The sequence below is a fragment of the Seriola lalandi genome, unplaced genomic scaffold (assembly GCF_002814215.2).
Source record: "Seriola lalandi dorsalis isolate HSWRI2012SDOR001 ecotype SW California unplaced genomic scaffold, Sedor1 jcf7180002053102, whole genome shotgun sequence".
Classification (NCBI taxonomy): domain Eukaryota; kingdom Metazoa; phylum Chordata; class Actinopteri; order Carangiformes; family Carangidae; genus Seriola; species Seriola lalandi.
The window spans coordinates 11,393-82,360 of NW_019523655.1; the positions used below are offsets into that span (position 1 = coordinate 11,393).

At 39.4% G+C, this 70,968-nt stretch overlaps 5 protein-coding genes across 5 annotated transcripts; 1 reads left to right on the forward strand and 4 right to left on the reverse strand.

Moving 5' to 3' along the window:
* Positions 1–690: 690 nt before the first annotated feature.
* Positions 691–25,037, reverse strand: LOC111651014 (uncharacterized). The gene is made up of 43 exons (XM_087172535.1): positions 25,028–25,037; positions 22,786–23,010; positions 22,611–22,694; positions 22,422–22,526; positions 22,168–22,323; positions 21,861–22,004; positions 21,118–21,237; positions 20,882–21,001; positions 20,699–20,743; positions 20,531–20,578; positions 20,398–20,424; positions 18,688–18,843; positions 17,145–18,590; positions 15,448–15,507; positions 15,134–15,274; positions 11,690–14,902; positions 11,201–11,296; positions 10,685–10,780; positions 10,263–10,313; positions 9,933–9,992; positions 9,609–9,656; positions 8,942–8,983; positions 8,770–8,817; positions 8,576–8,644; positions 8,411–8,458; positions 8,276–8,320; positions 8,135–8,176; positions 7,990–8,058; positions 7,813–7,860; positions 7,498–7,548; positions 7,327–7,371; positions 6,863–6,907; positions 6,588–6,620; positions 6,449–6,496; positions 6,260–6,322; positions 6,000–6,044; positions 5,792–5,833; positions 4,841–4,888; positions 3,878–3,922; positions 3,701–3,742; positions 3,568–3,612; positions 3,442–3,474; positions 691–3,310 (listed from the first exon to the last, which is right to left on the reverse strand). The coding sequence occupies exons 1-43, from the start codon at positions 25,035–25,037 to the stop codon at positions 3,225–3,227; spliced, it is 7,533 nt and encodes a 2,510-aa protein (XP_087028661.1). The 3' UTR covers positions 691–3,224.
* Positions 25,038–26,560: 1,523 nt separating this feature from the next.
* LOC111651010 (uncharacterized) lies at positions 26,561–30,290 on the reverse strand. Its single transcript, XM_023400970.2, has 9 exons — positions 29,863–30,290; positions 29,609–29,742; positions 28,866–28,968; positions 28,463–28,662; positions 27,658–27,746; positions 27,490–27,558; positions 27,224–27,328; positions 27,064–27,138; positions 26,561–26,940 (listed from the first exon to the last, which is right to left on the reverse strand). Exons 1-9 carry the CDS (start codon positions 30,288–30,290, stop codon positions 26,770–26,772), a joined length of 1,374 nt encoding a protein of 457 aa, XP_023256738.1. The 3' UTR covers positions 26,561–26,769.
* Positions 30,291–31,249: 959 nt separating this feature from the next.
* Positions 31,250–50,590, reverse strand: fyna (FYN proto-oncogene, Src family tyrosine kinase a). The gene is made up of 12 exons (XM_023400968.2): positions 50,438–50,590; positions 42,598–42,854; positions 40,369–40,465; positions 39,878–39,976; positions 39,534–39,637; positions 38,976–39,125; positions 38,669–38,833; positions 37,465–37,644; positions 36,893–36,969; positions 36,188–36,341; positions 34,364–34,495; positions 31,250–32,931 (listed from the first exon to the last, which is right to left on the reverse strand). The coding sequence occupies exons 2-12, from the start codon at positions 42,842–42,844 to the stop codon at positions 32,723–32,725; spliced, it is 1,614 nt and encodes a 537-aa protein (XP_023256736.1). The 5' UTR covers positions 42,845–42,854; positions 50,438–50,590; the 3' UTR covers positions 31,250–32,722.
* Positions 50,591–54,291: 3,701 nt separating this feature from the next.
* marcksb (myristoylated alanine-rich protein kinase C substrate b) lies at positions 54,292–56,845 on the forward strand. The gene is made up of 2 exons (XM_023400962.2): positions 54,292–54,508; positions 55,535–56,845. Exons 1-2 carry the CDS (start codon positions 54,413–54,415, stop codon positions 56,111–56,113), a joined length of 675 nt encoding a protein of 224 aa, XP_023256730.1. The 5' UTR covers positions 54,292–54,412; the 3' UTR covers positions 56,114–56,845.
* Positions 56,846–60,066: 3,221 nt separating this feature from the next.
* col10a1a (collagen, type X, alpha 1a) lies at positions 60,067–65,017 on the reverse strand. The gene is made up of 3 exons (XM_023400981.2): positions 64,909–65,017; positions 64,384–64,528; positions 60,067–62,357 (listed from the first exon to the last, which is right to left on the reverse strand). Exons 1-3 carry the CDS (start codon positions 64,912–64,914, stop codon positions 60,535–60,537), a joined length of 1,974 nt encoding a protein of 657 aa, XP_023256749.1. The 5' UTR covers positions 64,915–65,017; the 3' UTR covers positions 60,067–60,534.
* Positions 65,018–70,968: the final 5,951 nt, after the last annotated feature.

Sequence of the window (70,968 nt, forward strand, 5' to 3'; positions counted from 1 at the left end):
GAATCTGTGTCAGTGGTGTAAGCCGACCTGTAGTAACCTCTCTCTGGCCTCATTAGGGAAATACAGTGTGAAGACCTGACCATGTATAGTGTGGCTCCATTGTCCTACTCCTAATATTTCCCATTTAAACACACATACACTCATCAGGGCCGTATCTGCCACTGAGGACACTGATGTCATGTCTGAGGTAAAATCTCTCCAGATTCAGGGAGTTTAGTGACATGAAAAGACGTTTATGTATAGTGTGGACAAACAAATATTTTGTTTCTTAAGGCGGATATTGATATTTTTTAGGCTCATTATACTGTCCTTTTTTTTATGAAATTTAAAATAAAAGATTTATTGCTCACCACAGTTACATACTAATATAACTGTTCAATACAATAACTAAATAAATAAAATCTAAAATTCTGTAATTTCTTAAAATACTCGGGGTGTCATAAAGTTCATAATTTCTTTGGTGGGTGGGTTTTTGTTGGAGGAATTTGGACTCATAATCCCAGTCTTTTGAAAATCCTGTCTATCCTTGACACCTAGTGAACATATGCAGGTGTGCATATTCATATATTCAAGGATTTTCTATTTTGTTAAGTGATAAAAAGAAAAAAAACAAAGTTGTCATACACTCTCACTCTCACACTGTTAGAAATGTCATGGTCAGCATTGTTAAAGCAAAGACAAGATTTACAATTTTGCATTGCATTGCTATGTTTTAATGTTAAATAGCTTCTATTCACAGACAAAATGAAGGTGTCACTGACAAATGAAACATAATGTGATTTGAAGGTAAAGAGCACTTTCAGTAGTAATGATTGAAAACATCATTTTCAGCAAATCTCTAGTCTATTTTTCCATTCATTTAACTATTTACAATGAGGTTACTTTAATTACAGTTATGTAACTGTAATTATATGATGTTAGCAACACTACACAGAGACAAAATGTCATTTATTGGATTCATGAGTTCAAGTATTTAGTGTTGCCATTCTCAAGGTTGGGGAAAATTATAATATAAACATTTGAGAGCATAAAATAAAAACACACATCATGCACATTTCATTCTAGGACTGTCAGACAAACATACAGTGCTTCATCACTGAGATCATCAAATATTTATGTATTGCACATATTCACTTGGTAAAAGTGAGTCTTCTGATATAATTCAGTTAACACGACTGAGACAAATAATCTGTTGCCGCCATCAATCAAAATGTTTTTAGTTACACATCTTCTTTCCTAAAATCCAATAACTTCTAGAAATATTCAAAGACAGGACAGTGTCTTTACCCACAACTTCAACAGTCACATCACCACAAAACTCCAGCTGTTACACTACAGTTACTGGAGCCTGAGCTCGGTGTGAGCTGCAGAGGGTCTTATGCACCAAAGTGTGTTCCTATAATTTTAATAAGAATATAAGTGGATTTACATTTATGTGGACTCAGATTAGTACTGCAAGCTGTTACAACTGTCTTCTATGCAGCATATGGAGCAAAATGTAAAGAGCCATATGTAAACAACAGCTGCAACAAGCTGACTGAGAATTAATGTGACAATTAACATCTGAGATCATCTGCCCAAACATGCAACACCCTCTGCAACAACTTAAGAGTGTGATCACATGATCAACAGCTATAATCAAAGATGTCATTGTTTCAACATTAAACATAACCACATTGATGCCAACATGGGTACTGTCTATATATCATTTTTCAGAGATTTCAAAAACATGATTTGGCTTTGAGTTTATGACCAACATCAGTTTTCGAAATCAATCTGACATCAGGTAGGCCTGCCTGTACATCTTAAGTACAGGATATCCATATAATATAAATCCTGTTTATATTATGCTGCATTTAAAAAGTCAAAAAAAGATACGCATTAATATTATGTAGACCAGCAGCATGAAATACACAATATTATTTTCAAAGACTTTTAACCTGGAAATAGTGTCTTTGACTCTTCTGCCACGTTCTTGAACCTGCGCAAATGGTTTCCAAAATATGTCAAGTTTCTATGTTGTGCACACGGACAACGACCAAAGTCGGTCACAGTGTGTTTTTGGTCTATCAGAGTAATTACAGAATGAATCTGATACTTGACGCCAGAAACAATTACAATGTAAAAAGACCTCAAACCTCATTCTGAGAGTTCAGGCAATGCAACGCTTCTTATTAGCACCAATATCAAAATGAGGAGCTGGTGCAAATGTCTAGATGACAAAGTTTAATAAGACTTTAAATGTCAACATGTCAGGTAGTGTTTCATGAGTAAGATTGGGAGCTCTCTTATACAGTGCATAGTCATTCCTTTTGACAATTAACAACTAAAAAACAAAAGAAAAAAAAACAAACATTGGTACTGTGTCTTTAAAAATGCAAAGAAGATCAATTTCCTTTTAGTAATGCTTTGATTCCCTTTGTGTGCCCAGTAGGGAAGAAAAAGAGGAAAATGTAAGAGGAAAAACAAATTCATTGAAATAAATAAAATAATATCAAGATTATGGAATTATGCACAAACACAAAACTGTTGAATAAAGGGCTATAGAAGCAGGGTATTAAAGATTTTGCCATTTTCCATGCGATGAAGAAAATAAACTACACACATGAACAAGCATAAAAATTCATGTACAAACCACTTTTCAAGTAAACGTGGGCTTAGAGGAACTGAACCCCTGTAAGCCTTGGATTAGTGATTGTGGCCATTTTTTTGTACCCTGTTTACAGCACGGTTGAACATATTCAATACTACGTTACTACTTAAAAAACTGCACCATTGTACAGTAGTGCAGAGGTCGTTCTTTTTTTTACATCATGAGAAAATGAAGTGAGTAGTAAATTATATTAAACGTATTTGCATGTGTTGCTTTGAGGATCTAAATGAATGATCCTACACTAGATTGTTCCATGTAAAATATAAATGAAATCCACCTTTCAAAAGAATTGAATGCAAAAAAATAAAAAAATAAAAACAGAAATCAGAAATCAGAAAAAAAAAGGAATGACATTAGCTGCATGTATTTGGTACGAGAGCTCAACCAAATCTGGAAATAAAATAATGGTCCATCACCCATCATCCTCTGCTGTCCAGGCTTTTTTATCCTGCAGACCAACAGTGAACAGCAGCCGCGTTTCAGCAGCACAGGGTGTGATGTGACCTTGTCATTATCAGGAAATTGACTACACTGTAAACTGTAAACCTCAGACTGGCGTCAGACTGAAGCTTCAAATCTGCAGCGGCGAGAAGGCGTAGAACGGAAACTGGGCCTCGTCCTCATCCACAAAGAAGCACTGGAAGTAGGGCAGCTCGTCTGTTGGGGGAGTCACAGCACAGGTCAGTACAGTGCGTTCCTCGCCTTGCTTTGGCAGCCAGAGAGACGACTGAGTTTGCAATTTGACACTTGTGTGATATTTTGGTCATGAGAGCTGAATTTGCACTTACCGTCCATAAGAAAGTCTGATACAGCAGGCTCTGCTGTTAAAAAGAGAACATAAATTTAATTAACCATAAAACAATACAGTGATATATGACTTCGTATTACCTTATGACAACACATTCACACAATACCTTTAATCTTCTCCTCTTTGGCAGCTTTCTTCTCTACAGGTTTTTCTACAAAAAAAAAACAGGAATTAGTAAATCAAGCTCCATCGATTCATTTCAAACTCTCAGCAGTTTGATAACTTGACAAACAAGATACCTTTCTTTGCAGGCGGCTGTATCTCTTTAAGAACTCTGTCCTCTGTAAACAGAAATAAACAATTCATAATAACTATTCAACATTCAAACAATTCCCTGGCAGTGTTTAATCGCAGACTGGTGATGACATTCTGTTGATTGGGTTATCTCAATTCTCACAGCTGATCACACCATGTACCTTCAGCTTTCTCCTCTTTGGCTGTCTTCTTCTCAACTGCTTTTTCTAACAAAAAAAAAGGTTTGTTTTAGCTGATGAATAATTCAGTTCTATAGTACACACAAGTATGTGTATTGTAAACTGTTTGGTTTACATTTTGACTTCTTAGAGACTTCTACTTCACTTCAGTTCAGAGGGAAATATTGCACTTTTTTACTTCACTGAATTATTTGGAGAATATGATGCTTTGTTACAAATTAAACTACCAGAGGAATGTAAAACAGTTGGCTCCAGCTTGACCAAATAAAACAGTAAAATGCTACTTTCAGGTTAATGCATCAGCAATAATATAACTATGTAAGACTCACAAGGTACATTTTTCTGCTATTTTTTTTTTTACTTTTGATACTTTAAGTACATTCAGCTAATAATACTGTATCTTTATTGAAGCTGACTGTGTTCGTAGCTTTCTTTGTTGCAGTGGGTTTGACCTTTAGTTTTGAAACCTCATTCTCTGTTTTCACAAATATGAAACAAACACAAGTTGGTAGGAAATGGATAACTGTGTTGTTTCATTGTCAGGAAAGGAAGAGGTAACGTTCCACATATAATGTCCCAATTCATTCTAGAGTGCAGCTAAAAAGGGATTTTCTGTCTTGCAGATATTAGATAGTGTTACTTATAACATATATGTTTCAGTAATCAGATTACCACTGCTGGTGCTGCCTCTACTGAAGCACCACTAATGTACCTTTTTTTCACTCGGACTGGTTTGACCTTTTCCTTCAACATGGCTGCACCATCAGGGACAAAATGTACTTGATGAAACAAACAGCCTTCTTTTACTTTGAGAAACATTTCTCGTGAAAGGTTTGCATCATATTCAACAATATCCTTACACATTCACTCCTGACAAACATGTACCAATATATGCGTTAGCAGGATAAACTAATATAAATTGTACCACTGTACTAAACACTGTACCTTTCTTTTCTACAGGAGGTTTGTCCTTTGCTTTAGGAGTCTCCAGTTCTGCAAAGGGAAGACTAATGTCAGACATGGGCAATCAGGACATAGACGTACACTGCAGTGTAAAATACAGCATTTCCACAACAAAAAAGCTTTAAGCAGCTTGAAAGCATGAAGTGTGTACTGTTATCAGCATTAGAAAGGTAATCTCTGTTGAGCAGAGAAATATTATTGATTTGTTCTTTTTAATAATGAAATACAAAAAAGACTGATGCATCTGAAGTCAGGGGACATTTCATACTTTTATTTGTAGGATGCTGACTTTGGTTTCTTACAAGCAATGTATAAAATGGACATGTGATGTTATCTTACCATAATAACCAAAGTCAGGTATTAGAAGATATCTGGGGAAACCCAGATATGTCAAGTGTTGGTTTGGCCACTTTCGATGCTTCTTGTTTTGTGCAACGGCCCTGTCATTTCCTCTATACCTTTTTATTGTGGGTGTAGTCTGGAGTAAAGCGTGCGAGTTGTTCCACACATCTCAACATTTACAGCACACTGTTAATGTTCGGTGGGGCTTTACCTCAGAGTCTCATCTCTTTAGTGTCTAAGCTTTAGAAGGTAAGAGGCCAGTTATAAAAGCCTGAAAAAAATCTGTGCAGCGCTTTGCAGATCTACCAACTACACCTGTCTAAACAAACATACAGTATTCCTATAAGGACCACTGTATAGAAACAGCTGTTTGCCTATGGAGCTGCTGCAGAGAAATCACTCTCCTGTTACTGTGCCACATTTCTCTACAATCATTTATCGTTGATCTCATAGGCAAAATGCTTGTTCCCTGCTGAGCAATCCAATCAGAGCTTTTCACAAAATACAGTGACCTAGATTTCATGACTAGATCATTGTAATCACAATCCCACAATGGTTCTATGGATTACCACTGAAGCACCACTAATGTACCTTTCTTCACACACACTGGTTTGATCTTTTCCTTCAACATGGCTGCACCATCAGGGAGAAAATACATATTATATCTTTATAGTGAGTTACAATGATGCTTGGTGCGTATTTACAACACATTAAAGACCAATGCCCCATTGACACAAATAACTACATATATGTGTCACCAAACATGACAATGTGAAAAGTAAATGTTGTATTTTTGTACCTTTTTTAACAGCTGGTTTGACTTTCTCCTCTGGTGCTTTGGGCTCTGAGTAAATAAGAATATAATAGCATTTGAAGATTCTCAGTGAGTAGCTTTGTTATCTAGTTTGATTATGGTTGCTTTAGTAATACTACTGTAAAACATAGTTATCATCTTCTTATATGTAATTATCTAATTATATGTAATTAGATGATAAGAATAATGTTTGTACGGCACAACCACAGGAAATCATCTGCAGGCAGATGGCAGTGGTGAGCTACCTTTCGTCTTTAGCAGAGTTTTGACTTTTTCTTTTCTTGCATCAGCCTCTGCTTTAGAAGGAGCTAATTCAAATGCAACAACAACAACAACAACAACAACAACAACAACAACAACAACAACAGCATCAACAATTCTGAAGGAAGCACAAAAGTTTTCTTTGACTATTTTGTTATAGGTATGAGATGTACCTTTCTTTTCATGAACTGCTTTAGGCTTCTCCTTTGTAACTACTGTTTCTATATGAGACAAGATGAAAGATATTTCAGCCGTTATGTTTTAAGCATGATTAGATTTTTGGCAAATAATGGGGGATTGTATCTGCATTACCTTTTTTGGCAAGAACTGGCTTGGCCTCAGGTTCTAAAGTGACAGAAAGAAAAATAATTGGCATGATGACTTTAACTTTGTAAAAAGTAATGGATGTAACAAGTAACTGAACTACCCACTGAAGTTACTGAAGTCACACTTCTTAAAGATGTGATTGAGATGTGTTATTTAGATGAGAAATTTGTGCAGACACCTTGCTTGGATATTACAGATTTTTAATCTGCAAAATGGAAAATGTACCTACAAGTATATTCTATGTACTATTAGAGACTAACCAGCACCTTTCTTTGAGGTTTTTGTCTTTTCTTTCACAACAGCTTCTACATAAGAAGAAACAGATATGTCACAATAACTCAGTGTGAAAAGCTACAAGCCTAGAAAGCTTTTCACACTGATGCCATGCAGCTTAAATCTTAGAGAAAGCATTTCACCTCTGCTGTTTGGAAATTACATGCAGATCAAACATATCAAGATATTGGGCTCCGGATATTTTTCTTTTGTCTTTTTAAGGTAATGACATTGTCTTTCATTTTGTCCAGTGGGTTTTTCAACACCAATGGAACATGTCTTTGAAATTATATTTACATGTACTGATTCATGTCTGTCAATAGAATCTTCTGACATTAAATCACATATGATTGACTTGGACTGCTACAGTGCTGTATAAGGCAGCTTTTTACAGCAGATGTACTCTGTAAAAAAACACAGAAAAGCACTACAAACTAATTCTGCTGGATACCTTTCTTCTTTTCAGCAGGTGCTGGTTTTTCCTTGGTAACTGGTGCTACAATAATAAAAAAGCCCTATTAACTCTAATGTATGTAGGTGAGAATCCACTAAGAAACTACTGTACTTTGCACAATACAGTTAAAAATGAAAGAGAAACAAAGAATTGTGTAAGAAATCAAACCTTTTTTGGGCGCCACTGGCTCGGCCTTCTTCTCCTTGAGAACTTCAGCTTCTAAAGCAAAGAATAATAACAACAACAAAATATCAGCACATGCATGTTATTACAGTTAGAATTAATGTATGTTATTCCTACGCTGCGTAATCAAATATCTGCAAACTGACCTACTGTAAAGAAGTGATGGCAAAAAAAGATACATAAAAATACATGCAATTACACATATAATAAATACACATACAGAAAAATGTTTGATTATTAATGTCTATGTTATGTCCTCTAAGATATTTGACCTGTAATATGTTCAATCCCTGTAACTACCTTTTTGTGTTGATGCTGGTTTAACTTTCTCTTTTGGAGTTACAGGCACTAAGACAGAAAAAATAATCCAATTTAATGGTTTGAATTTGTGAAAAAGATACAGCTGAATCAATGAAAAAATATTTGTGTGCATATATAAATAACTTTTAGTAAAGGCCGTGTAAACAAAAAAAGTACCTTTCTTCAGTGGCACCACCTTCACCTTCTCCTTTGTAAGAGATACATTTTTGTGAGGTGCTTCTGTCTCTGTATGAAATAAGAGATTAAGTGAGTTGCTTGATTATTTAATCATGAATGTAAAAGCTGATAAGTGTCGTCTTACCTTTGACTACTGGGGCTGGTTTTGTCTTGAGAGGAGCAGGTTCTATTCAAGTGATTTTAGGATTGTCATTTCAGAAAAAAAAGACCAAGATGACACTGAAACTATTGAGCTATTTATTATATACATGCCATACATACATACCTCTCTTTCTTAGAACTGGCTTGTGCTTCTGTTTTGAAACCTCAGCTGCAAAATAAAACATATAATATAATGTTGTATATGCAAAACCATTTAAAACACCTCGATGATGATGATGAGATATATAATGCGCTGCACCTGTCTTTGCAGAGACTCCTTTGACTTTCTCTTTGGGCACCTTGACTACTGAAAACAAAACAAGAAGAAAAAAACATTTAAATTCTTAGGATCTGTGAGTCACCTCACTACAGCAGAGAATCTGAATCTGAAAGCAATAAAACACATAAAATGAAGGAAGAGCACCTTTCTTCATAGGCACTATTTTGACTCTCTCTTTTACCAAAGAGGCATTTCTGGGAGTCCCTTGTTGTTCTGTCAATACAAAATACACATGAATAATAATAATAATAATAATGAAATACACATAGAATATGTAATTGCAGTTCATGTATTTAGATTGATATTTTGATGTATATTACGACAGACACCAGTCTTACCTTTTTTCAAGGTGACTGGTTTGGCCTTTTCTTTTGTAGCAGCAACCTCTGCAAAGCACAATGTGACAATGAGCAATTTTTATTCCCACTATGGCCATTAATCATTGTGTTATTTGATGACCAGAATATCACCAAGTCGTTGTAGTTTGCAAACTAATAATGTGAGTGTTACCTTTCTTGACAGCAGCTGCTTTGACCTTTTCCTTTGGAACTTCTGTGTCAGAAAACACAAAGTTAGTGCTAGCTTTGCATTTGGATCAGTTACCTTCAGTGACTTTACATTAACCTGGTGACACCGCTTTTTAATTAATTATCTGTATTATGTAAACAATGTGCCACATTGCTGCTCTGTGTTTCATGCATAAAAGACAATGATCAGATTATAATAAAGTCTATACTTTTCTTCATGAGAGAAGCTTTCTCTTTGTCAAACAGAAACATATATACTGTGAGTGTTTAAATATAGCATATTGCATACAATAAATTTACCCTTCTCTGAATGAGCTCATTTAACTTTCTCTTTGATGAGTTTGACAAAAACAAAACAGTAAGGAACATGAACACAGTTTGTCATGATTATGGAACTTCAGTTAAATAGGCTAATGTACATTATCAAGTCTATGGTATAAATTTGAAATTATGTGACCAGTACAAAAATATAATATAAGTCACACAACAAAAATATAATGTCAAATGCAAAAGGTTTGGGCTTTGGTTCAGAAACTTCATCTTCTACAGCAGAATATCTGATTTTCATGTTATACTGTAATCATCAGTTTACAATTTAGAATATTAATAAAGGCCTTTTTTTTTCTTTTTTAAAAAAAAATAAATCCTACCTTTCTTTAAAGGGGTTGGTTTTTCCTTTTCCTTCACTGCATCAATATCTGTGGATTACAGTAAAGTGAAAACACATGCTTTTATGGTTACAATCACAGCGGTTGTTAGCAGTTGTTAGTAATACCTTGACACATTACTATTGGCTACTTAATATTTTAATATGAGAATGATATTGGATTTTGGTATGAGATGCTGATGTAAGGTTCCCCAGTGTTTCAGTTGGGATGTCTTTCTTTATTTTCCTCTCTGCATGAGAGAGGAACATATACTGTCTAACCAAATTAGAAAAGTTAGACTTCAGCATCAGTGAGTCTTTGCATTACCTGGTTTTGCAGGTTTGATTTTTTGCTTTGGTTCCTTCTTGGGCTCCTTGGGAGCTGCCACTGATGACAAATTATGACATCAAAAAACCTTTAGGTTTAAGGCATGAATATACAGTGGGCCACTACTCATTTTGTGACACTTTATAGCATATATCACTTTTTGTGTTGCGCACATTAAAAATCTAAAAAATTTTAAATTATGCATAATATTCAACTAGAATATTTCAATATAATTCATAATTTCCCCTTGGCCAATGGGAGATTAGATATGGAGCGTCTAAAGAGAATTTACAGAATTTTCAAAGGTGAAAATTATGCTTATAGGTCTACCTTTCTTTGCAGGTTCTGGTTTGGCTTTCACCTTGGGAACTTCTGGAGCATCTATAATTGGGGAAAATTAAAAGTATAATCCATTACATCATCTTCACCTCACACATGCATCTACTGTAATTGTAACACTGCTTCACAGAAGGTATTAGCACCATGTAATCATAGTGAATTCACTGTTAGGTTTTTACAGCCTGATAAAAAAAGTATCAAATTGTATGTTTTCAGCCTCTTAATTACATTGTTAATTCTCAGGCGAAAAAACATGCCAGGCCCTTTCAAATAACACATTCAGTAACCCAGGTGGTGGTGACGAATTATAATGAGTATTTGAAGCTGGAATTGATTGTTATTTATGATCCTACATGCTGTAGCTTTAAGTTAATACACAGTATGGGTTGCACACTAAGTGACCTGTTACTTACCTGTTTTTGTAACATTCACATGTTCCTTTTTCAGTATAGGAACAATCTGTTTTTTAGAAGCTTTCAGCATCTTTACAGTCTTCTTGGGTTCTTCAACTGAAATGAAGAGCATGAAGATAATGTCACAGTCACAGTATTATGCAGAGTTAGGATGTTGTTGAGTTCAGTTTATTCCAAGAATTTGACCTTGAATCAATACTAGAATATTGAATTATGTCATAGAATTTACCTTAACTTCATAATCTTGACCTAAAGCTTCCATTTCTATTATATGTGCTATTGGCATTAAAAAAGATAAGTCATACCCAAATGAAAAAATAGGTTGTTTGTAGATGCATTCCTCCATCAGTAGAACAAAGACACTACTTGGTTAAGGTAAGAAAATATTCCCATCTGAAACCAACACTTATTGTAGGAAACAGGACAACAGTCGCATGCTTGTGTTTGCTCATCCCAAAAGCCCTTTAAAGCTGTTTGAACAAATGATCAAAGCTTATCTATATTTTTAAATCTCACCTGTTTTTGTTGCATTAAGATGTTCCTTCTTCAGGACAGATGCAACTTCTTTCTTGACTACTCTAATTCTCCTCGCAGCACTTTTTGGTCTAACATCTGAAATAAAAAAGCAAAGTCGATTTATAGGTTTCACATAAATTATAATGAAGAAAGAACTATGTCCTTTATTGAGCAAATGAAGCATATCCGTATCATCAACATATCAAACTGTACATGTATAGCTTTAGCCATGATTGAGGTATGGCTTTACGAATGGCAACGTCAAAACTATTGGATGGCTTGCACAAAATTGTATAAAGAGATTCACGGTTCCTAGGCAATGAATCCCACTGATATACTGATGTTTGCTCTAGTACCACTGTGTGGCCTCACAGAGTCACTGCCATGGCTGTAGACTCTTTGTCTTGTTAATGTATTAAGAAGGAGTTGTCAGTGGACCTTTATGTTGTGTATTTCCTAAAAACACTGTATTGCCTGTGCAGTATGTACCTGTCTGCGTGTCTCTCTTCTTGATAAGTTCTTTCTCTTCTTTAGGACTCTTCTTGATTTCTTTCTCTTCTTTAGAAGGCTTTGTTGGTTCTGTGTCTTCCTTTGGTTCCTTTTCTTCTTTAGAAATCTTCTTGACTTCTGTCTTTTCTTTGTGAGGCTTCTCCTGTTCCTGTTTCTTCAGGGGCTTCTTTTGCTCTGTCTCCTCTTTGGTAGGTTTCTTTGGTTCTTTTTCTACCTTTATAGGCAGTTTTGTAGGTTCTTTTTCTTCTTTAGAAGGTTTCTCTGGTTCTTGTTTTTCTTTAGAGGGCTTCTTTGGTACTGCCTTTTCTTTGGTACGCCTCTCTTGCTTCTCCTCCTCTTTCAACTCTTCAGAAGGTTTAGCTGGTTGTTTCTTCTCTTTGGAGATCTTTTCTGGTTCTTCTTTTGCAGGCTTTGTTACTTTGGGAGGCGTTTTCTCTTCAAGAGGAGACTTCTTCATTTCTGTCTTTTCTTTAGAGAGTTTCTTAACTTCTGTCTCTACTTTAGAAGGTTTCTCCACTTCTACAGCTTCCACTGAAGTTATTGCCTCTTTTTTGTCTTCCTTGGAAGGCTTTACTTCTTTCTTCTCTTTAGAGGGCTTCTTAACCTCTTTTCCGTCTTTCTCCTTTTTGGGTTTCTCAATTTCTTTCTCCTCTTTAAATGGCTTCACCTCTTCCTTTTCCTCCTTAGAGGGTTTCTTCACTTCTGTCTTTTCCTTAGAAGGCATTTTTATTGACTCCAGTTCTTTAGGTTTAGCCTCTTTCTCTACTATCTCCACTTGAGGGTGTTGTTTTGGATCTCTCTCTTTCTGAGATGGTTTTGAGTGTACCATTTCTTTGGGTGTTTTTTCCTCTTCTTTTGGATGTGTCTTTTCTTCATCTTCTTTGAGTGGTTTCTTGACTTCTTCCTTCTCTTCTTTGGAAGGTTTCTTGACTTGTTTTTCTTCTTTGTGAGGCTTTGTCACCTCTTTCTTTTCTTTAGTTGGTTTCTTGACTTCTTTCTCCTCCTTGTGGGGTTTCTTGACTTGTTTTTCTTCTTTGTGAGGCTTTGTCACCTCTTTCTCTTCTTTAAGTGGTTTCTTGACTTCTTTTTTCTCCTTGTGGGGTTTCTTGACTTCTTTTTCTTCTTTGTGCAGCTTTGTCACCTCTTTCTCTTCTTTAAGTGGTTTCTTGACTTCTTTCTCCTCCTTGTGGGGTTTCTTGACTTCTTTTTCTTCTTTGTGAGGCTTTGTCACCTCTTTCTCTTCTTTAAGTGGTTTTTTGACTTCTTTCTCCTCCTTGTGGGGTTTCTTGACTTCTGTCACTTCTTTGTGGGGCTTTGTCACCTCTTTCTCTTCTTTAAGTGGTTTCTTGACTTCTTTCTCCTCCTTGTGGGGTTTCTTGACTTCTGTCACTTCTTTGTGGGGCTTTGTCACTTCTTTCTCCTCTTTAGATGGTTTCTTGGCTGCTTTATCATCTTTAGATGGTTTCTTTACTTCTTTCTCCTTTTTAGATGGTTTCTTGACTTCTTTCTCCTCCTTGTGGGGTTTCTTGACTTCTGTCACTTCTTTGTGGGGCTTTGTCACTTCTTTCACCTCTTTAGATGGTTTCTTGGCTTCTTTATCATCTTTAGATGGTTTCTTGACTTCTTTCTCCTCTTTAGATGGTTTCTTCACTTCTGTCACTTCTTTGGGTGGTATCTTGATTTCTTTCTCCTCTTTAGGTGGTTTCTTGAATTCTTTATCATCTTTAGATGGTTTCTTCACTTCTTTCTCCTCTTTAGATGATTTCTTCACTTCTGTCACTTCTTTGGGTGGTATCTTGACTTCTTCCTCTTCTTTAGGTGGTTTCTTGACTTCCTTCTCTTCTTTAAGTGGTTTCTTGACTTCTTTCTCTTCTTTAGGTGGTTCCTTGACTTCTTTCTCCTCTTTAGATGGTTTCTTGATTTCTTTCTCTCCTTTGGGTGGTTTCTTGACCTCTTTCTCCTCTTCAGATGGTTTCTTGATTTCTTTCTCCTCTTTATGTGGTTTCTTGACTTCTGTCTCCTCTGTGGGTGGTTTCTTAACTTCTTTGTCTTCTTTAGGTGGTTTCTTGGCCTCTGCCTCCTCTTTAGATGGTTTCTTGACTTCTTTCTCTTCTTTATGTGGTTTCTTGACTTCTTTATCCTCCTCAATTGGTTTCTTGACCTCTTTCTCCTCTTTGGATGGTTTCTTAACTTCTTTGTCTTCTTTAGGTGGTTTCTTGGCCTCTGTCTCCTCTTTAGATGGTTTCTTGACTTCTTTATCCTCCTCAATTGGTTTCTTGATTTTTTTCTCTTCTTTGGGTGGTTTCTTGACTTCTTTCTCCTCTTTGGGTGGTTTCTTAACTTCTTTGTCTTCTTTAGATGGTTTCTTGGCTTCCGTCTCCTCTTTATATGGTTTCTTGACTTCTTTCTCTTCTTTGGGTTGTTTCTTAACTTCCTTCTCTTCTTTATGAGGTTTCTTGACCTCTTTCTCCTCTTTAGATGGTTTCTTGACTTCTTTCTCTTCTTTGGGTTGTTTCTTAACTTCCTTCTCTTCTTTATGAGGTTTCTTGACCTCTTTCTCCTCTTTAGATGGTTTCTTGAATTCTTTCTCTTCTTTGGAAGGTTTCTTCACTTCTTTCAGTCCTTTAGGTGGTTTCTTGACATCTTCCTCCTCTTTGGAAGGTTTCTTCACTTCTTTCTTTTCTTTTGGAGGTTTTGTGGGCTCTTTCTCTTCTTTATGTGGTTTCTTGACATCTTCCTCCTCTTTGGAAGGTTTCTTGACTTCTGTCTTTTCTTTGGGAGGTTTCTTGACTTCTTTCTCCTCTTTGGGAGGTTTTGTGGGCGCTTTCTCTTCTTTATGTGATTTCTTGACTTCTTTCTCTTCTTTAACTGGTTTCCTAACATCTTTCTCCTCTTTAGGTGGTTTCTTTACTTCTTTTACTTCTTTAGGTGGTTTCTTGACTTCTCTCTCTTCTTTAGGTGGTTTCTTGACTTCTTTCTCCGCTTTGGAAGGTTTCTTGACTTCCCTCTCTGCTTTGGAAGGTTTCTTGACTTCTTTCTTTTCTTTTGGAGGTTTCTTAACTTCCCTCTCTTCTTTGGGTAGTTTTGTGACCTCTTTGTCTTCTTTAGGTGATTTTTTGGCTTCTTTCTCCTCTTTGGAAGGTTTCTTGACTGCTTTCGCCTCTTTGGGAAGCTTTTTCCTTGCCTCTTCTCCTGAAAGTAATCATGAAAGTGTCAGTTTTCATGAATTGTAAAATGTCTTTAACAAACAGAATGTGAAGCACATTTGTGTAGTGTTTTGTTTTTTATGGCCACCAGTATTAGCAATATGGACTGCATATACAGTACAGTGAAACAGCATTTGGTTGCATATTTCATAGTTTACACCAAAAAAGGTAAAACACCCTTTTACACACACTGATATATAATTTTATTAGTGATTACCTTTGGCCCTCTCTGGCTCCTTCTCAAGGGGTTTTGCCTCTGCTTTCGGCTTTTCTTCTTTTAGTTTTATCTCTATGGTTTCTTCAAATTTGGCTTCTTTCTCTTTTTTCTCGTCCTTCTCAGTTTCTTTGGCTTTGAGTTCTGTAAGCAGCAATATATCTTCATAAGCAAAACCATCAGGTCCCCTTGTGCATTGAGCACATTCTTGTTTGTGCTGAACTATACCAAATCACTACATTTAATAAGAACATGAAGAGATATACAATTCATTTGAAAATAAGCAAAGTGTAGAGGGTGCAAAGTTTCAAGATTACCTTTAATAATGGCTTCTTTAACTTCTTTTATTGCATGTCTTTCCTTTGCCTCTTTGAGAACTAAGTGTATCATACAGCAGTATGTAAACAATACAGTCTATAACAGTGGCATTCTGACCAGTAATCAGACCTGTAATATCGTCATCATGACAAATCATGCTTGCACAAGCACTAGAGGCACTACAGCACTAAAATACACTATGATCAAAATCACACCACAAGCTAGATGTCATATTGTTACTGCAATCAGACTTGATTTTAGTTTAGTTCAGTAACTAGTTTCACGAATACATAATTCACTGTGGGGGGCAGATAGGACTTTATATCAGTATATAGAATAATCTCTTCATCTAAAAAACTGTTCAGTGTGTTTCTCAGCCTATTAGCTCCATCTAGTGGCTCTCTGCACTAATTATAGCTCACAGCCCATGGCAATGACTGATCTAAAGGAGAAGCATTTAAGTACACAATTAGCACCATGGGAAATAGATTTGTCTTTACTGAGTCATCAAAAAGAAACTGTTGAAACTGAGCTGTAATTCATGGGTGCTGTAATGTATTGGTCATAAGATCCTCTTCCCACACAGCTATTCACACCTAATTCAAAACGAGTATCTGATTTAAATTAAACTTGACCATGCCATGTCCATTTGCTTTTCCATTATAACTGTTTAAAGTTAGTGTCTCAAAGAAACACTCGAAATACTTGTCGTTCCTGTTGTCAGATGAGATAATCAACACCAGTTTAATCTAGAAGAAATTTGCTAGCAAATTTAAAGCAAAAAAATTGCACTTGGGCTATAACTCAAATTCTCATGCATAGATAGAATAAAGGAGATGTAGAGGAAAACAACAAAGAATCAGAGTTACGAGAGAGTTTTGAGGAAACAGTAGAGACACACTTTGCAAACATATGTTTGCTAGCTAATGTTACAGCTAACAGTAACTAACGTTACCAGTCAGATCACAGGCAACAAGCCATGACTCGGAATGAAAAAAATTGTTGCCTTCATAATGGGTTTTGCATAGTTTATCTAAAAAAAAAGCAAGACAGTTAACATCGCTCAATCAAAAGTATAAAAATATAAGCCTTCCAACAACTCCAAAATGTCCTCTTCAATTCTATCCTGTTAGCCACAGATGTTATCTGGGTTTTAGTTACCTCATTTGAGGAAAGTGCTTTTGAGCTGTGAAGTGTTTGTTGTACCTCAAATTTAGCTAGGCCTATTTAAGGTAATTACCCCATGTTTCCAGTTCGTGTTAAGCTAGACTAAACAAATCCTGGACCTGTTGGTACTGGACACACTGATGTTAAACTAAGTATCAACAACATTATTTTGTAAAATGTTGAAACGACTAGCCATTGATGAATAACATTACCTTCTGTGAAGAAAATAATTCTGTTGGTTTGAAACCTTGCTTGATTATTAACACAGTCACAAAATAATTTCACAAGCATAATGTTAATTTTAAAAAAGAGCACTGAAATGAAAATGACACACATTATGTCAATCACTGAACAAATATCTGTTAGGCTCTAATACCTACCTTTAGTCATGTCACAAACAATTGGTGAAAAAACATTCAATATGTCATTCCACACATTTATCATTATCAACACACCATTCTGAAACATTTTCATTACCTGATAATGAAGGAAATGATGAAACATGATGATAATGGTAAGAGTTTTGTACCTTTGTCAAGTTTGTGCTGGTGCACTTCCTCTTTGTGAGCAGCTCTGGATCCGACTCTTCTGAGCCTCTCAAAGGGAATGTGAACTTTCCTCTTTCGTATAGGTTCAGTTTTCCTGTTCTCACTGTTGTTGTTGTTTTCATCATGATCATTGACAATGTCAGAGTATTTGTCTTGGTCATTGGTCATTTCTTCTTCTTCAGCATCATCAGACTCAGGCACAACACTGACATTATTGGGCTTTTCAGCCGACAGAATTTTAAGATCAAGTTGTTGGACTAAAGGCTCCTTGTCTTTATCTTTGTTGTCCTCCTCAATCTCAGTTTCTGTTTCGTCGTGTTTTTCTTCCTCCTCTAAAGCTTCATCATCCTCTATTTGTAGATCATCCTGATCAGTCTTTTCAAACCAATCTTTGACATCAGTGTCAGTTATTTCAATGTTTTCTTCCTCTCTCACTTCATCCACATGAAGATCTTTATCTTCTATCTCCTCTTCCGCCAAAACCTCTTCAGTTTTTATGTCCTCCTCCTCTTCCGCCAAAACCTCTTCAGTTTTTATGTCCTCCTTTTCTTCCTCTTCATCATCATCTACAAAATCTTCAGTTTTGGCCGCCTCCTCCTCCTGCTCCTCATCGTCTTCCAAATCTTCAGTTTTGGCCTTGGCCTCCTTCTCCGCCTCCTCCTCCTCCTCCTCCTCCTCCTCATCTTCTACCAAGTCTATAGTTTTGGCCGCCTCCTCCTCCTGCTCCTCATCGTCTTCCAAATCTTCAGTTTTGGCCTCGGGCTCCTCCTCCTCCTCCTCATCGTCTTCCAAATCTTCAGTTTTGGCATCGGGCTCCTCCTCCTCCTCCTCATCCTCTTCCAAATCTTCAGTTTTGGCCTCGGCCTCCTCCTCCTCCTCCTCATCATCTTCTTCTACCAAATCTTCAGTTTTGGCCTTCTCCGCCTCCTCCTCTTCCTCCTCCTCCTCTTCATCTTCTACCATATCATCTGTTTTGGCCTCCTCCTCCTCCTCTTCTACCACATCTCCAGTTTTGGCCTTCTCCTCCTCCTCCTCATCTTCTACCACATCTTCAGTTTTGGCCTTCTCCTCCTCCTCCTCATCTTCTACCACATCTTCAGTTTTGGCCTCCTCCTCCTCCTCATCTTCAACCACCTCTTCATTTGTTTTTGACTCCTCAAGCTCCTCCTCCTCTTCTGTATCAACCACCTCTTTCTTAATGTCCGGTTCTCCTTGTTTGCATTCATCTTCAACACCAACACCTTCCTCTTCCTTCTCCTGCGCTTCCTCCTCTATTTTAATTTCCTCCTCCTCTTCTTCCTCCTCTTCCTCCGTCTCTACCTCTTCTGCCTCTTCTATTTTCTCCCCCTCTTTGCTGTCTTCATCAAGGACTCCCTCATCTTTCAGTAGTGGTTCATTTTCAATTTCTTCAAGGTTGACATGTTTCGCTAGTGATGTGATAGCAACAAATTTAGTGTGTATGCCTGTTATTGATCTCGTTTCTGACTAATGAATGTGACTTTTAAAGAAAAACTGTGTGAATACCATCATCCTCCTCTGCCTCTTGCACATCTGTTTCACTGGCAGCTTCAGTGGCAACTTCAGCCTCCTCCTCCTCCTCCTCCTCCTCAGTCTTTGAGTCTTTACCCAACTCCGCCGCAGGAGCAGCTTCATCTTTGGCAGCTTGCATTATCTCTGTAACTGCATCATCAACCCTTGTCATGTCGCTTATCTGACTTTGGCATTTCACATGGAAATCCTGATCCAGTCTTGTTAAAGGTACAGAAGGAATTTCATGGGATGAAATGGCAACAATGACAGTGACCATTCATAGCATCATATAGTATACACCACATTCTTCTGTTGGTCATTTTGCCTATTTGATTATGATACTGTTAAAATTACCTTAAAGGAGAAACCTGTTATTATGTTTTTTTCTTGCTGTCAACAAATCCCATGAAAAGCCCACAACCAATGATGTCGTAGTCTCTAGGTGCTTTCTTCATAAGGCTAAATAATTTCTTGAAAATGCTGAGCACTGTAGTTTTTAACCAAACATCAAGCAGGAGCAGATTGTACATTTGTTGACTATTTTAGCTGCATATCAAGTCAAATCTTTTTTATTTACTTAACCTAATATCATAAATGACAAAATTTGATTCAGGGGGTTTTACAATCTGTATAGTATCCAACATCTCATGTCCCAACACCCTCAAAACAGATAAGGAAAAACGCCCACAAAAAAATTTGAATGAGCTATTTGTAACTTTTGCTTTCCAATGTTAGCATTAACATGTGTTTATTTAGCCTACCAGTTAAGAAGAAAGAAGCCAATGTTCACTTACTCTACTGAGGTAAGCATGCTTTAAGCTTGTCCCCGTGTCCCCCTTGTTGCTTGGATCAATTCATGGTTCGTTTGAATCTTTTCATGGGATTTTTAAATAACTAAATATTAAAATATAGAATACTGCAAATATATATTCTTTGTTAGCACCTCCCAAAATATTACCATTTAAAATGGCGATAGTCAATAATATTCTCATTGCTAACTTTTGAGATGTGGTATAGACTTGTATGATTCCATGCAAAGGTAAAATTAAATATTCCACACAAGATCACACGTCAACCATTACAAACAATCCAGGTACATACATACAGTGTATCACAGATGGTAAACGGTTGAAATACAGATGTCAGACAGTTGGTCAGTTGTACAGAAGATGCTTCAACAACGAGAGGGAACAGAGGAATGCAACCCCAAGGGACACATATTAAAGACAAGTGGTCATGAAATATTAAAATAATTTTTTAACAAAGGACGCAAAACATGATGACTGGAACAAAAACAACTTAATGGCAAAACAAATGGTCACATCCAACAAACGGTCAGTGTGACAAACAGAGGGAGAGATGCAGTCACCAAATCCATAACAACTTGGTTGGTTCATTACAATAAAAATGTATGTTTGTTCATGCCATTATATATTAAGTGCAAAAGGAGTACATACAGTTTCATATTACTAAAGGGTTGTTGTATTACACTGAACATGACACTGTAAAGCAGACTTGAAACCAGGTCATAAAAAGTGGTTAGAAAAACAATAATCAATGCGAACGTGCATGAAAGGCCACACTATAATACAGGGGCAAAGGCACTCAACAAGTCTACGCACACTATTTGCAAGCAAAACACGTTGCACCTGTCCAAAAATACATTTTTAAATATATCAGCAACATATGATGACATTTTCTTACCTTTTTCGAAAGGTGGCAGAAATTCACCTACATTTCAAAGAGATATGATAAAGAAAGACATTTAGCTTGATCTCGAATGAATTCATTTTAATGGGACAGCAAAGAAAGGTAGAACAATAACGTCAGTACTTACCTTTTCTTCTCACCAGATTTATATCAGCTGGAGAGGCTACAGTTTCATCTAAACAGAGAGAGAAAAGAGAAGCAAAGACATGGCAAGGTATTTATGAGAATAATAATTAACAGTAATATGCTAATAATATGTTTCTAGGTTTATTAAAACTGTAATACAAAGTGAAACCTTTTTCAGTTACTATGTTTACAACTGGCGTGGCAGCAGGTTCACCTAGAACAAGAGAAGAAAACATGCACGAGAGGTGTCAGTATATTTTAAAAGTGAGTGACTTTTTCATCTTTTCTGATTCATAATACTGAAGCATTTGAGGGAGAATATTTTTGTACACAACTAATGCAATAATCATACCTTCATCACCAACAATCATGCTCGACATGTACGCCACGAACAAATCCTTCTTGTCTGTGAACTCCAACACAGCATCTTCAACAACTTTCATGGGGTCGATGGACACTTCCGGCACGATGCCTGAAAATTCATCACACCACACGATCAGTAAAAGCGGCTCTTTACAATATATCTATTATCACCCTACGAGATGTAAGTGGTATGTAAATTACACATCATCATTTGTTAAAACAGACCTTGTTCACCGATCAGCATTGTGGAGACGTAGCTCACAAGCATGCTTATCTGTTCTGTGGTGATTTCTGCTGTTCTCTGCAGAACCGACATCGGACTGAATCCCACAGCATCCTGGATACCTGATCAGCAGACAAGTCAAAACAATTAGGGTTGTGACGGTTGTGAAAACTGCAGTTAGCAGACTACAGTAGAGTTTACATTGCAATGGGACACACAGAGTAAGTAAAGGTAAAAAAACACATGGCTGATACTGTACCTTTGAATGTGTCCAGTATTAGATCTAAGATTGCACAAAGCACATCCTGGATATATCCTGCTACTCCACTCACAAAGTCATTAGTAACACTGAAGACATTCCTGCCAATGACCACAGGGTCAATGAAGCTAATGTCAGTGGTTCCTGAGAAGAACAACACACATTTAGGCCAGCGCTCCAGTGAGTTACATTAGAAAAGACAATTAAAGACAAAAAGGAGAAGCTCTTGGTCAGTAATGAATCATTTTCAGTACCAAAACAAGCATCTAGGGTTGCAGTTAGCTGACAATTACCATCTAAATTTGTATTTTAGCAACCAGTTTACACTGTTATTCACTGATAACAAACACAAGTGGACAGTTATTTAGTAATAATGTTGACTTTGTAATGGATTTCCAATATCATTTTCAATACATGTAAGCAACAAATACTGACTAAACAATGCAGACATGATAACATGACATGTAAACAATACAAAGCAGGTACCTTTTGTTATATCCAGTACACTGTCTAAGATGGCACAGAGGACATCCTGCATGTAGCCCACTATTCCACTCACAGTGTCATTGGTAACACTGAAGACACCTCTGCCCATGACCACAGGGTCAATGTAGCTAAGGTCAATTATTCCTGAGGAAAACAAAGAGACTGGTTGAGGTAAATTATTAATGCTTCAACTAGATAAGATTATTCTTTTTTTTAATCAAGACATACTCAGGTGATTATTTACGTTTATTTACTTGAAAGCAAACAAAATCTTCAGTTTGAAAGTATTAAAATACAGAATACAAACCTTTATTTATATCTGATATAGTATCCAACACAGTATCCACAATAGCACACAGTGTGTCCCTGAAGGAGCCCACCACTCCGCACACGAAGTCATTAGTTGAATGGAAAGCTTGCCTACCAATGACCACGGGGTCAACGTAGCTGAGATAGAAGTTTCCTGTGATTTTGAAGGAGATTATCAGAGAAATGGGTGCGTAACATTCATCTTTTCCTGAATAGGGTGCACAATTTTTGATAATGAGTGAGCTGTCATACCTTCCTCATCTGAAAAGTATCGAACAAATCCATCTTTCGCTACTGATATTTCCTCCGCTGCATATGTGGCAGCTGACATGGGGTCACTTAAATCAGGTGCACACTCTGGAGGACCAGATAGGAGAGTTATGTGTTACAATACTTGCTTTTGAAATATATAAAGGTGTGTCATGTGTTTCTCTCATGTACCTTGGAATTTATTGAGCAGACTGGATACTTCATCAACAGCGTCGTTCACTGCTTGCACAGGGTCCGTAATGATTTGCTGAATGTCTGAGAAAAAACACACAAACATGTATTGATAACTCTGCATATGTGACGACTGGTATTAAAGAGAAACATTTAGGAGGTTTTAATGACTTACCGGGGACTGCCTTGTACTCCACAAAGTCAAACATCACCACTCCCACAACCACCCAGGACAGCAGAGCACCCAATGCGATCAACAGCTCCACGGACACTTTCACCTTCCTGAGGAGCCCCAGACCTTTAGACCGGAGAGAGCTCGTCTGTGGCGCCACTGCTCCATTGGACCCACCGGCTGAGGAGGAGGAGGAGGAGGAGGAGGAAGAGGCGGCGGATGTGTTTGCTGTGTGTGAGCAAAAACAAAGTCACTGTGAGACATCATTAAGATCGTTTTTCTTCTATATTCTTGATAATGGTGCTAATGCTGAGACAGTGGAATAAGTTCTTATGTCTTGTTTTGAATAAATCTTAAGTCAGACTCAGACTGTAAACATGATCAGTATGTTCAGCCATACTCAAGCTAGACCAATAAATGAGCAGGGCCAATATATCGGCCAATATTAGCTTATTACCAATATGTCAGGATGAATGTATATGATGGCATAGAAATGCCAAACACATGTGTCAAAATTAAAAAGCGTCTCCCCCACAGTGTACTCACAAGTTTATTTTTCAACTGTAATATGACCCCCCTCCCTCAGCACATATTTTGGTCACAATTCTGTAATAATCAAAATAAGGGACCCTTCTAAAAATTGTTTGTTTATTTGTGTGTATATTTAAAATAGCTGCCATACTACTGTATTAAGATTCCATCACCTTAAAGCATCTTTTGAAAATAAACAGTTCGAAGTTGGAGTGTCAGTAAGACGATAACTTATTACTTTTACATGACTTAGCGAAATCCCTGACCAAACGTTACCACGACATGTGTGGAAAAATGATGATTCTCCATAGCCCCAATCCCAGCTTCATTATCTTCACACTGCATCTAAACCCTGACAGATCACGGCTATTTCTTGTTTGATCACAGGATTCATAATTCACATGGTAAAGAAAAAGTGTCTCACTTAATAACATTCTGTTCCTACACATGTATGTGCTTTTTCTAATTATGTGAATTAGATGAAACTAATAGTGTTGTATCCTAATCAACATACATTTATCACAGATTTCAGCATGTTGTCATATTACAGATCAGAAAAAGCAGAACTCAGCTGTTCCAATTTCATCATGCAGATTATACAAACATATCTGCACATGATTCCCATCTGTTTAGTACAGTGGAAAATGCTTGTGAGGCATTTAATGACGGCCTCGCCATCATTAATCAACAGAGTGTGAGAGTAGCTGCACTGCTCTACTTTCTGACATCAATCTGGTGCCAGGGTGTTAGAGACACCTGTGAATGAACTCAGGGGAAGGCAGACTCATGATTCACTTCCTCATAATAAATGTTAAAAAACCCCCCCTAAAAAAACAGCCCTTTCACTAAACTGAACTATTGAGGATGGACAGGTGGTGTCAGTGTTTCACCATAAACTTTCACCAATTACGACAGAAAACTTCTTGTTATTGTGCTTTACGTGGACATTGTTTATTGAAGACCTGAAAAAAATGTGATTATACAAAACAACACAGTTTAAATGGAAAAAAACGTCTAGAAACTAATTGTGTACATTTACTGTACTGTACTTTTAATAAAGTTTCGGGTAGTTGTACTACTTATTGTACTTTACACTTCTACTCCACTACACTGAAGAGGGACATATTGTTCATGTCTCACAGATATGGTTATTACTAACTTTACAGATTAAAATACAACACCGTGTTAAGATTAAAGCCGTGGTTTCCAGCCATTTGTCTTGTGACACCTCACAAGAAAACAGATAAGACAGGTGTCCGAGTTGAAAGCTGTTTCCGCTGTAGTTAAAACCAACTCCACCACGACCAGCTACAGTAAACTGTTCATTTTACTGCAAAACCAGGACTTTATCCTTTGATACTTCAAGTATATTTCACTAATACTACTGATAGGATTTTAAATGCAGGACTTTTACTTGTAATTGAGTATTTTTACACTGCTGTGTTGGTAGTTTTACAAGTATCAGAGTTCTTCTTCCACAGTTGAAAACCCAGAGGTCAGCCCCAGCAGCAGTCATGTCTGTCACAAGAGAGCATTGCTAATACACTGGCTACATGATCTCCTGTATTTATAGTAACCAACTCTCAACACATTTTCCTGAGAGGACGCAGCCCTTCAAAACATTGCCATTTATTTATTAAAGACCATATATTATTAAGGCTTTCTTTGCCGTAGCAAATAAAAAGCGTTGTTAATGCAGGTGAAGCAGTCCTACCTTCAGCCATGGTGATACGGAGACTATTTCAGGTCTAATCCTTTCAGTTGGGGGCAAAGCCTCTTCATGCAGACCTGACTGGAAAATCACAGTTTCCGCAATCCAATCCAATCAGCATCCACTTGACAGCAAAAAAAAAAAACTCCCTGTTGGTAAATTATTCCATTTCCACTTGGTGATCACAGGCTTGTTTCCTGATGCATGTAATCCACAGGTTGAACTTCTCCAAAATTAAAAAATTAAAAAATAAATGCAAAACCAAATATTAAGTTTACAAGTGCTGGGGAATTTGGAGCTGCCTGTGTGGCAGCATTGCAGAAGGCGGTATGGGGATGGTGGAGCAAAGGAAAGCAACGCAGGGGAGGAAAGAGCCAAGCAAAGCACAGAGCTGGGCAGGGTGAGGGGGAGCAGACAAAATATCCCACCCTGTGTTATTGGTGCCTCACATGGGTATAGGTCAGAGCAGAGCACAGGGAGGCTTCAAGGTAACTTTATCCCCGAGATGGACAGTCCGGGTTATTCTTAGCTTGAGCTCTGCACACCAGCCGCTCTGGCAGGCCTTTTTTGGCGGTTGGAGGGGTGTGAGTCGGATCAGTTGGCCGAATTGGGCACCCCTACTGGTGGGGCACTATAATCTGCCCACTAAACTGGAACAAAGCAGGTGCCTAAGATGAGGAAGGGACAACAAAACAGATGGAAACTGTTCACTGCCCAGCAGCACATATGATGCTTCCTTTCACTGTTACTGGTGCACATGTTGATGATCTACAACCGTGAAAAACATAAAATAATCATTACTCATTACTTTCTTTTTATGTTTGGTTTCATGTGGCAAAATAAACATGTTTCCAAAATAACTTCACCAGTGAACCTAAAAGAAAGATCCAGCATGTGTGTTCAAACAGCACCATCCTGTGCTCCTTTCTGCACCGTGCAGCAGCTTTAATTGCATTAGTATTGGAGTATTTATAGAATATACTCCAAGGTAAAGAGGTAACAAGTATATATGTGGAAATGTATAGTCATATTTCCCTTGAAAGGATGAAAAGCAAGACAAAAAGTCTGCAGCAATACGAATCAGTCAGGCACTGAACTGCTTTGAGCTAAATGCTCACAAGCTCACAATGACAATGCTAACAAGCTGATGCTAAGCAGGTGTAGCCTAATGTTTACCATGTCAACCATCTTAGTTTACCATGTTAGCTTGCTAACAATTAGTAATTATTACTAAACACCAAGTGGGAATGTCTTTAGGCAAAGTATTAAGCAAAATTTTTGACCTGATTGTGGCAATAGATGAAAAGTGTAGGGATCACTGTACAGTTCATCCTGAGGTAAACATGAACACCAGCCTGTACCAGACATTTCATGACATGCTGAGATGTTGAAACATGTCGTATCTGTGCAAAGGTTCATGGCAAGTCCAGTATTTGTTGAGCTCTTTCAGTCTGGATCAAAGTGCTGGACTGACTAACACTGCCATCCCTACAGCTAGAGCCACACCCTAGCATATAAAAATCTTAATACACAGTATTAAGGTACACAGAGAAAAAAACTTTATTGAAACATCTGAAAACTGTACATTGGATACAACACAACTTAAAAGATGAGCTGTTATTTACTTGTACTGGAACACTTCTGAGGATTATAAAATAAAGAAACTGCACAATAACTTCACATGAAATCAGTCTGAAACTGAATCACCAAACACATAAACACATGCATAAACACAGCTGTGTGTTTTACAGTGTAGCTGCAGAACTCGGGGCCACAGGCCTGATGATGAGGGTGAGCTCCGTAGGCACAGGGGGAGGGACATACCTCTCCTCCCTCAGCAGGCGAAGTAACAAATCCTCAGTGTCCTGCGGCCAGCAGTAAATACGCGTGTTCTGAAGCCAGCTTGGGACATGTTTCTGTAAAGCGTTCATGTGTTGCATATTATATTTTCATTTAAGAAAAAGGCAGATAGTAGAAAATATAAAGTTATGTGTAAAAAATTATTTCAGTTATCAAGCATAGGTGTTTTGCTCTCTGACCTGAGACGCATTGAGGAAGAGAACTGGTATGAATCTGAAGTTCAAGCTGCCTTGCTGGATGAATTCACTCTGCATCTGGGAAAATTACACTTAAGACTTAAGTAGTGAGTTCCTTCACAAAATGATGTTTCATTTACATGAAGAACAAACACTGTCTCACCATGGAGTGAACATATTTATTGTGTAGAGCATGGCTGTCTGCTACACATCCTTCGATGTCTGCCTTATACTTTGGACTGATGGCGATGATAATCAGGTTCGATGGCTGAATATGAAATATTAATTTAACAACTGACTTATAAAGTCACATTTAGTCTGATTTAGTCTTATAAAGATTACTGTAAATACTATAACCAAAGATTATAGATAACGATATAACACAAAAATGTTAATAAATGCTGCTAAAATCAGGTAGTGTTCACTTACATCTTTCAGGTAACTGTCCTTCCACTTGTTGATGTCCATGCGTCTAATAGGGTTGTCAAATATATCAATCTGTGGAATTAAAGTCAGGGCTTTAAGACGACTGTTGTTTAAAAGATTTTTTTTTTATTCTGTTTTTAAATTCGGACTGTTTGGAGGGTAGTAGCTTACGGCTGGTCGAAAACCTTGCTTTGTGAGGAAGTCTACAAAGGGGACCATCTCTGAGCACACGTCTGAAGAATAAGTTATAAATATGTTTCCTGAGAAGAGATCATAGAATCAAGAATTAATCTCAGAATTTATTGTTTTGTAGCAAATTACACTGAATGACCGTAAAACAAGAAACACTTATCTACTGTAATGTCTGTATGCTGCAATAAATACTATAATTTACTTTAATTATATTTAAATTAAAAATGTATTTTAATTTAATCTATTTATAACTTAGTTAAAGTGAATCAAAGTCAAGTTTAGTCAAAATATTCAATTTTTGTTTTGAAGGTGTGTTTGTCTAGTTGTTGTACTGGACTGCACTTCATTAAAAACATTACACTGACTCTACCAGTGAATGTCTCATTGGTGATCTTACCCTGAAATATCATATCATCTACTGCTATTGTATTCTGTCCTATAGAAATAAGGAACAACGTCTGTCTTCATGAAAAGTAAAGCACATCAAAATTTAAATTTGGCTCAGCTCCTGTGTAATCCACAGTAGTAACAACTGAGTGTTATCTTTAAAATTCATTTAGATTTATTTCACAAAGCCCGTAAGCATGTCTGGCTAGTTTATGCCTCCTGTTGTAACTTAGAAATTAGGATAATTACTGCATATTAACGTACAATAGAACCCACACAGAATTGTGTCGTGCTCCCAATAATTATTTTGTTCAAATATAGACTGAGCTGCCAAAATAGGCCACACTCCAAAAAACATGAGCAGAGTGGGTTTAAATGAGGGAACAGAGCAACTCACGGCACTCGTCAGGCAGACTGATGGTTCTTCTTCTCTCGTGTGGATGTGAGACAGACGCCTCTGCTCCCGCTGAGCTCGGGTTGATCACACTGACCCGTGACACGCCGTGCACAGGGGGGACGGAGAACTGAGGCATGTTAACGGAGACGCTTCCCTGAGCCACGCTGTCATTCATGCAGCTGGGAGCATGATGTTGGAGCCTGAAGCAGCGAAAAAGAAAAACAAACAAAGGCTCTTCAGCTGAATGGTGCTGACATGTGATTGGTCTGTGTAATATTCAAAGTAGAGACTGCTGCCGCACCTGGCTCAATGCATTTTTCAAATACATTAATGGTGACCTTTCAGGGATTTGTGTTGCACTTAGTTGTGAAAGACATTTTTGTTTCTTTATTTTCTTCTTTACCAGCTTTGGGCGTCATCCCATGGTCTTCCGTGCTGGCAGGGAGCAGCGTGTAGACATGGTTGAGGTGGGTATGTGTTGACCAGTCTGTGGTTGTACCACCCTTCTGAATGATAGATAGAATGATAGATAATACCTGACATCTAGAGTACGATGGAGGCCTGTAGATGCAGTTCAAACATGTCTGTGACAGCGCATGTGTCAAGTTGATGATCTATGCAGAACTGAGTCGGTTTCCTCATAAAAAGCAGTGTCTAAAAGTACATTGACTTAAGAGCAAGGCCACATAAAGCTCACACAAGTTTCAGCATGAGAATATAATAATGCTTCTAATGGCATCATTTCTTGTTCATATCAAACGGATAGAACAGACAGTTACCAGTGAAATTCACAACACAAAGTTGTACCTTAACATTAACAACTATCCACTAACTATACAAAATCCTGAAAACCTCTCTTTTTATATTATAACCTATTTCCTTATACATTTAAAAATCCATGTTTGTTCTTGCTGTTTTCTGCCCTATTCTGTATTCACTTTTTAAAAATGGATTTGTCGCTCAGACCTGATATATGATTGGTGGCAAACAGTTTCTAAACTGAGTCAGGCCCCCAGCGGATTATGTTTTTCATTACTCTGCAATTTGTGTTGTTAAAAATAAAATAAATATAGTAAGTGAGTAAGTGAAGATATATTTGTATAGCTCTTATTAAATTAGACACAAGCGAAAAAAAAAGGTCCTTACCATAGTTGTGGGTGTAGTGGTGAGGAGGTAGAAAGGGACTGTAGTGTTGCCAGTCGTCGTCAGATCTCAGCGGCAGTGGAGACTCAAGCTCTTCTTCATCGCTCTGAGGTTGAGAATTGTAGCCATACTCCCCTCTGAGTGTAAAACCCCCCCCCAAAAAAAACATTAATTATTTTGTCAAAATTTATCCTTCAAGCTAATATAAATGACTCTCTATTCTTTGAATCAGAGGAAGACAGTTTCTTCTGTGTTACCCAGACGTATCTCTGTTTGCAGGCTCTGTTGGTCCACAGTCCCAGCAGTTACTCTTTCCTCTCATGTCACTGTGTCTGGTCTCTGCAGGATGTGAGTGACAGACTTCAGGAGGTTGATGATGAAAATTCATCCTCGCAAAAATGGCTCCTCTATCTTCTGGCTGTCTGTGGTGCATCAGCTCTACGTGCTGCGCCGCATGAGCTGGATGACTCCCTTGAAGCCACTGGTTCACTCGTCCACCTCTGTGCTGGCTTTGGCAGAAATGATGCGCATCTACGCAACAGCTTGGCCTGAATTGATCATGATGTGGGTGAGCATGAAAAGTTCGGTTTACGGTAACTTCAGGGCTCAAAGGTCGAAAGGGATTTTTGGACTCATCTGTGGTGGAAAACATTTTCAGGTCTGGTACTTTTTCAGATTTTTTCATCTTAACCAGGTGACTTCAGCACACCCTCCAGTCCTGGAAGTGACAGAAACAAGCAGGAAGACATTTACTTCTACTGTTGAAACCAACAAAACAACGAATCTTTGGGACATTTTAAGCAAGATTAAAATACAGTTGAACAGAGATCTTTTCATGCACAATATACAAGAATTATCCTTAAGAAATCATTTCACATGAAACATATTCATACATAAAATGTCTTTTGTGCCTACCAGGTCAAGAGGACTCAGTCTGAATACAGAGAGTAACAATGACCTACCTGTTCTCTGCTGGATTCTTTTCACTCCTGTGGGTGCAGAGGCTTGTGTGTGTTACAGCCTGTTATATGCAAATTATTCCTCCGCTCGAGATGCAACCAATCAAAGCCCAGAATGAAGTGCGCGTGTTGCTCAGCCAGATTGGCCAGGAAAGTTGAGCTCAGTCTTAGTCTTGGAGTATATAATGATTCAGGACGTAATATTCTTTAGCTATAGGAGGACCGAGTAAAAGAGGCTATATTAAAGCAACAGTGTATTCTCATGCAAAAGGGTATAAGAAGGCTGTAGGAATAGAAAAACCTAATCCTAATCATGTCAGTTAAAGAAAAACAACTTAAATCTTGATGAAAAAAAAATCAAACTGAACCAGTACTGAACAAGAGTTTTCAGTACTCTGTTGTATGCAGCACAAGGCTGACTGGCCTCTAGGCCTCTAACTGCAGGGTGGACACCTGACAAAGTGATTTGCATATATTCAACGTCAGTCATGTTACCTTTGTGTCAAGTTCAGACTGAAAGAAAACCAGAAAGACTCACTTTCACAGACACCACATTCATTTGAGCTGCGTGTATTTACATAGTGCTGGGGGGGGGATGAACCCTGTGCTGCTGTGTTCTCTGCAGAAAGTCAGCCGTCCTTTACAAAACCAGTTCCTGACTGTTTAAGTCACGGGATGATGATGATGATGATGGCAAGATTGTTTATTTCAAAACCAGTTGTGTACAAGTAACAGACAGGGACAATAAATAATGCAGAGACCAAAAAACATTTTCTGTATATCTACTGAATAAGGGTAAATAAAGTGACACAAAATCTAGTTTTCGCTCACTTGAAAAGCAACATAAATACACACAGAAATGGTGTATCGTCCTGGAATGCTCCTTCTCACCCAGGGAGAGAAGTTCGATGGTTGAGGATGATAAAACGTCATCCAGAGTTGATTTCTCTGGCATAAGAAAAAAAAAAAAAAAAAATCACATAATCATGTAACCTCAGAAATACATGTAAGACTGGCCGAAATGCTGAGCAAAATAATACAACGAAATAAACATGTTTGGTCTCGTAAACAACATGTTATTTCCAGGAACACATTATGGAGGGACAAACACAGGTACGCAACGCATCCTTCATTCCCGTCATGTAAGTGGCAGTTTGTTTGTTTGTTTGTTTGTTTGGCCGCTGAAGCGAAAAGACAATGCAGAATTCTTACACAGCCTGCTGCCATACAATTATGCAACATACATTTTAAAATATCATCAGTATAATAAGCAGTCAGCCGAACAATGATTGCAGTGTGGGGGGGGGGGGATAGATTAGCTGAACTAAAAGTTACTTTAAGTTGATCTATAAATCATTGGCTGAAGCTGAAATGCGATGAATGCACTTATCAGTGCAGATGCCATACAAGTTTGGGTGGAAGAGTCCATGATGCACTAAGTTAGTGTGTAGAAAGCATGAAGGCATTCCCTTACATTATAAGAATATTACTAATATTACTAAACATGAAAAGGCAAGAACAGGTATTATAGTACATCTAAGTTCCTTGAGAAGAGGAGAGCAGTATCACCTTATTAACCTCGTAAAAAAGGTTGGTGGACTCCCAGAGAAATTTCTGAGATATCTCGGTCCACGATGTCTAACTATTACCATACCTACAATTGTTATGTCACGATTTGTTACCAACTGTGAGCCTCACACGTTTCTCTACGAGCCATAAATCTGAAATAACTTTAACCTCGGATTAAAAAAAAATCCACACATTTCCAAAATATCAAAAGTAATATAAAATGAAAAAAAAAAGAAAAAAAAAAAAGAGATAAGTAAACAAGCAATTTATATTTACACTACATACAAGTTACACAACTCACCATGGCAGTCATTTTAACTCTTCAATCATCTTAAACGCCCCCTCCCACCTCAAAAACATCCACTGAATTGATAGTCAGTTTGCTGACAGAGCAGCCATCCGTCCTTGTGTGTGTGTGTGTGTGTGTGTGTGTGTGTGTGTGTGTGTGTGTGTGTGTGTGTGTGTGAGTGAGATACTTGGAAGTCAAGAAGTCAGTCCATGGAGCCACAGGATGAGAGAGAGAATATGTGGAGTCTGGCTCCCTCTGGTGGAAGGCCAGGGAAATGACATGAGATGAGGGCGGCGGTGCTCAGAGATTATCCCCTGGCTGGTACTGGGGCTCAGTGGCAGTGAAGTAGTCCTCCAAAAAGGCCTGCAGGTACTCAAAGGTGGGCCTCTCCTCCGGGTCTTTCTTCCAGCACTGCACCATCAGCTCGTGCAGGGACGTGGGGCAGTCCTGCGGGCATGGCATCCGGTAGCCTCGCTCCACCTGCTCCAGCACCTCGCGGTTGTTCATGCCTGGAGAGAGGAACATGGAGAAATGGAGGGAAACAGCACTGAAAACTTTTCAATAACAACCTCACATAATGGTCTCACTCTAACTGCCCTGCATTTCTATTTCTATTACACTTCTTTTATTATGTTTCTGCGCTCACATGAACAATGTTATTTGATTAATGACTGGATCGACTGAAAGCTCCAAAAAGGTTGTAAGTGGACCTTTAAGCTTACATTATTTTGTTCACATGCAGACTGTTCCCAAGATTCAACAACTGACGTCCATGCTCAATAATAAAATGGACCAACATGCAATTTTTTTAAGGCTGATACCAAGTTGAAATAAATCTGTTTTCATATCAGCTGACACATATAAAGAAGACGTTGTATAGAACTTCCTTCTGACTGACCAATGTGAGTGTGAATACAGAATATGTACAACGTTGATATTTATCTGTTTATTCAATGTTTATTTGAACCAATGCCACTTACCACAGCATGTATAGCCCAATTTAATTTGCAATGCCGGCTCTAGATGGGTCTTTAAAATACACACAGCTCAACAGGAAAACACAAACAGAACAATATCTGGCTTCACTGCCTACAAGGATACGCCAAGCTCTGCACAGCAGCTGATGGGGAGTGACAATATTAACTTCCCCCACATGAGGAAGAAGCCCACAGATGGACAGTGGGGCTCATGAAATGCTACACTAAATGAATGACAGCAGAGGGAGCAACAGTAACAGGAGGTGACTTTTGTCAGTTACAGCACAGCTTTACGGTTTAAGTTGAACTGCCAGCCGTGACGAAACATCTGCTTTTTGTCTCTTTTTGCAATAATGCAAAGAACAGGTGTTACCAATCACATTAACAATGGCTCTGTTCTATTCCCAGTGAGTCATGGCAGTGCGACAGTATGCGCCGTACCAGGATCCTTCATTTTATCATTTCTTTTCCTGCTGTGACTCCCTTAAAAAATGTCCCGCTCTTGCCTCTCAAGCTTATTCGTATAATGATTCTTTCAAAAATCTGCTTGTACCCTCACACACAGTTAGTTTCGTTTTCACTTATGCTATATGTTTATTTAGCCACAAGTGAAACATCTAAGTGGGTTTTTAGGGCCTTTAATAATTTTAGAATCCAGAAATAGAGCTTCTTCTTCTCTTGCGTTATTCCGCAACTCAAGCTGGGTGTTTAAATGCTTGAAATATAAACGCGTATGGCAGGTAAACAGGGACATTGAATCATTGCACATGTTCACACAGTGAGCTGGGAACATGTCTCTGCATAATGCACAATGTATTGTACATTATGCAACATGCTGCTCTTTTTTTAGCATAGAGTCATGGCTGTGGTCTCAGTAGACTCACACGCACACATCAAACATCAAACATGAGCAATCAAGTGGAATTGAGAAGTGATTGCATAATCCACTGAGCTGAACACTCACCTGGATAGGGCACTCTGCCCTTGGTCACCAGCTCTGTCAGCAGGATGCCAAATGACCACACGTCTGACTTGATGGTGAATTTCCCGTAAAGCGCAGCCTCAGGAGCAGTCCACTTTATGGGAAACTTTGCACCTAAAAAAAAAAAAACAAAGAAAGAAAAATCAGCGATGATGCTTTAAAGCTTTTGTTATGTCACTGTTGTGATTTCAGCAGAAATACAGAGAGAAATAAAGCAACAACCTTTTCTAAAACCTGAGGAATAAGTAGGTCAATCTTCTCTCTGAGGATTTTTTCCTTCATCTGTGATTTCATTAGTGCAGAGACATGAGGACATGATAACATCCCACCAGGGAGAAAAGGGAAAAATTCCATTAACTCTCTCCATCACAGTTTGTATTTGGCCCAGGTCGAACAAGTAAACATTTAAAATGCTAACAAATGAGTGACTGAACATGTTGACAGAGTGACTAACGGAGTCTGGAAGTCCTCCTGGTGTAGTTCACGTCTGCCAACACAGACTCAGGAGAACAACGTTTGAGTGATTCAGGGTACGGCCACTTCCTTCCAACAAGATACACAGTGACAGATTGATTTTCATGTACAACATGAGCTCTGTCCTAAATCCTCACATTGGCCTTTTGTAAATGTGATATTCTGTAGTCTTTGTGCCATGCTGTAACCACATGTACTCCTGTTTTCCACTGGTGTCACCAGGACATATTCCTGCTCATTTACTGTACTTTGAAAATTAGCTGGTGTGCATATGTGTGTGTGTGTGTGTGTGTGTGAGAGAGAAATGTGTCTTGGAATCGACTAAATGGAATAAACCATCTGCCAGCCAGCCAACTTTTTCCTCTGACGATGAGGTTTTTAGAAGATGCTGTGGTTGGGGACTAACTACAGAAACATTTAAGTCAGACAAAAGATAAAGTACGGACACAAGTTAATCTCTATTCCATCAACGGGGTGTAATAAAAATAAATATATTTCCAGACTGGGACCAATGAATTAAAAGTATTTATTTTCAAACTGCAGCTGTTTCTAAGTTTGAACTTAACGTAGTGTTTGCTAAGTGGAGGTCTACACACATCACTACATCAAAACACTGAATTAAAACGTCATATTAACACTAGTTTAGCATTAGCATAATCAGATTTCTCACTCAGTCGAAACCAGGGGTTAAAGTGAAGGCACAAACTTCAGCCTTTTAGTTTTATTTTCATTCCATATTTGTTTGCAAAGTGGCACCATTACAAGCACACAGAATTAGCTATTAGCAGCTCTTGTTTGAAGTGTACCCATAGATGTACAGACAACTATCGCTGGATTACTTCGATACAGAAGAAAAGGTTTGTTCAGTGATTTGTAAACAGGGTTTTGGACATTCATGGGACATCGGTGTTAATAATATCAATTGTAAAGATTAAGTCCACTTGAAACTAAAAATATCTGTGTTATGTCTGTGTATATACTCCTAACCCTGAAACACATATTCCTTCACAAATGCATATATAAATAAAATAAACCAATACCAACATTTATGAGTTTGATATATACCGTGGTTTGGTCTGAACTTCATATTTTTGGAGGTAATGATACAACTTGTGATGCTACAGTTTACATAGTTGATTGTTTTTCCATTGGCCCGCACTTCAGATGTTTCCTAGCAACCTATTTATAGATTTGTCTTCACAAGCCAAAACAATTTTAATTGTGCATCACGATTTAGAAAATCAATAATTCAAAACTAACAAGCCGTCGCTAATAACTGGATTTCACACAAAATCTTAGAGATGGATTTTCTCCAGGCCTAATCAGGCCTACCTTGTCTTGCTGTGTATTCATTGTCCTCGATGAGCCTGGCCAGACCAAAGTCAGCAATCTTACACACCAGACTGTCTCCGACTAGGATGTTGGCAGAGCGTAGGTCTCTGTGGATGTAGTTCATCCTCTCAATATACGCCATGCCTGCTGCCACCTGGGAAATAAAGTTATTTTTTCCCTGTGAATATCACTGAACAGTTTCAAGGTGATTAAATATGTGCTAAACGAGATTTTTTTAATTTCAATTTTCAGTCATTTTATCAGCATGAAAAAAACGTGGGGCTGCAACTGAGAGGAGCATCTCTTCAACGAAAATCCATAGATATGCCAGATTTACAAAATGAACTCCAGTGTTAGGTACAATCAACCTACAGGAAGTGATGAATCACAGCTTCCGAGTAAAATACAAACAGCAGCGATTGATTGCCAATGATTGATCACTTATCTGTTGTCCCTTCGACCAGCCAGACTGTTAAACTACAATGTATACGTACAGTTTCCTTGTGCTCTTACTTAACATCACACTTTTAAAATGCGGCCATTTTGGTCTGTTTAAGTAAGAAGTTGCCTAATGAAAGTGTAAACACGCTAGTAACAGCTGGAGATGATTAAAGTGGATTATGCTCTTGGAAAGAAAAATTCAGTTAGCGCTTAGCGGTAGTGAGTCCACAGAATGAAGATATCGGATTATTTTCAGCAGTGTACCTGAGCTGCCATGTCCACTAGATTTGGCAGCTTGAGGCCTCGTCCTTCTCCGTCCTTAAGGAAATCAAGCAAACTCCCTAAAATAAAAAAAAAGGAAAGGAAAAGAAAAGAAAGAAAACAGATAAAAAAGGAATAAAAAAAGGATAGGATCTGATGTTGCATATCATCTTCAGCTTCTAGATCTTAACTCAAATTTGGATAAAAAACTGAAGCTACATGTTGTAGTTAATGTGACATCAATTCTGGGATTCCTGCCACACGAGTTTCATTTGGCTCAGATTTTTATTTGTTAGTTATCGCTGTGGTAACTGTAGCTCTCAGTGCTTTTGAGCACAATCTCTTATGTAAAACCACATTTAGCGTTTGTATGACTGTAATAAATAGTGTTTTCTACAGTACAGTTATGTGGGCATGGGCCTGAGCACCATGCTATGAAGTAGGACACATACTGTCATAGTGTACAGTCCATGCAGATGTATAAATTATGTACAGACTGTGTGGGTGTGCGCACATGTGCATGTATGTAATATTCATACTGTCTTTTCAAGTGTCACTTTAAAAACAGCTCCAACCTTTGCTCATGTACTCAGTGACGATATAGATGGGTTCTTCGGACACAACAGCATAGAGCTGCACCAGTTTGTCGTGTCGGAGCTTCTTCATGATCTGAGCCTCCTCCAGGAAGGACTCAGGCGACATGGTGCCGGGCTTCAGAGTCTTCACTGCCACCTTGGTGGTGCCGTTCCATGTGCCTGACAGGAAAAACAGAGGTTGTTCAAGTTTAGTTTTCCAGAGGTTAGTGATTGGGATTTCAGCAGAATTATTTTTACAATGTAAGATTTTCACAGTACTGTAATGTACAAAGTGTGACTGAACTATAGTGAGTTTATCAGTTACCTTGAGATAGTTAAATAAAGTTTAAATAAAGGGACGAACAGATAACTGGCAACAAACAATGGCAGCTAAATATCAAATTTAGTAAGGCATATTGTTGAGCATCAGGGTAACCATCATAAAAATACAGAACTGTGATTAAAATGTATACAAATTAAAGCATTAGTAACTAAACTAAATGAAGACGGATTATTCTCTCAGTTTATCCAAATTTTTTAAAACTATCAACTAACAAAATATTACACAATCCAACACAAAAACAAACAAACTGACATCTCTGCATTCAGACTACTTCTAACGCTGAGTAAAATGATGCTTGACAAGTTTTGAGGACTTAATGTTGGAGCTTCAGGAAAAAATAAATTGTTTCCAGTTGAAAACATTGTGTAAAACTATTCTGGGATTTGGCCTAATCCATGTTCGTGGTAATGTTCAGATCTCAGCAAATCCGACACACATGGAGCATTTTGCTGCCGGATGTGGGACAAATGAAGTTTTACTGAACTTCATTGTACTAAATCAGCATTTGTTGGAACCGAGTTTCAGCACAAAACAATATTTAAACATATCAATTTTAAATCAAGTTTTAACTGGTCTTAAGGCCCATTCAAATCTTGAATCCAATCAGAAATCATTGGACGTTCAGAAATGTTTATCCAGTCAAAGTGGACCCTGAGATCATGCAGACTCGTATCCAGCAAAACTCTAAATTGTTAAATGAAATCACTGAAGGCAAACACTCCCTGTGGGTAACATTAGCTGGGTGTTAGCTTTGAATGATCCAACACACACAGTATGTTCTGCAACACTGCTCACAGCTGTCCAATTTTTCATTTGTGCCAAAATAGGATGCCAAAAAAAAAAAAAAAAGAAGATACACACCCATCCAGACTTCTCCAAACTGGCCATTTCCGAGACGTTTGATGAGCTGCAGCGACTCTCGCGGGATCTCCCACACGTCTTTGGTTTTGACTGACAGGTCGGTCAAACGAGGCATGCCTTTGTGGCACGGCACGATCAGGCGGCAGCACAACCCTGCAGCCCTGGCTGGATTGATCGTGCAGTTTGAATTTAAAATTGTACCCGTCTTGTAATTGTAAAGACGCATTGATCCATATAAAGACTGCAATTTGAAGGGAGCAGAAACACAGTAGATGTCATGTCAAGAATAACTGTAGCAGAGCCTCACCAGAGTAGTGCTGCACTAGCTGCTGCAGCGTTTCAAACTGGGCCCTGGTGGTGATGTAGTAGCCGCCACTGTCCAGCTTGCGAATCTTATAGTGTTTGACATGGTCTCCCTTGATGTCATCCCAGTCCTGGATGGACAGGGAGTAGGCTCCTGGCACAGAGACAGCACAGTGATAAGAAAAAAAACCCAAAACTGACAGATTCAAGTAGAATAGAGGAAAATATCTGATGACACTTCACCATGTTGGCTTTCATAAGGGATTATGGAACATGTGATGTGTGTCAGTTTTTTTTTAATGAGTGTATATATAGCACAATGTGCAAAAGATTTAGGGCATTGAATATGGAGCAATTGCATAGTTAATGACATGATATTAGACTGAATTTTTAAGTTGTGATGTTGGATGTTTTTATTATAAGTTCTTCTATAAATAAACTGCTAATTTACAAATTAAAATAAAGCGTCCCTAAATCATTATCTATTCACACATCTGTCTGTTACCTAAAGTTTAAAAGCGTTCAACACGTCAGCATGTTAGATGCAGCTGCATCAGAGTACCTTTGGTTGTTTCACTCTCCCGGATGAGGAAAGTGCCTCTGGCGTTGCCGTTGGAGAGCAGTTGCCTCTCTGCATCCTTTCGACCTAATTTACCAAAATACCAGCTGCAAGGAAGAAAAAGGGGATCAAGCTGTGGAGTATAATATTTTGCTCGAACATTTTTTTTTTTTTTCAATATTCTGACCTTTATTCTGTCTGTACGTGACACTATGCCACATTTAGCAAAAAGGCAGTGAGATGAAATCATGATAAGATCTCTGCTGGTGAAGCTGCCGTGTCTCTGAGACAGAGACTTGTGTGTAAGTGATGTGTGAGCTCCATATAAAAAAAGAAGTTTTACTCACTCCTCAGCTTGGATCGAGTCCACCGGAGCTACGTAATTGCTGGGAATGTAACCAGTTCCACCTGTAGTGAGGGAACGAGCCTCCCACCAGTCTCCCTCGCTGAGGAGAGGAGGACACAGAGCGATGGAGGAGGATGGAGGCAGGTTGGAACAAACAGAGAGATGGATCAAGATGTACACATTACGCAGACAGGCACAAATAAACACAGGAACTCAACAGGAAAACAACAGGAAATTTACATTTGTATTGTATAAAAGCAGAAGCATCCTGCAGCTATTTCTACAAAACAATTCTAACAAGACATACTTTATTTTTATGGCGCAAACATGAGAAATGTGTCAGACTTTAAATGGAACAACCTACATAAGCCAGGTCAAGTCTGTTTTCAACAACATTTCATTTCAAATGCAGCTTTCACACATTCACGAAAAACAGAGGAAAACACGACCGCCACCCTTAAAATGGTGTCACGCAGATGTTTTCACACTTACGTGCTGTTGAGGATCTGGAACCTCTCCCCCTTTCTGAAGCTGAGGTCATCCTCGGTCCTGGCTTCGTAGTCATAAAGAGCCACAAACAGAGTCACCCCTGCAGGAAAACAAAACGTTACATGTGGTGGTTGGCAGTGTTATGTTATGTTCGGATTTTCATTGTGGTGTTATTGTTGGGTTGGTTCATCTGTCCAACACATGGGTTGCTTGTTATGTAACAGCAATAAGATTTACTGCCGTCTTCATTTATTCTTTACATCCCATCTGCTGCTTTTTTTTTTTTTCTAGAAAACTCAAATTCTTACAATTGATCATATTAATGTTTTTATATATATGTACTTTTATATATAAGATTCGTTTTAGACAGAAATCTAGACACCGTTAGCAACTAGCTGTTCGATAGTGGAGCATTTAGCAGCTAAACAGAGAAATAGACTCGGGATTCGTGGAGACAAAAACAGGGCTAAAAGAAGAGTAAATATTGGTGGCTAAAAGCACAACTCCAAATGAATGATAATACTGCTCCATGCCTGCTGAATGAGTAAATAGATGTGTGTTTGCTAACATGTTTGCTATATCAACATTGTAATGTCAGCACAAGCTGCCCTCATGTGGCCAATAAATAAATAAATTGTTGTAATATTGGTTTAAAATGCAAGTAAGTAAAACGACTTGTTTTGCATACAAATAGAACAGAAAACTGACTTTACTCTTTATCAGACAAAGCCTCTCTAGGAATGGTGAGCGAACAGTTAACGCTGCCAAGGTCTAGATTATGGGCCAATCAAATTTATCTGATGTGATTTGGAACAGCGCTGGACTCCCTGTATCTCTTAATAAGCCTGAAACTGTAAAATGATTTCATTTTCTGATTTGATCTGAATCGTCTCTGGACAGTCTGAGCTACCAAGCTGCAAGAAGACCATGCACGGTTCCCCCGTCAATGCAGTTACCTCGGAATAAAAACGCGCTTTACAACGACCAATTCTGCACACTGTGTCTTAGGCAGACATGTTGAAATCTTCACAGAGGGGTCAGATGGGGTTTCTGTTCTACTTCTGCCCTAGCTGAGTGTTTATTTATCTATTTATTTATTTAATTAAACTTAAGCCCACAATCTCAGACATGAATGTTGCTTTGTGCGGCCCTCCTGGAGTAATTTCTTATTCATACACGCCGGTGGTGCTGACTCCACAGATGCACAGTGTTTATCTGCGCTGGGATCTACCTTCAGAAAAAAAAAAGGCCCAAAGTAGTCAACATCAAAGCGAGAGATGCTGTTAATTTATACATCACACATCGTATGTATCTTTAAAATCTTAAGTGAGAGGCTGTGAAGCACATTTTCACCACTCCAGAAACATTTTTTTTTTTTTTTTTTGCAGTATTCAGCACAATATCTGATCTTTCTGGTCATCAGATGTGCCTCGCACAGCACCGGCGATAATTTAGGTCACTCTGTTTTCCATTAACTTGCAGCCAGTGGACATTCATCCTCTGCAGAAACATAAACTCATCACAGCACCACAGTGTCCACACACACGCACACACACAAGAGAGGAATCGCACACTAAACGAGACAAATAAAGATGACGATTCCAGCTTTTATGGGGTTAATTTAAGATCATCTCAGAAAGTTGAAAATTTGAAGTGATGACTCTTTACTAGACAAACATATATTCAGCTGACATCAGCCTTTTATTGAATATTGGATGAGAGCCAGCCAGTGAGTGAGTGAGTGGTCTTCAAAGACGTTTACAGCTTTACAACTTAGACTGACGTTTTATTTCTATTTTAATTGCCCTGTTTGTAATTTGACCCTCATTTAGTGACAGCAAGGTATTTCACAGTTACAATGTCACTTTGTCTTGAAGGAACAGTTTGACATTTTAGGAAATACCCTTATTTGCTTTCTTGCCAGGAGTTAGATGAGAAGATAGACTACACTCTCACTGAAGCTACAGCCTGCAGTTTGTTAGCTTAGCTTAGCATAAAGACTGGAAACCGAGGAAAACTGCTAGCCTGGCTCTGTCCGGTGGTAACAAAATCTGCCTACCAACACCTCTAAAGCTCACTAATAAATTGGCTACATGTTATAGTTTGTTGCTTATTGTTTTTTATTTTTATTATGGCAAGTATAAAAAGTATCTTCAGATACGTTATTATTCTCAAATACAAAAGCCAAACACTGTTGGCCACTTAACAGGTGCCTTGTTTCTTCAACCTCACCTGTTCCCCCCCGGGACCTGAGCGTCCCAGACTGCGAGGATGTGTGGACTCCTCCGAACACGGTCACCCCCTGTGTGGCGGCGCTGTGGAAGTTGTTGTAGTTGGGGATGGTGGTGACCCCGAAGCTAGGGTAGTGCTGCGGCGTAGGGTCGGATCCATAGCGGTACCCCGAGTTGTGCGAGAGGCTGGTTTCCCGGTCATCAGTGAGTTTTGCTGCTTCTTTATCCTTACATTGGACACAGCCCATTCTCTACTCTCTGTGGGCGGAGGGAGAAACAGACAGAGATGGAATTAATACGCAGGTGAAGTAATGGCTCAAAAGCCGTCTCCGTTGGGGGAAATTATGATTCAATATCCCATTATTTCAAAGCTTCCTCTGAGAGCTACAAAGCCTTCTGAAAAATCTTTCAATTAGGCTGAAATTAAACACGCTACTTTAAACTCCATTACTAATTAAACAAAGGAACATAATGTGAGAGAGCTGCAGTGTATGGCTAATGTGATCCCTGATGTAAATATGTGTACACACTGATGTTGATGTGAGATACTGTGGGCTGAGAATATCCAGCTTAAATTGCCATAAAGGAATTTAACAGCACTACTTACCATGGTTTACTTTTCCATCTTACTGCAAGACCACATTTTACACCCAGCAATTACAAGTTGGCATGCACTTTATTTATTCTTTTTTTTTTTTCTTTTGCTTTACAAGGAGCCACACACCCATCTATAGATTCACAGCACAGAGTTAAAGTGCACACAGACCCAAAACAGCAAACTGCTCTTTGGCTTTACACACAGAGTCTCATGAGGGGGACTGATGGAGCGTTTGGCCTCACTACAGCAAAGCTAAACCAGTGTCTGTAATGACTGTGGCAGTCCGCTTTCCCAATTAAAAACAGCCTGACCATCGTTATTTTGGCTCACCGTAACCCCACACCCCACCCCACCGTCCCCTTTAAGCCCTGGAAGCCCATGAACACGGCTGGGAGAGAGGCCATCGGCTTTCATCAGCATTAGCGGCCAGCTGACTTCGGAAACGGCTAATTGGAAACACACTTGTTTACAGTCGCTGTGCGTGGAGAGACGTGGTGCTCGGGGCAAACGCCAGCGCTGCTGCAGATGGAGGGAGAGAGGAAGAAACTATCACACTGCACTTGACCCCGGCTAAAGACTCGGTTACATCCACAAAAACAGCGCAGTTGGTTGACTCACAGGTGCTGCCTCTTTTCTGTCAAGAGTAATTAATCTATCAGGAAGAATGAACATCTAAAGAGAAAAATGTGTTTGCCAGTGAGATAAACATAAACATTAGGTTAAGGACAAGTGAAATAACTAATAAATAATAGCTGAAAATAACCAGCAACATCACATCTTAAGATTCAGTTTCAGCCAGAAGATGCTTTGAGACTCCTTACATTTGATCTAGAGATAAAGCAATTATTCAGTCCATAGAAAATTAAGTATTTTGATCATCAATTAGTTGTTTAAAACAAAAATGACAAAAATCTACTGGTTCCAGCTTCTCATATGTGAGTATTTCCTGGTTTTCTTATTCTGTTATGATAGTAAACTGAATATTTTTTTAGTTTGGGACCGTTAGTCAGACAAGACATTTTAAGATGTCATCATGGGCTCTGGGAACTTGTTATGGGCATTCTTTTTTACTATTTACTCACGATTAGTCGAGAAAGTAACTGCTAGATGAAATGATAATAATAATTGCAGCCCTGATGTGATTCTCTTAATGCTTGGAAGCAAACCAAGGAAATATCTGAAAACGATCACGTCATGTTTGTGAAATCTTTTCTCAGGAAACCAGTTTGCAGCCTTAAATGAGGCAGAGGCATGTTTTGAAGGACACTGGTGCTTAATGGTTACAAGGATAGCTACACAGTATATGACTGGATTCCTTCAGGCCTGTTTTACATTTACAAGCAAGAAAGTGCTCCCATCAGAAAAAAAAGTGTAAACAGATGTGTCACTTGTTGCACACGAGAGCACTGCAACAGACAAACTTAAGTATGGTGTGTAGTCGAAGACATAACGCAATTAAAAGCAACTCATTTTTTAAGAAACCCGGAAAATAGGAGATCTTTTCAGGAACTGCACAATTGCTCTGGCCAGTATTGATATTGTGACACCATTTCTTTGTCTGTTCCTTTACTAATGTCTATTTTGGCTGGATTCTTTATAACGGCTTCATTTGTGGACTTGATGCTGGATTTGGAAAATAGAGTCTTAAAAAGTACCATTAGCTAAGTAGTGGAAAAAGAAAACACAAAGCAGACTATTTGAGTTTCACTTATAGCAACTGCACTGATTTCAAATCTGAACATCTGTTTCACGTTGCCATTATCTTATCTATGTTGTCTTTGTGATATCCATGTCAGCAGACTAAAATGATCCAACTGTGCAATGTAGAGTACAATTAAATAAGTAAAAGCCACTAATAACATAGGACGACTTGTGGAATCCCAATGATGAAATACATTCCCACTAAATACAGGATTCACACCTTACTAACAAGAAGATGGGAACCACTGCAGAGAGAAGGAGAACACTGTGATTCATTGCTGCCAATAAAACCCCATAAAATACCCAGAAGAAGAAACAAGCCCAGCGGTAGCATTACGGTATAAGCCCCGACCAAAGCTGAGACCACAGAGTGAAACATGAGAAGGAGGAGGAGGACGACTGCTGCTCCTCTAGATAATCTTTCTTGACATTTATATTTACATTTCCCATCTTCTGGTATTTACAGCACCCTACTTTACAGCAGGTATATCTGCAGCAAAAATCCACTCTGAAACATGTGTTTAGCCTCCAATTTCCATTCACGGGTAAAAGCATAAGCCTCCCTGAAAAGTGTCGAAACGTGTCAGTTCAGAGTCTGTTTTACTGATATACTGTCAACTTTTCAGAACCGTCGACAATTTATTGATTAGTCAAGAAAAATTTGCCAAACAGCAATTTTGATAAATGAGAGATTGTCAAAGAAAATTTCAAACTGAAAATGATTCACTGTTTCCATCTCATAAAAATAAAAGCATTTGCTGTTATTCTCCGCTGGTTGTACAAAACAAGACATCACTATAGGGTTTGAGATATTGTGATGGGGATTCACTCCATTTTATAGACAATTTATAGATTAAAAAACTAATTTTAAAAAAAAAGTAATTGGCATATACGGCAGATTGATTTAACTTTCCAAAGTTATCAGAATATATCTAAAACAGGAGGCATGAGTCTAAAACAAAATCTCTATGCACATACACAATAACACAGTCCAGAAACATTCACTCCAGCCAGACCTCTTGATTGATGAAAACTGTGTTAGTCACAAGTCTTTGACAATTTTAGTGGGGAATTGCACAAACCTGGAAATATTAACTAAACTGACTAAGATACTGTAGTTGAAGTAGATTCTGTTTTCTGGTGGATTTTCTCTTGAACTGCAGTGATTGAAATAGCACTCGCCTCCACTCCTGGAGGGATCAGAGTAAATGAGGGGAGATCTCACGTCGTCGTGCTGCCTGTGGGGATTATAAAAATCTTCCTGCTCTTCAAGTAAAAAGGCCAGGGACTACCATAGCTTAAACACACCTGTATGCATCTGCCGCACAGAATCTAGGCCATCTTGTTTTGTTTATATACACATGTTCCCTTTGTGCTGTTGTCTTTTTTTTTTTGGCACAGTCTTCGCTTAGTAAGCATTTGCATATGAATCATGTCTGTGTACAGGTCATGTTGTGACTGAAGTCGCTGCATAGGTGCAATGAAAATCCGCCATCTTTGGAGATCAGAAACATCTCAAGTGCATGTGATAGCAACAGGCAGCTTTATCACATTTTCAATACAATATAATATAATAAGAGCTTCACAAGCATTCATCACTGGCTCTCGGATCCAAGGGACAACTATTGTCTGTTATTCAATTACACGCATGATTCAATGCTATGGATCATATCAAAATGTCGAGACAAAGCACTGTAACATCATGATGTGAGGTGGGTGTTCTACTTGCATTTTATCATTTCAGACACATGCTAGCCTGCTCTGTCCTTCCTAACCTGTGCCCCCCCCCCCCATCTGAAAAAAGCAGATGATGGCATCACAGCCACAGGGCTTGTTCCTTCTCCGTGGCACCGCCTGGGTATCACATGGCCACCTCATCACGCTATTTTCAGGCCCAAATGAACATCTTGCCTCGGAGACGACCACACTGGCGTGATTAGGAAGGTCCAGTGGGGACAGGATCGTAGCTACGTAATGTGTTGTAACAGTTAACAGCACAAGGCGGAGACGGGGGGGGGGGGGGGGGGAGTGGGTGGACTTGACTCTCACACACACAAACAAAGACGGGCAGAGCTCACATATTAAAAATGCCTCATCTTGATTGGCTCAAGATGCAGTCTGAAATCTGACTTTGATGTCTGGCCAAATGTGTTGAGTACTATTTGTCAACGCTGCCGCAGGATTCATTCACATCAGGAAGTGAAGAATGGAGCGAGACGAAGAAGCCAATACTATCTGAACAAAGAGTAACAGGACAGGGTTACTGCTACTACATTAGTCACAACTGTCAGGCTCAACTGGAAATTAATTTACTGAAATGAAGGCCTTGATACTGATGCCGTATGGGCAAAAGTGTTAATCATCTATACTAACACACACACACATACAGAGCTGGGAGCCATAATGAGATACTCGGCCATTTATAGTGAAGCCGCCAGATCAATATACTAAATTAAAAGGACAGACATGTCAGGGTCGCACAGCGTAACTGATGGATTAAACAGGAGACAGTCAGTCAGGCCTGAGAAACAGACACATGTGCAGTTTGATGTCGTGTTACAGAGATATCTGGATGTGTGTGAAATCATTTGAAAGCCCTGGTTTTAATTCACTGTAGAGCTGAAACAACGTGACTATTAACTGATCAATCAATCAACAAAGAAAGGTTGCTCAATTAATCGTTTGGTCTATTAAATGTCAAAAAATAAAGAAAGAAAGGCCATTATAATTTGCCAGAGCTGACGGTGGTTTCTTTAAATGTCTTGTTCCATCGACCATCGGTCCAAAATACATTATTGAGTATATTGAGTTTACCTTCAGAAATGACCAGGAAAAACAGAAAATCCTCTCATTCAAGAAGCTGAAACCAGAGAATGAAACGAGTTGCTGTTGAATTTTCCATCAATCGGCTCATCCATTAATAGGCTAATTGCTGCTTTAATGGGGACACACTATCTAACTGGTAACCAGCTGACCTGATGTTATTTCTGTTCTTTATTAGTGATGCAAGAAATGACAGTAAGAATCTAAGTAAAAGAGAAAATAGAAGCTTTGAGCCGTTGAAATTTGACTAATAAAACTGTGAGACTGCGCTCAACTGGTTATTACATCCAGGAATGTCTTCGTTATTTGACCCCAATGAACTTACACATCGCCTCAGAATACAATCATTTTTGCAATTCAAGACAAGTCAGGCCTGTTTAATTTGGAGTGTGGGTCCCTTTACACTCAGATCATTGACATGCTTCAATACAAGGTCAAACCACCCACACCCATCCCACTGAAGTCACATTTGCAGTGACCTTATTCAACTGCAAAATACAACTTGTACATTATCAAAGAAACGACCCAGTGAGGATCATTTTCAGTTGTGTGCCATTTGAATGCACATAAAACTCACTGCAGTGTTTACTGGATTTGGTACAACTCTGACAGTCTCCTACTTATGGCTGCCATTCTCTGAATAGTTACAATATTTGCTTGTGTCGGACAACTGAGTTCATTCAGTGTATCAACAACAAGACAATGGCCACATTTCACTCAGCAACAAGATTATCTGCACAATGAAATACAGTGTTAAGGCTTTCAAAGCATTCTTCACGTACTGAATGAACACAGCCAGTTATAAAAACCCACAGCTGAGCTTCATACAGTATGTATGTGTGGGTTTAAGCATTACTGTGCTTTGGTGTCACAGTGTTCACAGTTGAGTATGTTGAGTCATGTTGTTAAATCACTGAGCCCATTGTAAACAACCAGTCAGTCAGCGAGATTTGTGCCTCGTACATGGACATTTTCCAAATGGGATAAAAGGGCAAATCAGAAAAACCTGAACTAACTTTTTCTTTTCCTTTTTTCCTCTCCAGAAACAGGAACAGATTCTCGATGCTTGTGCCTGTCAGTCTACACTTGGGGGGTTTAAATGATTCTTTCCAAATCTTGTGCCAGAGCAGGGCAATGGTCACTGTAAGAACCCACTGGAAATAATGATGTTGCAGGCCTACAGCAATGTAGGTTGGCAGATTTCTGCTAGAAGTGAATAACACTTGGGTTGATGGAAAGTGCAAACTGAGCCACGAGCCACACGGTGGATGGATGAGTGCTGGTAAATAGATCAGTCATGTTGACAGAAAATAAAATACCCACTATCTTAAGAATAGTTTGCCATTTTTAAGCAAAAAATGCCACAGATTCTGTGGTGTGAGCTTTCGCCAATGTGAGCGTTTGCTTCCTTTCTCCATTTTATATCATAAACTGAATATCTCTGGTTGAACAAAACAAGACGTCTGAAAATGTCAACTTGGACTCTGGAAACTGGGATGGAAATTGTTCTTTATTTTCCAACATTTAATGGACCAAAGCTTTAGTCAATTAGTCAAGTAAATCATTATTTTCATAGTCCATTAATCTATCTATCTATCTATCTATCTATCTATCTATCTATCTAATCGATTAATCGACCAATCGCTGGAACCCTAAATGAAAGTTGTTAGTTACAGCCCTGGCTGTCTGTGTGCCATTTGTGCACTGACAAAACCAAGCATAGGCTCCAAACGGTAAACTTGTAAATCAACACATTTTGCTTTAACTAAAGTAATCAATTAACCCCTTACTGGGCTAAACATTACACCTTCATGAAAACATATTTCATGGCAACCTGAAATCCTGTATTCGCAAGTGGCAGCTTCTGTGCCAGCATAACTGAGAAGTAGGTGCCCCTGTATGGTCACAGAGGGCCAAAGGGGGAATGTTCATGGTCCATGAACCATAATGTGAAAGTCCTTTCATTCAAATTTGATACATATCACGCAAGCTATTGTGTAGTCATTCATGGAGCAATGGCAGGCTGAACGCTCAGAGCTGCAGGGCGCTGTGTGCATATTTGTAAACGAACACACAACTACTGCTTAACTTATTGCACATGTATAAGACTGAGGTTAGCTCCCAGCTACACACACACACACACACACACACACACACACTCACAGTATATCATCCCCTGTGTTTGCCTACAAGATGGATGGCTGCACCCCCCAGACACATCAGATAACCCGATTAGGGCAGCCTTAATTTGATAGTTAACAGCATGGCAATGCAATTAGCTCAAAGCCCATGACAATTATTTTGGGGTAAATCAACAGGAGGCTGTCTGCAGGCCGTTGTGGCATTTATTATGTGTGTGCATGGCCTCAGTGGTCAGCTCTGTTCTGCAGCGCGTCCATCCCTGCTGCTGCTGCTGCTGCAACACACAAGAGCCCCCTCTCCAGAATCACAGCACTGCAAAACATCACCCACAATTACGAGACCATCACCGCTCTCTCCCTGTGTTTTCCCCCGTCTGAGGGCAAAGTCATCCGCCAAACAGATTAAGCTACATGTGCAGCGTATCTAGAGTGAATGCTGGCCTGAATGCAGCGACCTACAATGTGTTATTTATCTCCTCGGCTCTCCCTAGATGAATTCATCTCGCAGTCCACAGCGCAAAATAGGGGACAAGGCGGGTGCACCAATTGAAATTCAACACAGGGGGAAACGTACTTACCGCAGAAAAATCAGATTAATCCATCGGAGTTTCCAAAGAGACTTTCGTGTGGGAATTCGCTGAAGTGTTTCTACTTTCTGTCAGTGTTTTTTCTTCGCATTGAGACAGAATAGCGGAGGGAGACCCGTCCCTGCTGCCGATTCAAGAAGTCCTGTCGCCGCCGTGCGTACAGATGATGACGATGGCGACTAGTGGCAAGCTCGCGATAATAACAAACAACACTTCCGATGAAGCCTTTCACGATAAAATACGATCAAATATTTATTTGGGGAAAAGTGAGGGAAAACAAGGCTGACGTGCATTTCATCAAACAAACATGAATTTAACATCACTTTATAGGTGATAGGTTTTTATTTGTACTGTTCTATTCCCATTTATTCGACCGCGTTAATTTTATTATTTTTACTTCCTCTGTGCTCATGTTCTTTTTACTTTCTGTTTTTTTTCTTTTTGTAAAGTTTGTAACATTAAGAAAAGTGCTCTATGAATAAAGTTTATTATAACGTTTTTTGTTTTTTTAACCTTATCCTTTCTGTAGGGTGATAATTCCACTTAACCTACATTAGTACGAGTAAGATTAAAATAAGCACGTCTAATACATAATTTCAAAAATAATAACTTTGTGATTTTATTTTGAACTTAAAAATCGTTTTCCTTTCCGGTTTATCCATGGTGGTCTTGACACAGCTGCTATTGCGTACGGCTGATGCGGATCCACATCGACCAAGAGGTATGATTGACACTTTTTACCTCCAACCAGAAATTACAATATATAGTAGGACGCCTCCTCCTCATTGGAGTGACTGAAAAACAAGGCAAGGTGGGGAAATTGTCTGTTTTTGTTCAAGTCAATTAGAGCTCACAGTTGATTTTATTTCCCTCATACATAAACAGCAGCATTAATTAGGCCTAAAATTTAAATTAGAGCCAAGAGAAAATGTTCATAAACCTGTGGGTGTTGTCTTTTGTATTATCCAGCTGTGTTCAACAATTTCCCATTCAGGTCTGAGTGTGTAAGGTTTTGTTCCAGCTAAAATCAACAGCAGGTGATTTCCTTTTTTGCCTGTAGGGCTGCTCATAAGTGAAATCACCTGCTAGGGGATTAAAAGCTGCATACACACTTTGCCTTCCATGCAACATGAATAATAGCAGAGTAAAGTCCCACTATAAGCTGAAATTCTCCTGGCAGTTTTTACATTTTTCAGTCAATGTTGAGGTGCTTTCTACCTTCACAGGAAGTTTACCAAGCAATTGAACCTGGAAAACATCAGCAAAATTGAAACTCTGAGAGGGAACTTTGGGTGCAAGGACAAAAAACAACCCTCACCCAGGTTAAAATATATGATACTTGCTGATACTTTACAAGAGCTGCTTAGTAATGTATTTATGAGTCACGGCGGTGACCTTTCACCTCCATTCACTTAACATTCCTCCAGTTTTGCAGGTGTTAATTCTGATCAGCCTATAAGAAGATACTTAGGAGCAAAGGAATACTGAAATCACTGTCGGTCACATACACTAATATAAGGATGATTTGTTTCAATATTACATTTATTTGAAAGATACTTTGTCCAAACACTAATGGTCAGCCCCCTGTGCCGCCTAAGACTGTCCATTGACTTCTAGCATATCAGAGTACAGCTGCTCCAACAATCAACTGATCTCTCATGTCCTTTTTCAAACTGTTCTGTCTGTAAAATGTCAGAAAATAGTGAAACATGTCGATCACAGAAGGTGATGTCTTCAGATGTGTTGTTTTGTCTGACCAACTGTCCAAATATATTAAATTTACGGTAGTGTTAGACAAAAAAGGCTGAAAATCCTCAAGTGCTTTTAAAAATTGTTGCTGACTAATTTTTTGTTGTTTGCCTCAGTAAACTGGCTAATTGTCTATATCAGACCAATCAGCCTTTTTAACACAGTGTGGTCTTTTCAAAATGTGAAATTTAGGAGGTAAATTTTATTGACATGAATCTTGGGTGATGCTACACATCACGTGATCTTGTTCTATGGTGTCTAACACATATAATATCATATCTGCAAACCTGTTCAAATACTACTGACGTCTTTATCATTTGATAGTGATTTACCACAAAAGGACATCTCAACTGTTTGGTAGTGGCTCATAATTATTAAAAGAAAAATATGTGTGTGGTCAATCAAAAAAAAAAAAAAACAATAATAAAGAAACTTGTTCTGTTGTTTTTTTTCTGGATGGGACCATTAATGGGTTATATTTGATATAATTTATAGTGAGAAGTTTATTGAAAACATTATTGCATGATGTGTTGATTTGAAGCCTTTTATGCACTGAGGTATTAGTTCACAAATTTCTCTTGCTCACACACACACACACACACACACACATACACACACCTAGGATAATGACATGGTATAGATATCATAGACGTAACAGTATCAATTCCTGACAGGTAAAATCTTTACATCTAAATGCCCGGCATGCATGGTGCTTTTGAAAACACTTCATGCCCCGTTGGCTTTGTCCTCCGGTTCACTTATTCATGGCAGCTCAACATAATAAATGCAGCTTTGCATGTAATCAGAATATCACAACAATGAGCGTGGCCTAGTTAGCCTGATGAAGAGAGGGTGGGTGAAAGAAGTCACCCTAATCCTCAAACTGCTGTCTGCACTGTTTGGTTTTCAACTCACTCTCACCCTACTTCTCCATAACCAGGAGTCAGGATCACTCAGCCCTCGACGTGCAACCTCTTCCTTGGGGCCATTTTGGACTGGTAACCATGGAGATGTGGGTCATGCAGTGATGGCAGAGAGATGGGAGACTTGTGGCTGGTGGTGGAGTCAGAGCACTGCAGGCTGCTGGAGAAAGCAGCAGCAGCACAGGACCATAAACTCTCATTATATCTGGGTCACTGGGATGCTCCAGCTGCAACAAGCAGACAAGACGCTATTATGCAAGAGGAGGGATGAGAGAAGTTGTGGGCACAGGGGCTTATAGTTAGAGGGGACGTCTGTTTACTGAGCAGGGCATACGTCAGGAGGGTGCGTGATGATATAACATGAGACCAGCTGAGCTCTGCTTTGCCAGCTCAGCTGTCCAAAACATGCTGTTGTTTTGGTGCTGGCATATATTAGGTTTTAAGCTATGTTGTAGGCTATTTTATTGTAAATTACTGTATATAGATACAACTACAAAAAAAATACAATTTTATTGGACTTGTAGATGGCACTTACTGCACTTAGAAATGGAAGAATGGCCAAAATATTTGCCAGTGCAAAGTAAATAGCCTACTAAAGCTATATAAGCTGATGATCGTCATCTATGCTACATGTAAAAAGAAATGCTGGCCATGTTTGTAGTTTTTTAAAAACACATCTCCAAACATATTGTTTACCTCAGTATAGGGAAAGTAAATATTTCTGGAGTGAGATTTCTGGGATATTGAAGTAAACTAAATCTACTAGACATCAAAGCTCTATTAAATCTCAGTCGTGATTTTAGTGGGGGGAGAAAAAAAAAATCAACTTTCGACATTGTAACGTGCATTTAAATCAAGTTGTTGGGCATGTTGTTGTGTCTCTGCCATTGTCCATGGCCCTCCACTCCATGACCCCCCCACTCGTTGGATTTCGGACTTGTGATTGGTGGAGACGGGCTGACTGTGTCGTCATAGCCCCATTGCCCATTCATCAGTGGACTTGGGCGTTGTACTCCGCATCTCATTTGCAGCGGGGCCAATTTCTCCATTTACAAACTCTGCTCTCGAGAAAAAATTGAAAGAATTCGCGTCTCTTTCGCATCTTCGCCACAATTTTTTTCCCCTTGCAAGTTCTCACACGTCCCTTTGCGGTCACTTCGGTTTCGGGCTGATTCCTCGGCTTCGCTTGGAGAAGGAGGTGTCAGCGGCGTTTGACTTGATTTTTTTGGGGAGGAAGCTTGCGGTCTTTGTTCATTCATTTGAATCGGTTGGGTTCCTTTGTTGGACCAAAAGCATGGGAGCACAAATCTCCAAAACCGCTGGAAAAGAGGAAGCTGCGGTAGAAAAGCCAGCAGAAGGTGCAGCTGTTGCAGCCAAGTCTAACGGACAGGTAAATTTACGTTTGAATCATTGAAATCTTAATTGCCCACGCGGAATTTAGTCTCAATTTAGCGATGTGTTGAGTCAATGGCGTGCTCCATGTTCCCTGTAGCGCATCCCCACGCTCACCGGCATCAGGGAAAGTGGCCACATGTATCCATTTTCACTGGCGACTGCTTTGTTTCAGTTTCATGTTTTATCCAACGCCACCTTATTTCAAAATCAGGTTTTTTTCTACACAATTAAAATGCTTTGCATTTTTACATGTGTATATATTTTTTTAATTCATCTTTTGAATATGTAGGAGATATGATGAATCTTTATGAAAGAATGATTGAAAAATCTTTTTTTTTTTTTTTTAATTTATTGCAAACATTTCACAGCTGCTTTGAGGCTTCAGCTCATTGCACAATGGGGCTGTTTTAATTCATTTGGTTGAAATGTGTGCAGCGGGGGTCTGTGGCCGCTCTCACTGTGGCATGGCCATTTTAAAAACCGATACCACGCCTTTGTTGCCAGGTTCAAGAAAGAAAGCCATGTTTTTACACACACACAAACCACAAAATGAATGGCTTATAATAAACATAAAGATGGGAATGAAAGAAGTTTACTAACTTAAAATTGCACATTTTGGTTTACTACATTAGCAATAAAATAAGGGGAAAAAAATATCCCCAAATTCCTATGTTGTTTCAACCGTCTTCACATTGAACGCCACCTGCTGGATCCCGACGGTACTGCGGTCTAACCGAGTAGCCTACTGCTGAAAGCCACAGATCTGTCGTCACTCTCCTGGTAACAGATGTTGCTGCAGTTTTAGGGCTATTTTCCTATTGGTTACTGCTAGTCGGTGCATTTGATTAAATATGAGTACGCCATATTTGGCGGGTGGCAGCCTTGCATCCACATGTTCATATATAGGCTAGTGTTTGGCCTTACATGCAAGATTACAAGCAATGAACACTCAACTAATTTTTACTTAAATGGCTTGGTGATGTGCTTGTTCAGGAATTAAATTTGCATTGTTTCCTTCCAGGAGAATGGACATGCCAAGACCAACGGGGATGCCTCTCCAGCTGCAGAGGAGGCCAACAAGGCTGATGTTCAAGCCAACGGCAGCACTCCTACCGAGGAGGTGCCAAAAGAAGAAGGCGAGAAAGTAGAGGGTGCTGAGGCCAATGGAGAGAAGGAGCCTGCAGCCACAAATGGAGAAGCCTCTGCCAAGCCGGAGGAAGGCACTCCATCCACCAGCGAGGATGGCAAGCAGAAGAAAAAGCGTTTCTCCTTCAAGAAACCCTCCTTCAAGCTCAGCGGCTTCTCTTTCAAGAAGACCAAGAAGGAATCTGAGGAGGCAGTGGAGGAAGGAGCAGGAGCAGAGTCAGCCGAAGGAGAGAAGGCGGAATCCGAGGAGGCAGCTACTGAGGAGACCAAGCCGGCTGAGGCTGGTGAGGAGGGAGCCAAGGAGGCTGCAGCCGAGGAGCCAAAAGCTGAGGAGGAGGTGAAGGCAGAGGAAACAGCGGCAGCAGCAGCAGGAGAAGAGGAGAAACCAGCTGAAGCTTCACCCACTGAACCAGAAACTGCAGCCAGTCCAGAGGCCACGGCCGCCGCCGAGTAATCCTGCTGAACGAGACGCCGGAATGAAGGAGACGATGGAGCCCGTCTGAAGGAATGCGAGGACTTGTCTAAAACCAGGGATTTTTTTGTTAATTTTTTTGTTGGTGTTTGTTTACTATTCTGCAACCATCTCATCCATAATGACTGCAGTGTCCGTGGCAGTGATGGACAGGAGGTGTACTGGCGAGTGTGCTGCTTCCTCACTGCTCATTGGTGCTTGCATTTGTGACGTGGGTGAGTGTGAAAGTGCGAATGTGAGTGTGAATGTTTTTCTACATGAAACCATGACTGTGTTGACACGTTGCTGAATTTGACATATTTAATCAAAGTATTTGGTGCTGGGCAATTGGATGTAGCAGCTAAAGCTGTGTCTGCAAGATTTGACACATTGTGATATTTAAAGGGAAAGTCCTAAACCAAGTCTTAAATGTTGTCTTTGCAGTGCACAGTTGTTTACAACTCTTTAAGCTCAATGCTCCTGTGGACACGACCATTCCTGAATGAATAGATTTAGTTAACTGTCAAAACAATAGATACTCATCACTTTCCATTAGATTCCACCATTTCAAAACTCTGTAGTAATGCACGTTGTATAGACTTTGATATTACTGGTTTTATGACTGAGATGTACCTAAATGACTGAAGTTTTTAACAGATTACCCATTGTAAATGAAGTTTTCTTGTTTTTCACCATTTGTAAGATTGAATAAAATTGGGAGATGTTTTAAGCAAATTTTGCATCAAGCTGTGATGACTTACAACACCACTGAAAATCTAGAAAGCACACAAATGAGGGGTTAAGGGCGCAGTCTTCCAAAGCATCTTTTTTATGAGGCTTTACCTTATTCAATATGGAACGTAACAAAGTGGTATTCAGGTGTTCAGTCTATTCTCTATGAGCACTGAAGAAAATAAAGGAATATAGTATGAATTTGCACCCGAGCTCCTTTATTTAGTGTTTAGCAAATATCAAACATCAAACGTTCCTCAGATTAATTTCTGTGGCTGAGATCAGCCACTAGACAAATGAATGCACCCATGGTTTCTTTGCTTTACAGCGCCCCCATGTGGTGCATTAATGGAAAAACACTGGATGCATAGCTGAGCAGTAAAAACCTATATTTGGTTTTATTTGGAGGTCTAAACTTTTAAAATTAACTTCTAACACTTGGAAAAAAAAATATTAGTATGAATTGGGGTTGAAATTCTTTTATAATTATGTAATTACATTAATTAAATTGGCTAAAAGATGATGAAAATACTGCAAAGTGTCTATATAGGACAGGTGTTTAATATGTAGTGCAAAAATTACCCTTTTAGTTGCATCTTAATTGGTTAAATTTAAGCAAAGGTAACAGAATAGGTCTGAAACTACCCATTTTAGGTCTTCTTCAGCACATCCTAAAATGTATGTGATCATCACAAGCATAAGTTGCAGTGACACAAAGTGGGAAGTGTTTGCTCCCCTGCAGTATTTTTAGGAAATGACGCGGGGAGTAACCACAACATAATAATTTGAAGAGATTTGGGGTTTTAGTTGTATTTTGCACCATAAATGATAGTGTTTCAAACAAACATTTTTACGCCAGCTAGAGTTTTAGTATCTGCAGCCTAAGCAACCTAAGTGATACTTTTGCTCACCCTCAACATGTTGGGATTCCTTCTACGAAATCCAAAAACCCATAAAAACACCAGGTCTTTTTTTAAGAGTAGACAACATTGCAGCAAACTGGGGTGTTTTTAGCCGCCCACATATGTGCCCATGCTCATTTCAACCCATCTATTTCCTTTGCACCCAGTTTAACCCTGTGTACTGCAGCTTCAGCCACCACAAGAAGGGTGTGTTTTACACATAATATTTCTATTCCTGCTTCCTGGTCTACACACCCATCCTGGTCACGTTATTGAGGGATTCGCTTCCCATTCTGGCCCCCAGTGTGGCTCAAATGCAGCTCACAGCCATGACGTATCCCACCATGCCACACACTGCTCTCTATCCTCCTCAGTCCCTTCCTTGGTTCCTTTGTTTACTTCTTTTTGGGCACATGGATACACGAGAGAGCAGATGCATACAAAAAATACAGAAAAGTGAGCCTTCTAAAAAACAAACATAGATCAGAGTGATATCCCTTTAAGTGCAGCAGATAATTTTGGAGTGTGGCTTGTGGAGTTGACCAGAGGCAGTTCTCCGTCTGTGTTCCTGTCTATTCAACCTCATGCACCAACCACAGACTGTCTCCGAATGGCAGTCCCCCTCAGATGGCTGTCCCCGGTGGTTTCCTTCCACCAGCTTCCTCTCTGTTTTGTCCCTTGGGCCCCTCACCTAACCACCGTCTCACTCTCTCCCAGGGAAGATCAAACAGCTGCTGCCCAGCCAGAGGACCATCTCTGTCCCCTCATCCTACACGCTAACTATTTTCAGCACACCCATATTCAGACTTGCACGGTAGAGTAGCTTTTGTAAACTTTGGCTCCCAAGCAGACGACCAGTAACCATCACGTGGAGAAAAGATTCATATTTAATCATCTTCATCCATTTCAGCATTTAGGGACTAATGGTGTGAAATAACCAAGTACATTTACTCAACAACTTTAATTAAGTGTGATCGCTCATTTTATTGTATATGGTAATTTGCTGGTAGTTTGTAAGGGAATTTAAACCATTAAAGTACAGTAACAATTATGGTTGATATTGTAATATGAGCTAATATTGTGTCTTGTTATTTTCAGAGCTTTATCTTCTAAGTTTATACTGTGTTCACATGATGCAGATTTCTAATAAAGACATTAAATCAAATTAAAATGAACGCAAATGAAGGATTATATAATAGGAGTATGGGCGGCCCAGCGGTAATTAATTTGCTCCGGTTCGCCCTAAAAGGTCATTGTATCTCCATTCTGTACTACTTTACATCTACTTCACATTTCTGAGGGAAATATTGTACGATGAACTTCTGAAATGTGGTGTCTTGTTACAGAAAAAAATCCAACATGCTGAACAATAAAATGCTTTAGAAATTCAATAATTTTATATGTAATATATTGATGACCTGATCATTCTGCATGTATGACTTATTTTACTTTTGATATTTAAGTTTTAATGCTTGTAATTGTTACATCAGCATATTCAGCTTTTACTTCAGTAAAAGGGAGCTAAGTTCTTCCACAGCTGACATGGACTCATGAGCTATATTATATACGTTAAATTATTCTTACACTATATTATTCTTATCACCTTATCAAAGTGAAATACTATGGCCTACCCATGTGGCTGTCTGCAGATAGCATGTCAGCATCCATTCTTAATCATTTATGATCATCTAATTTATTTACCCTTCATCTTTTTTCAGCAACCAAATGTTTTTGAAATTGTAACATTTTACTCTGGAGATCATAAGATTTCCTTTTTCTTTCAGTGTACAGGAAAGCTAGCAGATAGGTTTCAAGGTAAAAGTTGAAAAGGTTGAAGTGTTCTTGAAGAGGAAATACCTCCCAGCCCAAGGAGGCGCTGATCTGTATTTGACCCTTAACCCTAATGCATCAGGAGGCAGGTACAAAATACTTTTTTTTTTTTTAATAACCACAGTCAAAACAGATTAAAATGGATCTAGTTTTTTGAAAGAAACTTGAGTGCATAAATGAATAATCACATGTTTGTATTATTTAATATGTTCCTCTAAGTAATTTGTCTTTAGAAAAAATAGTTCATTGTTAATATTCATTTGGTTCCCATTGAAAAAGTGCTCCTGAGACAAAACATTTTTTTAAGACATCTTTTATTTTGGTCATTATGCTTTACATGACATAATGCATGTTTAGGGATATAACAATGTTGCAGGTAAACAGTTGGTGTTTGTATGACAGTATTGGTGACTTATTTCATTATAACAGTCAATTTGACCATTACCATTTCACAATATTCAAGTCACATACAAGGACAACAGTTACAACATGTTGCACAGAAAGTATTTGTGTACTTTTAATAAGGTTATTGGTCACCCAAACAAAGACAAGGTTGTACAAAAACAAACAAAAAAAAAACAAAAAAAAAAAAAACGGACAAACACTAAATTAAGACTTGCCAGTTGAAGTCAGTATAAAAGGAACAGAGTGGAAAAGAAAAAGTCAGGACACAACACAGTTATAACACCTCAATTTCACATGCTGTCTCCATTACAAAAGCTAACTGGTAACTTTGTGGATTGCTTCCCCCATCCCTGATCACCTGTTTTCATAAATTAGTTTTCCTTCTTCTAAGCACCTATTTCTTGTAGTTTTCAAGTCGAGATGCTACTATTCCTCAAAGAAGGGTGAACTGCCTGTCTGTTTGGCTGAGGAAAAATGAACAGGGAGTTTACTTTAGTTTGAGAAATAGATTGCAAATTTAGTTGGTTGGCTTTTGGGAGCTACTGTATCAACGTATCACGTTGAAGCAATGAGGAACCCAGAGAAAGAGCAGTGGACATTCTCGGCAGCAAAGACGCCATTGGCCTCATCATCGGGGATCTGGACGTAGACTGTGTCCTGCTCATCGAGCAAGAGGACAGCGCTACCAGACATCTGGTCCAGGAAACCCTTGTTGTACTCATCATAAGTGAACATGACAGGCTGGCCATTCTTGTACAAAGCAACTAGGGCATGAGCTCCATTAACATGGATGCTGTAGGCAAAATAGTAAACTCCGGGAATCTGGCAAGTGAAAATGCCGCTCTCAGGGTCATAGTGATTCTCAGCATTGTACACAATCTGGTCAAACTTAATGGGGGTGCCAGCAGCGGGGTATGGGGTAGCCAGAGATGCAGTGAAAGCAGACATGGGGGCCTTGACCATAACCTCACCAAATCCCTTGCCCTTCTCAAACATAACCTCACCAGGAGGACCTGGGGGACCAGGAGGGCCAGCTGGGCCAGTTTCTCCATCAGCACCAGGCTCACCGGGTGCACCAGGGGCACCCTGAGGTCCGGAGACACCCTTAGCAGCTAAACCAGCAGGGCCAGGAGAGCCAGGCAGACCTGGGTGTCCCTTAAGGCCAGGAGCACCAGCAGGACCTTGAGGCCCGGAGGGTCCTCTGGCACCTGGAGCACCATCAGAACCAGAGGCACCTGGCTCACCTGCACGGCCGGGAAGACCTTTGGGTCCAGCAGGGCCTGGGATACCTGGGGCACCTGGGGTACCTGGAGCACCTCCATCTCCTTTGTCACCTGAGGCTCCAGTGGCTCCTCTGGGTCCAGGAGGACCAGCTGCGCCTGGGTAACCCTGCTTTCCTTGGAAACCCTGTGGTCCCTGATCTCCCTTGTTACCCTTAGGTCCCTGAGCTCCAGTTGCACCTGTGTCACCTTTGGGGCCAACAGCACCAGCTTCACCTTGGAAACCTCTTGCACCCTGAGGTCCAGCAGGACCAGTGGGGCCAGTAGCACCAGTAGCACCAGTATAACCTGTTGGACCTTGCTCACCCTTTGGACCTGTGGCTCCAGTGCTACCTGTAGCTCCCCTCTCTCCCTTCTCTCCATTTACACCTGGCTTTCCATATCCGGGGACACCAGGAGCACCAGGGCCCCCAGCAGATCCCTGGTGGCCTTTAGGGCCGACTGGGCCAGGCAGACCGGGGGCACCATTCTCACCTGGTTTACCTGGCAGACCTACACCTGGGGCACCAGTGTGTCCCTTAGCTCCCTGTGGTCCCATGGGACCAGGGGCACCATCCCTACCTGGGCTACCTGGCTTTCCTGACTCTCCGGGTGCACCCTGTCTTCCTGGCTTTCCAACTCCAGATGCACCTGGTTCTCCTGGTGGGCCCATTGGTCCTTCAGGTCCTGTCTCACCCTGAGCTCCAGGAATTCCCACTCCTCTATCACCCTTAGCACCTGGAAGTCCGGGCACACCTGGGTGTCCTTTCAGACCAGACTCTCCCCTAGGTCCCATTGCTCCAGGAAGACCTGAAGGTCCGGGCTTTCCAGTTGCAGAGAGGCCAGCAGGTCCAGGGCTTCCAGGAGATCCTGGGGCTCCCCTAGGTCCCTGAGCGCCAGGGGCTCCTGTGTCTCCCTTCTCACCAGGTGCTCCATGACTGCCAGGTTTGCCTGGTCCACCTGGGGATCCAGGTTTGCCAGCAATGGAGCGGCCAGGAGATCCAGGAGCTCCAGGAGATCCTTGGGGTCCAGGCAGACCTTCGGCACTCTCACCTGGGGGGCCAGGAGGGCCAGCAGGTCCCTCAGGGCCGGGCTCACCTGGAGGTCCAGGCTCACCTGCTGTGAAGAGTGAAAGAGAGAGCATCATCAGTACCACAAAAAACAAACAAACAATCAACAACAACAAAACTCCACAGAACTAACAGTTGAAAATGTACACACTCATTAATTGTGTGATGCATGATATTGCCACTGTAGCTTGCAATGCACTGGTATGATATAGTACTAAAATTGAAATTACTTGTTAGAGTTACTAAAGGGAGAGACAGGATCAACTATAATGTGCTTTTTGAAACCTCTTGTTTAGTTTATGACTTTAAAATGTAAATGTGAACCTGTAGTCTGAGCACCATATTCATACAATGAGATCTTAGGATACAGACTCTAGTACCTCTAATTACAGCTCAGAAAAATATAAGAACAAGACCAGCTCTCAGCTCTGAGTTTATGTGAGTATGAGTGAGGTTTGGCAGTGTCCTGTTAACTGACAACAAGGTTGTTCAACAATCAATTGTGAAATTAATTTAGAGAAAATAATCTTATTCAATGCTCTTGTGTTTTGCACCATAAATTAAAAAATTGTGGACATAATATAGAATAATTTACTGATTGGTAATAACAGATTCAATGGTATCTGATTTCTAATTAGAGGTGGGGCGAGTTTTAGTCCCATGAACCAATCTTGTACTTTTGAGGTATGATATGAGGTATACATGGAGCTGATTCAATGGTGAACCTTTATTACATCCTTCTTCTAATCTTAAACTTGCGAGTTCTCCAGATGAAATGTAGAAATGTGTCTCTGCTTTCTTTTCATATACTTACATTATACATTTATTTTAATATTTAGGCATTTATTTAAAAATCTATAAATAAAAGAAAAGGATTTTATGTGTGCCGGTCACAGACCTTTAAGAGATCTTCTGTCTTGTTTGTGAAACAGTAGGTCAAAATGAGAGGGAGTCTTTTTTATTTGCTGCCTTAATGTGGTCACATGTGTTTGAGTGTAAAAGGCTCACTCTTTGGCCTGGTTTGGATAAAGCCAAACAGATGTTTCTACTTCTGTGTTCAGCAGGCACACCCAATCAAACCACACTGCTGGGTGACTGGACTGTAATTGTCAGTGTCAAACTAAAAATAATTCACTAACAGCTACTTTCTCAAATAAAAATAGCAATATGCTGCGTCACATAAGAGCAACACTTCATATTTTGTAATGCATGTAAGCCACACCATAATTAAAAATTTTAAAATGTAGTAAATCAATGTTTGCAGAACTCTAATATGGATATTTTTCTTGTTGTGCATAAAAAAAAACAAAGTTCATTTATGTTAAAAAATAAGTGAAATGTGCCTCGACTAGCATGAGTGTCTGAAAGCAAAAGATGTGGCAACATTTACAGCTAAAATGACTGAAAGGAGAAAAAAAGATTTAATGAACAAAATGCACTGAATAGAAGAGTAGTCTTAAACATTATGCTTCTCAAAATATTCAGTTTTGACCATCTTAACCCTAACACTACAAAAATTAAGAAATGTGACTGACACATGAATATTCCAGTTTTCAAAAAGAAAAAAGTATTTACATGGTGCCTATTGCTTTAACCATAATGATTACAAAATAAAAAAAATGTAAAAATCATTTCAGTAAAAATGTTGCTAATGTGATTGCCTGAGGACTGAGGAGTTCCAGCAAAAGAAAACCGAAAAGCTCTTCACTGAGTAAATAAGTGTTATTCAAAGCCCAGATCTAAATGGACTGTGTGATTGGAGAAGCATGCACACTGTTGCAGCCAATCAGAGCACAGGATGGTTTCAGAGCAAGGTGGAGTTGAGTTTTCAAAGTAAAGTGCAGCTGGCTGTGGCTAGCATGTGTCTCGCTACTTCTCTTGCTCATATTGGCCACAACAAAGATGCTTATTCCCTTGCTGGAGATTCAAAGGTAAGGCAAGACTGTGATGAAATGTTTAGTCTTTTAGAGAGGAAAATCTGACTTTAGAGGCTGTGTTTGTGAAGAAATAAGAAGCAGAAAATGCTAGCATTGTCAAAAAGAGACTGTATAGAGGAGGAGGTTGTGATTTCTTACCTTGGCTCTTCACAGAGTAGGGCTGGTACTGAGGGGCGGCCTTCACCAACTTCTTCACCACATAACGATCCCCATGGGCCGCTGCCATGGTCACCATGAGGAGGAGGATGCTTGCTACTCGCATGTCCATCTTGCAACGTCTAACCTGGAGGGGAAGCAAGGAGGCAGTCAGGACAACCAGTCTCCAAGTACACAGTGTCAGCAAGCTTTAGTTTAAGACTAGTTTAAAAACTGCCTCAGCTAAGTGCCTCAGTAAGTGTACATCTTTGCAGAAACTCAATAAGCAACAAATAAGATGGGATAAGCTAGAGTAACACAGTGTAAAGTTCAGTTTTTGATTCACTTAGAGCATCCTGGATCCTTCAGGACTGTCTGAATGTCACCAAGGAAGCTCAAAGCAAGCCAAAATCTGCCTCCCTTCCCCAGCATTCAATAGGAACCACTTTAGGCCTAGACACAACCAAGATGTTGACTACACTCCTCCAGAGATAGAGCTGTTCAGAGAGGAAGAGAAAACACACTTACCAGCATCCAAAGGAGGGAAAACCAATCTCTTCAGCACCAGTTAGCTCCTGGTGCTGCTGTATATCCTTAGGGTAGGAGCACAACTGAGGATATGCTGCCTCCCAGTACAATGATGTGAGTATTTATACCATATCTACCCCTCGCATCATTAAAAAAAAAAAAAGGGCCCCCACCATGCAAGTACCTCCCTCCTCAGTGCTAGGCTGTAATTAGCAGACAGATCTGCCCAAAGTGGGCATGACACATCAGGGTGCCTCCATGTCTTGAATATCCAGACACATGATTATCACTTATTTCAGTCTTCTTCTGAACTAGGAAATAATCATCTTCAAAACAAAAAAATGAAATAAATAAATGAATGCAACACAAACTAGCTGTGTAACAGGAATAAAGTGATGACAACTTTTCATTTTCAGCTTTGTTAACACTGATATTTGCACTGCAACATTTAAACTTTTACAATATTTAAACTTTTTATGCTTTTTGTATATACTAATGGATGTTTATAAGACCCCCTGTATAAATATGAAAATGTCTGAAAATAATCAAAGCACATCTATAAATAAACAAAACGACACCAGATTTGTAGTGGCACCTGTGCTGCTTCACAAAGGTTGCATTGAGGATGTACAGTACCAGACTCTTAATTTACATCTTGTCCAGCCGGCTGGTGAAGGCACGCCTTTACCTTTTTGACCGTCTGGACACCTCCATGTCTGCCATGATAAGGTAAACAAGGGAAGTGGTGGGGAAAGTTTGTCCAGAGCACCATGGATGAAAAGGTGCTGAAGATCTAAGATGTCTTAGTTTCCTCAGATTGAAACAAAAATAATTATGTTTATTCCTAAAGTATAATGTCATCATTTAAGGGATTGACATATTTAGTTTTTCATATATTTAGTTGTGTACATTTCCTGGGTATTAATCGGTCAGCTTGTCATTGTGGACAAAGTGGCCTTGATTTTCAGTCTCTATTTCAGGATGAATACTTTTTCTTAAGTTAGTGTATTTTTGTAGGTGTTTCACCCTCAAAACAGCTAATAAAACTATATAAGGAGCCACTGGGAAAGACATTTGGGCTTGTTTCTAGGCAGCCTCGTGAATGCAGCCCAGTGTGACAGCCCTCCCGTGCACTCCTCATGTTTGGACACTAGAGGGCAGGTTTTACTATTGTACAGCAGCTCTCCATGGAGCGAGTATGCTGCTGCTATGGAGAAGGGGCCATGCCCCTGTGGTCACCTGTTATTTTTGGCCCCCTCAGTGTATATGTATCATCAGAGGTTTCAGGCCTATTCCTACAATTACAGCTGGTTTCTGTCGTGATGTTGTATTTCCTCAATCAGCTCTATCCTCCAGTATTATCCTCCCTCACCCTCACTCCCCACCTTGCCTTGCTTACTTTGAGATCCTCCAACTGTAATTTCTCAATTTCAGGCCAGCCACATAGGAAATGCATACACCCAAATAATCACATGTTCTCAAACACACAAGCAGCCATAAACGATGTGTAGGGTACTCTATGTTCCATCCCAAAATCTTCCTCGACATGGGACCATTTATGGCACATGTTCTTCCTGTGTTCTCATGATGTATATACAGCGCTGACTGCTGACACCATGTGCATTTACATTTGCAGAAATCATTGTGACGAGTTGCACGACTGAGGGGTTCACCAGGTTTCTGTATGAGGCGTCTGTTCTACACGTGATTGTGACATGCAGCTTTCACCAGGGGTATAATTAAAGATTCTACAACATGGAGCTTGTTTGAACCTTTTTTTTTTTTTTTTGTAAATTAGACCAAATTATCTGCAATTTTCCAAAGTGCTACCTTCTCTGGTTTATAGCACTTAATCATGTTTGGCAAGCATTGTTTAAGTTTGCTCTTCCTGTCAAATAAAACATAATGTAATTTGTGATCTTCATTTCCAAATGTTTGCAGTGCTGCTCATAACCAAGACAGGAGTGATGGCTCACAGCGAAGGTGCAGACTGACTATCTGAGGCGCTGTGATGATAGAGAACTGTCACATTACACACGCACGTGACACAAGTACCTCGAGCAGGAGAGGGATTGCATTCGTGCCAATATAATAAATGCTAGTCATATTTTTCATTTTGATTTCACGTTTGCTCTTGCTTTATCAGCTGAGTAATGTCATGTTTACCCAAGTGTTCAGCAGCTGAAGCTTCCTGTTCTGATTGATTTACTGGTGAACACCACAGCACATGTTCCTGGTGCCACGGGTTTATATATTTTTTAGTTATACTGTATTATTTAAAAAACTCTTTATGCTTGTGCCCCGAGAGGAGGACCAGCTATTCCAGTTTTAGTCAGATTTAGATGAAATAACAGAGCAAGATAGGGTGGAGTTAGGATTTTATATGTTTATAGGTCCAGATCATTTCAGTTTATTTATGTTTTTCAAACACGGAGAAACCACTGCAAAAGAGGTTCTCCATTTTTAGTCCAATGTTCTGTTCTGAGAACAATGATTCATTTCTTTATGCATAAAAAAACTTAACAACAACCTGCATCTGCACGTGAATCTGTCAAGAGGACGAAACATTCATTGCTCAGCCTTGGAACCAGAGTATACTTTGGCTTAAGGAAGACTTGAATTAACAGTGTAATTTGGATGTTGTTTATAACCTTGCAGCATATTTTTTTTATTTTCTAAACACGCCAGTGCGCTCATTTGAGATGGACTCTGTGTCCTTGTGCTTATAGTGGCAGAATTGAAGGCTGTGAATCTGCACGGCAGGGCCCTCTCTGCTCCGCTCATTACAGCCCCGCAGATGCTTGATGCGGTCGGCAGGCCTCATTGTAATAACCATTAGGAATTAGGTTAACAACCTTCAAACTTAAGGCGGTGACGTCGCTTTGCCCTTATATTGTCGCCTCACTGTAAAATGCACACATGCTTTCAGTTTCTTCTTGTCACGTCATACACTTGATATATGACATAAAAAGTTTATACTGTATTTAGAAAAGTAAGAAAATGGCAAATCACTGAGAGCCTCTTGTTTCGGGATCACATTGATTTCAGATAGATTTTCTTTCATGCCTGTTTCCAATAGTTGATGTGTAGAAGAATATTTTGATATCATTTTTATTGTCTTCCATAGAAGAACACTGATAAGACGGACAAAAACAAGCATGGGAAGCCGTGACTAGGCAAAATGTCGTCGTCTGACCTTCCTGCAGAGGACATATGCTGGCATTCTGAGGTCCTGCTCGCTGTTCAGGCCTTCATCCGTATCTAACAGCAGCCCATAGATTTCACTCAATTCCCCCGAGAGTACTGCTGGACAGTGTTACTGGCAATGTTGGTGATGTTTGTGCTTGTACTCTACAATGATAACAGTGTTTGAGGAAAGGTTTTCGCATTTTCTCTGTTTTTGTTCGCTCCACTGCCCAGGAATTGATGTTTCTGGTTTCTTTGCCTTGCTGACCGAAGCTCAACCCACACCCAAGAGGAGAACATAATTGGCGGTTGATGTAAGGGGACTCGACCGAGCACGTGAGTTAAGCAACGGCTAAAGATACACCATCACGGCTGGGATACAAATTTAATGTTTCAATAAACTCCATGGACCACTAAGAGCTACTTTAAACTTTATGAATGGCAGACTTGACGGGGGCCCTTGTGAGTGATTGGTGGGGAAATTACAGGGTCCTGAAAACAAACAGGGACCCAAATGGAGCCGGACGTGTAAAAGTAACTGAAAAATGGTGGTAGTGGCAGTAGCCTTAGAGAAGAGGGCTGGTGTCTAGGAGATCACCAGTCTGAAACACCAGAAAGGCAGGAAAATGGGGGGGGGGTGGATGAGAAAGTAACAGTTGGGTGTTCGTCAACAACTGTCAGGTGTGAATGTTGTAGCTTGATGACTGTTGAGCAGGTTCCCTGAGCGTCGACAAACAGTGGCACACCGGTAAAGAAGTTTACAGAAGTTTAAATTTTTACTTTAACGGTGTCCTGTTGTGTAAACACATGAAATTCACTTTGTAATTTAGTTGATAGGTTGTCAAGAAATGGAAATTTGTGCTCACGTGCTGCCTGCGATGTTATCACCAGTCGGAAAACAAGAGCTTGCTTATTGCCAGTCAACCAAGTCAAGTGCTGCTTTATCTGACTTGGTTGTTTCTGCTTTCATAGTTCAATTTGCTGTAAGTTTATTTCTGGAAAGGTCTGACTCAGCTTCTGGTTTGAGGCGGCTTTCTTGGCCTTTGTTTGGCCGAGGAAATCAGAGTTTCAGAGTTGCAGCAGCCAGAAACTAATTTAACAAGAAGTGCGCAGCCAGACGGTTTATGAGGTGCTGCAAAACAGCACTTGTGCACACAATGTACTACAAAAGGTAAGAAGGTCAGAATAACACATATAGATTTTTTTTTATTATTGTTTTTTTTCCTCTAGCAAGGAACCAATCTTTGCTGGTTATATTATAACTTTCCACTACTCTCTTTTTATCATCTCGCTTTGTTCCAGATCTCTGTTTAAAAAGTAAAAAAAAGAAAATCCCAGTCAAACAGTAGACTTACTACTCAAAGTCTGCTTATTATGGGATCATTTAAAGATATCAAAGTTAGACAAAACCACCTTAATGGGATTTCTGGTGCTTAAGTGTAGGTGGTGGAGTTCTGTATTTAAGGATAATGACTTATCCGTTACATCAAGCCTGCGAAAATGTAAGGTTTCACTGTCTGTATCAGGCAGCGCAAGCCATTTCACAACAAATGTCACAAAATAAAAATAAAACACAACTTGTCAGTGTGTGTGGCGAAGTCTCTGTGAAAGTCAGGGGGGTGAAAACGCTCAGCTCTCTTACCACAGAGTAAACTGCATCAGAGCAGAAGTGGGTTTATATTTGACTTGTCAGTTCACAATTACATTTGACACTTTCTGTGCCTGAAATGCAGAGCGACAACCAAGACACAGTGTTTATACATCACAAAGTCACCTCACCATGGTTAGTGCTACACCATAATGACTGAGACAAGACAAGTGCTCTGCTCACTATATTTGGTATTTGGTTCCAGCCAATGTCTGCCTCTAAATAGGTGTTGGAGCTAAACTGTTAGTTAGTGCCCACACAATTTGCACATGTCTCCTCGTGCTGTTCATATATAAAGACGTGACCACAGGCAGTTAGCTCGAGTTTAACGCACAGAATGTCCAAAACAATGCCGGGGTCGAGTCTCGGTCTGGTGCGGTTTAGAGGATTGTTTTGCTGGCTGATGGACGCTGTGTGGGCTGATACTCTGACCAGAGCCAGAAACAGTGGCTTAACTGTGACTAAATGGGAATCATTCCACATTATGTAATATACACAAGCAAAATCATCCTGTCTACTCTCCAGAAATAACATATTAATAGCTCAAAAAAAGTGTTTTTCTCATTGTTGTATCACTTGGATGTTTGACTTTCACTGTGCGCAGAATGATGTATGTGCAAGGTTTGACACTTTAAGGCAGTTTTGACATTCATCTGCTGAAATGGTTTCTCTGTGCTCACATTAAATCTCACTTTTTTAACAGTTGTATGTACAAATGTGATTTATGGCTCAGAGTTAGAATGCAATCAGTCCAATATGCAACTTAAAAGAGTGTGATGTGGAGCCTTGAAGCCTCTAGTGCACACACACTGAGAATGGACTTTTCAGTGAGGAAGATTTTCTTGTTCACATTGATGTCCTATGTAATTCTGAGGTTTTTTCCCCCCACAGTGAAAAACAAATAGTAAAAGTAGTAAAAAGAACATAAAGGTTCCATGTGAAGTTTTCTTTAAATTTTTAACCTTATACTGAAAATGCAAAGAAGCTCTTGGCAAGACTGGCAAGTAAACAGCTGTTAATGCTAACGTATAGCAATAGTCAAATTTACACATAGCTCATTTAAAGTTTTAAGTCTGTTGGAGCAAACATAATGCGAGAATGTCAATTTAAGTGTTACGTTTTCTGCTAAAATATTGGCTCTTGCAGAGACCGGCATCTAAACTAGAGAGAGATACTTGTGAGCAGGTAATTATTTATTGAGAATAGTTTTAGCACAGCACTAACCT

What these genes read in the sequence shown, in the direction of transcription:
- fyna (XM_023400968.2), bottom strand. Translation starts at nt 42,844, where the DNA reads ATGGGCTGTGTCCAATGTAAGGATAAAGAAGCAGCAAAACTCACTGAT. An exon ending in CAGGTCCCGGGGGGGAACAG is followed by an intron (nt 40,466 to 42,597) that starts GTGAGGTTGAAG and finishes GTTTTCCTGCAG; the next exon opens with GGGTGACTCTGTTTGTGGCT. An exon ending in GTTTGGAGAAGTCTGGATGG is followed by an intron (nt 37,645 to 38,668) that starts GTGTGTATCTTC and finishes TTTTCCTGTCAG; the next exon opens with GCACATGGAACGGCACCACC.
- LOC111651014 (XM_087172535.1), bottom strand. An exon ending in AAATCTGGTGAGAAGAAAAG is followed by an intron (nt 20,425 to 20,530) that starts GTAAGTACTGAC and finishes TTTGAAATGTAG; the next exon opens with GTGAATTTCTGCCACCTTTC. An exon ending in AGCAGTTCATGAAAAGAAAG is followed by an intron (nt 6,323 to 6,448) that starts GTACATCTCATA and finishes CATTTGAATTAG; the next exon opens with CTCCTTCTAAAGCAGAGGCT.
- LOC111651010 (XM_023400970.2), bottom strand. Translation starts at nt 30,290, where the DNA reads ATGAAAAAATCTGAAAAAGTACCAGACCTGAAAATGTTTTCCACCACA. An exon ending in CCACTACACCCACAACTATG is followed by an intron (nt 28,969 to 29,608) that starts GTAAGGACCTTT and finishes TCTATCATTCAG; the next exon opens with AAGGGTGGTACAACCACAGA. An exon ending in TGGGATGACGCCCAAAGCTG is followed by an intron (nt 28,663 to 28,865) that starts GTAAAGAAGAAA and finishes TCGCTGCTTCAG; the next exon opens with GCTCCAACATCATGCTCCCA.
- marcksb (XM_023400962.2), top strand. Translation starts at nt 54,413, where the DNA reads ATGGGAGCACAAATCTCCAAAACCGCTGGAAAAGAGGAAGCTGCGGTA. An exon ending in CAGCCAAGTCTAACGGACAG is followed by an intron (nt 54,509 to 55,534) that starts GTAAATTTACGT and finishes GTTTCCTTCCAG; the next exon opens with GAGAATGGACATGCCAAGAC.
- col10a1a (XM_023400981.2), bottom strand. An exon ending in CTACTCTGTGAAGAGCCAAG is followed by an intron (nt 62,358 to 64,383) that starts GTAAGAAATCAC and finishes CACTCTTCACAG; the next exon opens with CAGGTGAGCCTGGACCTCCA.